The sequence below is a fragment of the Gossypium arboreum genome, chromosome 4, assembly GCF_025698485.1.
Source record: "Gossypium arboreum isolate Shixiya-1 chromosome 4, ASM2569848v2, whole genome shotgun sequence".
In the NCBI taxonomy this organism is placed as follows: domain Eukaryota; kingdom Viridiplantae; phylum Streptophyta; class Magnoliopsida; order Malvales; family Malvaceae; genus Gossypium; species Gossypium arboreum.
The window spans coordinates 113345003-113414323 of NC_069073.1; the positions used below are offsets into that span (position 1 = coordinate 113345003).

Here is a 69321-nt window from a genome sequence, read left to right on the forward strand (position 1 = left end):
ATTATCATGCAATGAATGTCTAAATTGTTCATGCAGTGAATGTCTAAATTGTCATACATTCAAATATATACATTTTGTGTCTATTAAGAGTTTACTTCGAGTTACATAAACTTACCAAGTAATTACTTCGGGTTCGTATTTTGGTTATTCCGAAACCTTTCGTTTTTCACGCTCGACCTCCAAAATTGGTTCCTCGGGGTCTATATCAGTAAAAATAAATTATTAATACCTCACATTGTTCATTTTCAGTTTAAGACTCACCTCCAGGTAAAATGACCAATTTGCCCTTAACCTTTCACACTTTTTACAATTTAGTACTAAGGCTCGTATAATGAAATGCATGGAATTTCTAAGTTATCCAAGCCTAGCAGAATATTTTTCTTGCTTATAATAGCCCACATTTTCTTTCATTTCACATTTTTCTACCCATTTTACAACTTTTACAAAATGGTCCCCTAAGCCATTTCCATGAAAAACTACTTAGTAAAAGTTGTTTACTATCCTTTAAACTATCATATTCATCCATAAATTATCAAAACACAAGCATCTCATGCATGGTAAATTTTTGAACATGAACTCTAGCTTGAAATATGGGTAGAAATAGAGAGATCATGTTACGAGGATCTCAAAAACATAAAGAACATAAAAAACGGGGCTAGGGAATACTTACTATCAAGCTTGAAATGTTGAACCAAAACGCTAGCTATGGCTATAGATAATTTCGGTAGCCACAAGGAAGATGATGGCTGATTTTAGCTATCTTTTTCCCTTTTTATTTCATTTATTACCAAATAACCAAAATACCCTTCCTTAATAAACTTTTAAAATTTTCCATGCATGCCCATTTTTGTCCAAAATTTAGAAATTGGGTAAATTTCTATTTTAGGCCTGTTAATTAATAATCCATAGCAATTTCATACTAATTGCTTCTAGAACCCAAGTTTTTCAATTTATTCAATTTGGTCCCTAATTTCCAATTGGACATATTATACTTAAAATTTCTTCATTAAACTTTAACACATGTTTAGTTTCATGTCCTAGACCTCATAATAATCATAAAACAAATATTTTAATGTCAGCTTTGTGGTCCCAAAACCACTATTCCGACTAGGCCCAATGTTGGGATGTTACAGTTTGTACATTGAGGACAATGTACATCTTAAGTGTGAGGAGGTTATCTATAGAATTATTAGAAAATCCCTAAATTATGTCTGGTGTTTAAGTAGTTTTCTCATATTACTATTAGAATGAATTCTTATTGATTTATGATTATCATTGATGTGTTTTAGATTAAATTCATAGGTAATTGTGCATTGATTGTTTAAACTTTAAGACATTAGAGAATCAAGCATTATAAGTTTATTTTCATAATTAAAAATTTTATGTTGTTTCCCTAAATTGAAGTATTACCTTAAAGTTAGAGATTTGCAAGATTAACATCAAAAACCATAATTTGTGTGAGATTTTGAGCCTTTAGAGCATACACTTTTCTTGCTCACTCTATTATTGGTTATGAGTGTGTCAACACTAATTGGTTATTCTAGAACTTGTTTCGATTATACATGTCGAGACCAAACCTTTGATTTGATATACTGAGATGATAAAGGCACCTAGGTTTTAACCCACTTATCCCATAAGCGTACCTTTATAATTAACCCTTAATGAACCCCCTTTAAGCTTAATAAACCGTTTCTTAATTTACCCATTAATATTAACCCATAACTCATTTTTGATTCATTGAGAATTGTTTCCCATTTTATTGACTCCCTTTTTGTTAAGATTTGATTTGGTTAGTTGCTGAACAATGTTCTTTTGTTTCAGTTGTTAAATTTTCTCTTATTATCTATTGTTCTAAAAAAATGAAAAAAAAGTGAAAAAAATACATTTATGTTGATTATTACTAGTTCTATGTCTTTGAGCTTAAGTAATTAATTTCATATTCTGAGAAGAAGCTCATGTTATTCTTTAATAATTTCGATTGATGTAATTATTTAGTATTAGTTTATTTTTCTAGTTAGGTAATTTATCAATTCGATATCGATTCTAACATTGTTTTTTAGCCTTTATCCATACCTTTAACCCAAGCCCCGTTACAACCCTTTAAAGACCTTTTGATTTGTGTATCATATCATTTTATAGTGGTAGAGATTTGATTTTCATGCAAGCCTATGGTAATGACTTTTCATAATTGACTTTTGAGTGCGTAATTTTTGAACCTTAAACACTTTGAGTGATTTGAGTGAATATTTAGTGAGGATGTAAAATCTTGTCGATTTTGAATTGAAGGTAATTACTTAGATAAGAGAAGATACCTATGTTTATATGACTTGGATTGTTTGAATCTTTAGGGCTCTTTTAGTTGAATTATCAATGTGTGATTATTTTTGAATTATGACAAAACATTATTGATGAGAATTACAAATTGAGAAAGATTAATTTTAATGAGTTTGATGATTTTTCTTGAGGACAAGAAAATGCTTAAGTGTGGGGATATTTGATAAGCCATAAAAGTAACATGTTTTTAATCCCATTCTTGATGTGTTTTTGGATGATTTATTATATGAATTAGTGAATTTGATGCTCCTAATCTTTTAAATTCATGTTTCTATACTTATGTGAGCATAGAGGAGCGAAAAACGAGCCAAAATCGGGCAAAAAGAGTTGTTTCCAAGATCCAAATGGCCTGGGCATTTCCACACGGACTGACCTCACGCTTATGTGAGCCACATAGGCTGGCCACAAGCCCATGTGCCAGAACGTGTCGATTTCGCACCCTACTTCCCTGTTACGCGGAAAAACCCAATTTTTAGGGTTTTTGAGCATTCTAAAGTCTATAAATACACATTAGAAGAGGACCTAAAGGGAGCACGCAGAGTAGAAGGCAGAAATTACTCGAAGAACACCACCAGACTCAACTCAAAAATAGGATCTCCTTCAAGACTAAAAATCTCCATTCAATTTCTTTAGAAGTTTTTTGGGTTTTTTTATGTTTTGTTGTTTTCCTATTTTTGAGATGTTTTCCTTCCCAAGTATGAACTAAATTCCCTAAATACCTAGGGAAGATGAAACCTATGACAGATCTTATTATTTGATTTTTTTGAATTACAGGATATATATTTGTTCTTGATCTCAATTATGTCCACTTACCTTCATGTTTAATGTTTCCAGGATATTAATTCATGATTGATGTGCTTATTCAGTGGAGCAAAAGTCCTTGTTTAAGAGTAGATCTGACATAATTGAGTAGAGTTGCATGCAATCCTAGAAATAGGACGACATAAATCTACCAGATTAGAGTCAAATCTAATAGGGGAATCTATAGATCGAGTTAATGCGACGATAGGGTTTTAATTAGAAAGAGATTTTCAATTAATCAACCTAAAGTCTGTTATTTTTACTCTCAAAAGAGATATTAATATAAATTAGGGATTTCTATGGATCAAGTCAAATCAATAAATCATTTAATTCAGATTTAGAGTAATAAGTGAAGTTTAGGTGGAATTTTTCCTAGGTATTGTCTCTCTCCTAAGTTTTCTTTGATTATTTTCCCAATTCGCTCTCCGTCACTTAATAAGCAGTTTAGTTTAATTTTAGATTAAAAACAGCCCTTCAATTTATAAGCTAGATAATAAAAAGATAGTAATTACTAGTACTTTTAGTCCTCCCAGATATGATATTCCTAACTCACCGTAGCTATACTACCATTCTATAGGTGCACTTACCTTTGCCGTATTTTAGTTAGTTCGTGAAGCCATCAACGAGCATGAATTGATAAAGTTACGACATCAAAAAGTCCCGTACGAAACCTAGGAATAATATAAGATACAAATGTCATGACATTAGGATCATCGAAATGTGATTACATGTAAGACCATGTCTAGGACATTGGCATTGTATTGAGATTACGTGTAAGACCATGTCTGGGACATTGACAACTTTAATCGTTTTCGTGTAAGATCCTATCTGGGACAGTGGCATCGATATATGATTACATGTAAGACCATATCTGGGATATGGCATTGTTTGAGAATATGTGATTTCCGAGTATCCTTAATGATTTCGAATGGTTCAACGAGCAAAGTCAAGTTGAGAAAGAATATGTGAATGAGCTAAATGACTCAGGTACGTACGAAATTCATACGAGTATTGAAAAGGGGGAATATTTGATGAACTCGATTAAGACATTGAATATATGTGTTCAATGGGAAAGATTTGTAAATTTGAATGAAATTAACTACGTTAAACATATTTGAATTGAAATGCAAATGTTCATGTGATAGCTTTATTTGTATATGGAGTACTAAGCTTTTAAAGCTTACTTTGTGTGTTATTTCCATATTTGTGTGTTATTTCCATATTTTATAAAATTTTGAAGCTAGCTTGGACTCAGGGATCATCAGGAAATGTCATCACATTATCAATCAACTCGTTGGTACTTTTGAAGCTTTGTATATATGGTATATGACATGTATAGGCTAGTGTCATTTTGATATGTTTTGAGTTATGAATGTAGCCATTAGATTTGGCTTAAAAATGATGTAAATGTTGGTGTGAATTTGGCCATTTAAGTTGGCTTAAGTTATGTTTTTGATAAGTTATTTGTGTGATGTATATAATGCCTTATATGTTGGCTTGTTTGGTACAGTTATATGGTTGTTATTTTAATTAGTTGTAAATGGGAGTATTGAGGTTGGAATAATGGTATGTTGCTACTTGATTATGTGATATTGAAATGGTAAGTCTTGTAGCTTGAAATAGGTGATAAGATGATGATGATGAAATGCATTTAGAAGTTATTCAAGTTAGATAGTTTTGGAATGATTGTGGTTGAGAATTTAACCAGTGAAATGGTTGACTATGAAATGACATGCATTACAAGCGATTTGGTATGTTTTGGCTGCCTATATATGCAATGAAATAATGCCATTTTGATGGCTAGGTGAGCATGGGAATAAGGTGGCAAGTTGGCTTTGCAAATAGCATATTTTTTTTTCCACAGGGGCAGAGACACGAGCGTGTGTCTCAGCCATGTGTGACATATGGTTATATTACACGGCTGTCTGTCCCCTGGGGTACCTTTCGATTTAAAGTCAGTATACCCTACAGTTTTGAGACGGCCTAGACACACGGGCATGTCTACTGGCTGTGTGCGACACACGGGCTGGCACATGGGCGTGTGGTCGACCGTGTGACCCAAGTCAATAACCCCCCTTAGATTTCACATGGCCTGGCACAAGAGCGTGTCCTCGACCATGTGGTGCAAGTCAATATGGATGCTCTATTTTCACACGGTCTGTGACACGGGCGCATCTGGTAGCCGTGTAAGGCACACGGCGTGTTCACACGGGCGTGTGACCCTGAAATATTGAAAAATTTTCTATGTATCTCAAAGTTTGTGAATGTTATCGGTTTAGTCTCGAACCATTTTTAAGCATGTTTTAAGGTCTCTTAGGACCTTATAAGGGATAAAGTGATTGAGATGAATGGATTATGAGTATGATTGCATAAATGTTTGTGAATGTGGTGTATTGGAATGAAGGAAATGTGCAAGTGTACACAATTGCAACAAGTAATAAAGTGACAAGTAAATGTTGAGTTATCGTACCCACAGTGACTGTGAAAAGAATTATTTATGAATGTTATTTAAGACACTTTGGTGTACAAAAATATTTCGTTCGAAGAAGGTGATTAAAAACTAAGATTTTAAACTAAGTAAATTAAATAAATAAATGTCAAATGCACGATTTCAAAATATGATTTAATCAAAATGACATAATTGTGTTGATTTAATTACATTTCTTTAACTTAGAATTATTAAGCTCATGCTTATGCTGTTACGAATAAATTCACGGCGACTCGGTAATTTGCTAACTTATGAACATATTCACCTACACAAATCCATTCATCTCTTAACATATCCCTATGTTAATTCAAACGATTAAACATATTTTAATAAGCAAACATGTTATAGCACATACATACTCATTAAATTGAACTAATCTCTTGCATATCCCTATGTCAATTCAAACGATTAATTAAATCTAATAAGCACATAAAAGACTATGTGAGGTAACAAGGTATCCTTACCTTGAAACAGTTTAATCACAATAATCTTGCAAGTTACGCAAGGCAAGTGTATCACCAGATACATTGCTAATTTAACCTTCAGCTACCTTAGAAGAATAAATATGAACTGATTCAGTACTGTGTCAATTAATTACAATTTCAATCCGTTTAAATAATTAATTCATTAGCTACCTCACAATTGTAATTTAAGAATAACTTAGGCATGATTTTACTTAATCAAGCATTTTACCGAGGCCTATAACAGTATAAACACAATTTTAATAATTTAAGCAGATGAAATGCAATCAAACCAACACTAATTAAATTCAAGCTAAAATTATTAAATTAAACATTCCAACAACATAAGTATTCATAGATATATTCATCATAACAACAACAAAAATTAAAGAGATGGGGAACAAGAATCAAATCTGGTGTTTTTCCTAGGCTTGACAAGGTTGCTCCGTTCTTTGTTCTTTGTTGTTCTCACCGATCAAGGCTTCTATGAACACTCAATTGCTGCTCCAAAATGGCTGAAGAAGAACCCTTTTCCAAGGGGAGAAATCGGCACAAGAGCAAGGGGCTTGAAATGGGAAAATAAGAGGAGAAAGTGAGAGAGGAGAGAAAAGATATGAATAAATTGAGGTTGGTTTTGAATGATCAGCCAATGGGGGTTTTTATATCTGAATGTGGCAGCTAAAATTTGCTAAAAATAGCAGCCAAAGAGCCACCCCTTGGCCGGACATCTATGTGGCAAAGTTGATGTCTTCAACTTTGCTAAATATAGCTTGGGGCAAATCCATAAACGACCAATTGTGGAGGGGCTTGAATGCAACTTTGGCAAGTCTTCAAGGGATTCTTTGCAAGCTTAATTAATCAGCCAATAAGATGATTTGGGTCAGCATATGGATGGTTTTGGGCTACCCAATCCTTGGCTGATTCAGTTTAATCGGTTCGGTTCAACTGGACCACTTGTTCTATAATTAATTAATAATAATTTATTTAGCCCAAATTAAATTGGGTATAAATTAAAATTAATTATATTATGAATTAATACACATAATTGGACTGTCTTAGGCTAGAAATTAATTTGCCTCGATACTTCAAATTGGTTATTGGTTTTGTGCTTCTAGCAGTGTCTGCCGAGCTATTTTTTGCCATTTGTGCAAATCTGTCGAAAATAACCAAAATTCATCAAAAATAATTATAAAATTAACTAAATTTCAATATGTTCATATTTTAAGTGCACTTTAATTACTTTATAAAAATTAATTATTTTTCGACAAGAATTTAATCGAATTCGCATGAATTTAAGTTAAAAAGGGTATTAAAAGTGTGTAAATTTTTGTGTTTCCTTGTATTATACGGTAATGCCTCGTAACCCTATTTTAAAATGAATATGGGTTAAGGGTGCTATATTTTATTGGTATTAGAGCTACGATTTAGTTGATTATAGGACTAACGTAGCGAGTAAGAGTCTAGCTATACATGTCATATATATAAACTGTAATAGTATAATGATTCCTAACACTTAAAATGTGTTTTTCATATTGAAAATGGATCCTAAATGAGCAATATATGATGATGTTGAAAGTAATGCTCTCGCTCCCGCTCACGCTCAAGGGACAGCGCCGACTGAGTCTAGGTCGATTTCTAGTAGCGAATGGGGAGAGGCTAAGCAAGCCTTCTTCCAAATGATGAGTGAGTGGTTTACAGAATTCGTTCAAACAAATCCGACTGCTCAAAAACCTCCACCCCCACCTATTCCTCAACAAGTTCCAGTTGTACCACAAGTGATAGATTCGATTCGTAAGCATGGTGCTGAGGAGTTTTGAGCTACCATTGATGATGATGCTGAAAGACCTGAGTTCTGGCTTGAGAATACTATCTGAGTATTCGATGAACTATCCTGTACTCTAGATGAGTGTATTAAATGTGTTGTATCCTTACTGAGAGATAATGTGTATTATTGGTAGAAAACATTGATATCAGTAGTCCTAAGGGAATGTGTCACCTGGGTATTCTTTCAGATCGAGTTTCAGAAAAAGTATATAAGCCAGCGATTTCTCGATCAGAAACATAAAGAGTTTCTAAAATTGAAACAGGGTCGAATGACTGTCATTGAATATGAAAAAGAACTCGTACGGTTAAGCAAGTATGCCCGGGAATATGTTTCCACTGAAGAAATCATGTGCAAACATTTCGTAAACGGTTTCAATGAAAATATTAAGCTGTTAGTTGGAATACTTGAATTGGAAAAATTTGTCGTACTAGTTGAGAGGGCTTGTAAAGCCAAGGATCTCAGCAAAGAAAAGAGAAAAGCTGATTTTGAAGTAAGAGATTCGAGAAAGAGATCAGCTAGTAAATCTTATCAGTCTGTATCGAAGAAATTTCAAGACTCGTATAACCGTTCTAATGCATCTGTAGGACATTCAAATAGAGATCGTGAAAAGCAACCTATAAATTCCAAAGCCCAAACTACATTTGTTGCTAGTGTTGGCAGTGTGAGACCTAACCGACCTGAATGTAAACATTGTGGTAAATATAAATGTGTACAATTGTAATATTAGTATTTGATATTAAATAAGATATTTATTATTATTTTTATATTAAGTTAAAGATATTTATTAATTAAATAATTAATTTATAAGATTTTTGTTTGACAAACAAATTGAATAATGATAATTGTAATAAAAATATTGGTACACTTGTAATAAAATAACTAATTTACTTAATATTAAAGTAAAAGATATTTGTTAATTAAATAAACAAAGTAAATAAAAAAATAAAAGAATGAAATAAAAAGAAACAAAGAAAAGAAAGAAACAGAGACATTCGAAACAGAGCAGGAAGAAAAGGGGAAAGAAAAGAAAAAGGAAAAACTAAGAGTTTAAGGTTTAAAGCTTTGATTGGTAAGTCATTTAAGTCCTTTCTATTTAATTTTGATGTTTTAAAAGCTTTAAAATAAGATTTTGATGAAATTAAGTTGATATTTCAAGAGTTCACATGTTTCCAAATAGGGTTCACGCTGGAAATATTATGGAATTAGGGATTTAATTGAATGAATTCTAAGTTAGAATCGATTAAGGGATTAAATTGAAAACTAGGCTATAAGTTTTATGTTGTAGGGACTAAATTAAAGAAATTTTGAAATTAGGAAAATATGCTGGAAATTTTATAGTTAAATATGAGTTTAGACAAAATTTGAATAGAAAAAGAGAGTGAATTAGATTAAGAAAGAAAGTAAGTTTAGTTAGGATTAAATTGGGAATAAGGTAGGAATTGTTTAGAAATTTAATTATTTATTTTAATTAATGCTGTAAATAATAATGTAAATTACTATTATTTTAGTAGCCAACAAAGAACCTGAATCATTGGCACGAAAAGGGAAGGCGAAAGTTATCGAGGAGTAATCGCAAAATTCAGGTTTGTATTACTATAATTCAAATTATTTATTTATTCATTATATGTTTAATTTAATTTATGTATATGGTAAGTAAATTATAAGGTAAGTATATTTGTTGAATATGTATATTATTTTGGTTGTGAAGGATGAATTATAAGGTTTAGATTGTTAAATGAAATGGTAGAAAGGTATATGATATTTTGACATATGAACATTAAGTTGTTAAATGAATGAAGTTTTTAATCAATTTTGAATGATGCGATGATAGTTATTTAAGTTAAAATTATGTTAATGATATAAATACTAGTTAGGTGAATTTGAAACATTGGTATTGGTTGTTTTTTGTTTGAAATTGCAGGGGGTTTTAGATAAGAATAAGCAGAAATACTGTCAAAATTTTTTAAAAATATATATATATTTACGAAAATTTTCCAGAATACTCGAACAAATCCCGTTCTACTTTTAATACATGTTTTGGGCTTCGAGAGTCCAATATAGGGACTTATTTATTAAATTATACTATGAAAGTTATATTAATTGTAAATTATTCGTAAATTATCCGATATGTCTGGTAATGCCTCGTAACCCTGTTTCAGCGACGGTTTAGGGTTAGGGGGTGTTACAATAGGCATCTTTTGGTGTTTTATTGTTGATGGTTCCGCCAGAAGCTGCGTCAACCATTTGCTGAGTCGAGGGATTCAGACCATTGTGGAATGTTTGTACTTGAAGCCAAAGCGGTAACCCATAATGAGGGCACCTTCTTAGTAAGTCCTTGTACCTCTCTCATGCATCGTAAAGTGTTTCTAAATCCATTTGCACAAAAGAAGAGATATCATTATGTAATTTAGCCGTTTTAGCCGGCGGAAAATATTTCAGTAAAAATTTCTCGGTCATTTGTTCCCAAGTAGTGATAGACCCTCGTGGTAACGAGTTCAACCACTGTTTAGCTTTTTTTCTCAGTGAAAAGGGAAACAACCGAAGACGTATGGCATCATCAGAAACGCCATTGATTTTAAATGTATCACAAAATTCTAGAAAGTTTGCTAAGTGAGCGTTGGGATCTTCATCCTGCAAACCATCAAACTAAACAAATTGCTGTATCATCTGAATAGTGTTAGGTTTTAATTCAAAAGTATTTGCAGCTACAGAGCAGTCTAACTATGCAAATTCCAGTTCTGTTAAAGAAGGTTTAGCATAATCATACATAGTACGTGGAGCAGGATTTTGATTAGCCGCAATTGCAGGAGGTAGCTGACTGCCTTGGTTTTCAGCCATCTCGTCAGTTGGGGTTGAGTATCGTCTTCTCGCTCATTCTCCGTGTATAGTAAGCTACGCCTTATTTCTCTTTGATTTTTACGAACTGTGCGATCGATTTCTTCGTCAAAAAGTAATGGTCCTGACGGGTTTCTTCTAGTCATAAACTATAAACACCTGACAAGAGAAAAAATAAGTAAATTAACAAATAATAATAATAATAAACTAAAGTTAAATTGCAAGAAAAATAAATGGCTAAAGTAATAAAAATATAGTGTTCCTAATATTTTGAGTCCCCCGGCAACGGCGCCAAAAACTTGATCGCGTGATTCGTAACAAGTAATAAATATTTATAATGAGGATCAAACCTAGACTAACTATTATCACGACAAAAAAGGCAAGCGCACCTATCGAACAATAGTATAGTAATGGCAAAACTAGGATATCGTACCCAAGGGAACCAAAAGTACTAGTAATAACTATCTTTTTATTATCTAGCCTAAGAATAAAAGGGTTTGTTTATTAAACTAATTAACTAATTTAATTTAAGCAAAGAGAAAATTTGGAAAAAAACTTGAAGAAAAGCAATTGATAAAAACGACACCCAAGGAGGAATCCACCTAGATTTCACTTGTTATCTGACTCTGAACTCGACGATTTATTCACTTGACTTGCTCCGTGAGATTCCCTAACCTATGTTATTATCCCTTTCGAGACTAATAACGTCTAACGCTCAGTTGAATTAATCAAAATTTCTTTCTTAATTAAAACCCCTAGGGAAGCAATAAATTACTCTATGGACTCCTATATTAGGTTTCACCCTAATCCGGCAAAATCTCGTAACCCTATTTCTAGGCGTTCGATCAACTCCACTTAATTATGCCAAATCTACTCTTAGGCAGCGTCTATTCCTCCTCTGCATAAGCACATCAAATCATGAATTAATACCCGAAATATTAACTGAAGCATTAAGAATACATAATTAAGAACAAATCAAGTATTTATCATACAATTCAGATAATAATAACAATATCCATCATAGGTTTTATCCACCTTAGGTATCTAAGGGGTTTAGTTCATAATAAAATAAGAGTACATCTCAAAAGTATAAAAATAACAAAACATGAAGAAAAACTCTAAAACTCCTGAAGGAATTCCTTCAAGTAATTCCTGGCGTGTGGTTTGGTATTCCAGAAAAGTTATGGAAGAGGCCTCCTTATTATGTCACACTTAGGGTGTTTATATAGGCTTTGGATTATCTTTCTTCCTCCCTAAGTATCCTTTTTCCGTGTAAAATACAACTCTTTGAAAAAGGGACACGCTCGTGTGCCATGGCCGTGAGACATGATTTTCAGCTGTGTTCAATCCGTTAAATTGCACACGACCGTGTGGGCTCAATGGCCAGGCCGTGTAAATCATGAAAACCTTGGTCGACACCCCCGAAGGCCACAGGCGTGTGAGATGCCCGTGTGGCAAGGCTTAGGCCATGTCATCTTCTCGATTTGGTCCGTTTTGTCCCTTTTTTGCTCATTTTGGCTCCTTTTGACTCTTGGTGCTCTCCTCAGTACAAAACATGAAATAACCAGATTAAGAGCACCAAAATCCACAAATCTAGTAATAAACATCCATAAATATGCTAAGTATTTGGGGAATAAATATGTATAATTTGGCGTTTATCAAATGGTCAGAGAAATGTCAAAAAAATTTTGATCAGCTGAGAGTTCTTTTGACTGAAGCTCTAGTGTTAGTGCAGCCAAAATCGAATAAAGAATTTGTAATCTCTAGTGATGCATCGTTGAACGGCCTGGGTTGTGTTTTCATGCAGGAAGACAAAGTCATAGCTTACGCCTCGAGACAATTGAAGCCGCATGAAAAGAATTATCCGACGCATGATTTAGAGTTAGTAGCTATTGTGTTTGCGTTGAAGATTTGGCATCATTATCTATTCAGTGAGAAATGTCATGTTTATTCATATCACAAGAGTTTAAATATTTGATGACTCAGAAAGATTTGAATTTGCGACAGCGGAGATAACTAGAATTGTTAAAAGATTACGAGCTAGTGATTTACTACCATCCGGGAAAAGCAAATGTTGTTGCTGATGTATTAAGCTGGAAATCTTTGTTTGCTCTACGTGCAATGAATACTCAGTTGGCTATATCTGAGGATGGCTCAATTGTAGTTGAGTTAAAAGCGAGACAGTTAATTATATAGCAAATTTTTAAGGCTCAAAAGTTTGATAACGAAATGTTAGCAAAACGAGCTCAATGTGATTCGAACCCTGATTCAGAGTTTCAAGTTGATTCCGATGATTGTTTAAAATTTAAAGGCTGAATATGTGTTCCGAGAAATTCAAAATTGATTCAGACGATTTTGAACGAAGCATATAGTATTCATTTATCTGTTCATCCAGGAAGCACGAAAATGTATAATGACTTGAAACAATTCTATTGGTGGCATGGTATGAAACGTTACATTTCAGAATTTGTTTTTAAATGTTTGATTTGTCAGCAAGTTAAAGCTGAGCATCAAGTCTCGTCTGGTTTATTGTAGCCGATTATGATTCCCGAGTGGAAATGGGATAGAGTGACTATGGATTTTTTTTCGAGTTTGCCCCTATCTCCGAGAAAGAAAGATGCAATATGTGTTGTTGTTGATCGATTGACAAAATCAGCTCATTTTATTCTGGTGCGTACAGATTATTCGCTTGACAAGCTTGCTGAGTTATACATCTCCGAGGTTGTGAGATTACACGAATACCTGTTTCTATTATTTTAGATAGAGATCCGAGATTTACAACGAAATTTTGGAAGAAACTGCAAGATGCACTGGGTACAAAACTACATTTTAGTACTGCATTTCATCCGCAGACGGATGGTCAATTTGAACAAGTTATTCAGATACTTGAGGATATGTTGAGATGTTGCATTCTTGAGTTCAAAGGTACATGGGAAAAGTATTTTCCATTGATTGAATTTACATATAACAATAGTTTTCAATCGAGTATTAAAATGACACCTTACGAAGCATTGTACGGTCGTAAATGTCAAACGCCGTTGTATTGGACTGAACTAAGTGAGAATAAGATTCACGGGGTTAATCTGATTAGAGAAACAGAAGAAAAAGTAAAAGTAATTTCTGATAGTTTGAAAGCAGCGTCAGATCTACAGAAATCATACACAGACTTGAAACGGAAAAATATTGAGTTTCAAATCGGGGATAAAGTATTTTTGAAAATATCTCCGTGGAAGAAAATACTTCGATTTGTTCATAAAGGTAAATTGAGTCCGAGATATATCGGGCCGTGTGAGATTATCGAGCAAGTTGAACCAGAGGATTATCGGCTAGCATTGCCGTCTGAGTTAGAAAAGATTCATAATATATTTTATGTATCGATACTACGAAGGTACAAATCTGATCCTTTGCATATTATTTCCCCGACTAAAGTTGAGATTCAATCAGATCTATCGTATAGTGAAGAACTGATCCGAATTCTAGCTTGTGAAATCAAAGAATTGAGAAATAAAAGAATAGCATTAGTAAAAGTATTATGGCATCGAAACGGATTTGAAGAAGCTACGTGGGAACCCGAGGATAATATGAGAAAACAATACCCAAAACTATTCGCTGGTAAGATTTTCGGGGACGAAAATCCCTAAGGGGAAGAGTTCTAACAACCCGATTTTAGCTAAATCAGAATAGTGGTTTCGGAACCACAAATATAAGGTTGTAAAATTATTTTAATATTATTTTTGGAGTTTAAATTATGTGAATCTATATGTGTGAAAATTTCATGAGCTAATTTTATCGTTTAATAGCTCAATTTGAGAAAAAAGACTAAATCGCGTAAAATGAAAAAGTTGCATTCCATTTGTTAAAAGTGCTTAATTGTCATGGCTTATTAAATGAAAGATCCTTATGTTATAATTAGACTATTGATAGTGGAAATTTCCATCAATAGGCATCCATTAAGTTGTTTTTAAATGGTTTAATTAAGGTTAAAATTGTAAAATGGTTATTAAATGATAACTAAAGTAAAACAAAACCAAATGTTCATCTTTATTCATCTTTTTGACCGAAACTAAGGAAAGAAATAAGGTTTAGGAAGCTTTCATGCATTCAGCCATCTTTAAGCTTGAGTGTAAGTCCGTTTTAGCTCGGTTTTTGATGATTTCTATGTTTTTGTGATCGTTACTCGTGTTCTAGCTAGACCATGCTTCAATTTTTGAAAGTGTTAATGATTTTGAAAGTTTCCATTGATGAATGCTTAAGTTCTTGAATGTTTAATGATGGAAAATGAGTATTTGTTGATAGATTATTATGTTTTATAAAGTGATTTTTAGTGAAATTGCATAAAAGGGAAAAATATGTGGTTAAATGTGTGAAATAAATGAAAATATGGGCTGATATGAACCTGTATGAAATTCAGCTAGCATGAAATTAGAAAAAAATTGTGTAATTTGTAATTTTGTGAAATAAGGACTAAATTGTAAGAAATGTGAAATTATAGGGGCTAATGTGTAAAATGCACCAAATTGTGTGCTTTGGATGAAATTGAATGAATTGAGGAATAAAAGAGTTAATTTTAAATTTATATAGATCCTAAAAGAAAGAAATCAGATTTAGTTCAAGGGAAAACGAAAGTTATCGAGTAATCGATCCGATTCATCTATTTCGGCTACGAGGTAAGTTCATATGCAAATAAATGTCTTTGAATTGAATTATATATGTTTTATTATCATTGGATTACTATGAATGTCGAACGAGCAAGTACAAGCATGAATCGACGAAGTTACGACATCCGAAAGTCCCGTACAAACCCTGGGAATTGTATAGGATACGAATGTCATGACATTAGGATCATCAAAATGTGATTACATGTAAGACCATGTCTGGGACATTGGCATCATTAATCGATTTCGTGTAAGACCCTTTATGGGACAGTGGCATCGATATATGATTACATGTAAGACCATATCTGGGATATGGCATTGTTTGAGCTTATGTGATTTTCGAGTATCCTTAACGATTCTGAATGGTTCAACGGGCAAAGTCAAGTCGAGAAAGAATATGTGAATGAACTAAGTGACTCAGATACGTATGGAATTCATACGAGTATTAAAAAGGGGAAATCTTTAATGAACTCAATTAAGACATTGAATATATGTGTTCAATGGAAAAGGTTTGTAAATTTGAATGAAATTAGCTATGTTAAACATATTTGAATTGAAATGCAAATGTTCATGTGATAGCTTTATTTGTATATGGTTTACTAAGCTTTTAAAGCTTACTTTGTGTGTTAATTCCATATTTTATAGATTATCGAAGCTAGCTTAGACTCTGGGATTGTCGGGAAACGTCATCACACTATCGATCAACTAGTTGGTACTTCTGAAGCTTCGTATATATGGTATATGACATGTATAGGCTAGTTTCATTTTGATATGTTTTGAGTCATGAATGTAGCCATTAGATTTGGCTTACAAATGATGTAAATGTTGGTGTGAATTTGGCCATTTAAGTTGGCTTAAGTTATGTGTTTGATAAGTTATTTATGTGATGTATATAATGCCTTATATGTTGACTTGTTTGGTATAGTTATATGGTTGTTATTTTAATTAGTTGTAAATGGGAGTATTAAGGCTGGAATAATGGTATGTTGTGACTTGATTATGTGATATTGAAATGGTAAGTCTTGTAGCTTGAAATAGGTGATAAGATGATGATGAAATACATTTAGAAGTTATGCAAGTTTGATAGTTTTGGCATGATTGTGGTTGAGAATTTAAGCAGTGAAATGGTTGATTATGAAATGACATGAATTATATGTGATTTGGTATGTTTTGGCTGTCTATATATGCAATAAAATGATACCATTTTGATGGCTAGGTGAGCATGAGAATAGGGTGGCAAATTGACTTTGCAAATAGCCTAATTTTGTCCACACGGGCGTGTGTCTCAGCCGTGTGCGACACACGGTCATGTTATACGGCCGTGTGCCCCCTGGGGTACCCTTCGATTTAAATTCAATATACCCTACAGTTTTGACACGGCCTAGACACACAAGCGTGTCTACTGGCCATGTATAACACACGGGCTGGCACATGGGCATGTGGTCGGCCGTGTAACCCAAGTCAGTAACCCCCCTTAGATTTCACACGGCCTGGTACACGGGCATATCCTCGGCCGTGTGATGCAAGGCAGTATGTATGCCCTGTTTTCACACGGTCTGTGACACGGGCGTGTCTAGTAGCCGTTTGAGGCACATGGCATGTTCACACAGGCGTGTGACCCTGAAATATTAGAAAATTTTCTATGTATCTCAAAGTTTGTGAATGTTATCGGTTTAGTCCCGAACCACTTTTAAGCATGTTTTAAGATCTCTTAGGACCTTATAAGGGACAAAGTGATTGAGATGAATGGATTATGAATATGATTGCATAAATGTTTGTAAATGTGATGTATTATACGGTAATGCCTCGTAACCCTATTCCAGCAACGGATACGGGTTAGAGGTGTTACAATGGGAGTGGGTATTTATAGTGAAGGTTGGTAGGTGAGTTTACTAAAATGACATGTAGAATCCCCCAATATACTCCCTTGTTTGGATGGTTTGGTAACCCAATTGTTTACCAGACTACTTCATCAATTAATCCATCTTCAATTGGATCAAATCAACTTCTTCATGACCCATTTTGCATGTGTTTTCCGTCCATATAGAGTGAATTTGGGCATGTCCATGTAACTTTATTTTATAAACAAATCATGCATAATTTCATTGGTCCAACTGCATTAAATAATATTAAGATTAATATGTAGCATAAAATAATTAAAGTATGCAAAAATTTAATGCAAAATAGCATAATATTACATTTTTCACTAAATCATTCCCATTATTGAACTATAAACAGAATTCACTCAATTAATGATCAATTACTCAGAATTAATATTATTTTTAAGTAAAAAGGTGCCAAAAACAACTATAAAAGCTTTATATAAATTAGAGTTTACAGTACTCACAATCCTATGGCATGATAACTATATTCAATGGTTTCAAGATATCACAAGGCCAAAATCTCCACAATTACACATATTTACTTATTGTTTTAATGCACATAATCTCATTCACAATGCATGCTTAACAGATACATATTTCATTGCAATTTAAATGCCACAATAGTGCTCATTGAGAGATCATATATTAGACTTCATACGTGTGCATATAATATCAATAAATCACATATCACACTAATGTATTTTTACATAGTAACTGTTGCATTAGCATCCTATATCACGACACATCTTACTTAGGCATGAATTTTCATCAAGGCAAAAAGTATAGGAAAGACTTACTCTCCGAACTTAGGATAGGGTTTTAGGCTAATCCTAAGCTCCCGATTAACACTATGAATCGTGCATACTAGCAGCGACTCTGGAACATTCACCAATCACGCTTCCGCTTACTAGTCAAAAGTTCAAACAAGCTTCTCCTTACTTTTTGTCTTACTTGTAGGGGCTCTTGATTGACCTGACACTCTTTATTTGTTGGAAATGACAATCTATAACTCCAATTCGGATTTGAACACAAGAAGAAAAATAACAAGATTGGGGAAAAAAAACGTGATTTTCTTTTGCAATTGGGGGTTATCTTGGTGTTTGGGAAGCTAATAAATTTGAAAGGATGAGTCAATTTCGAAGGAAACTCTCTGATTTAGGTTATGGGAAATTTTTTGAATGAGTTTAGGTTTTGAGAAGGAAGAAGATGGTAGGTGACTCCATGTAGGAAATACATTTTCAAAAATTGGGCAATTTGCCCTATTGGGCACTCTCTATTTCTTCCCTTTTTCAATTATATTCTAACTAAATTAAAGTCCATTGTTTTTTCAATTAGACATCGTAATTGAATTTTTTTTAAGTCAATTAAAACCTGATTATGTTATTTTAATACTTTAATTAATTATTTACGACCCTAATTTCAGTATCTGACTCAAACTTTCGATTTAATAACTGAATTCTATTAACTTGATTTTCGAGATATGACATTCTAACCCAACAGTGATCCAAGATGTCGCAACAACAAAGGCACCATTCTCTCCCCTTACGACCACTCCAAAGCTTATCTTTGTGGTGTGCATGTTATATCAAAAAGTAAAATGGTCATTCTATTAAAAATTGCATCCATTTTTATTGTTAAGTGTTGAGATGATTGACAAAGCAACCAAATAGTGACATGTGGCATGCGACGTGTGGCTCATGCTGATGTGGTATTATTTTTTAAAAATCCTAAAAATAAATATTTTGTAATTATTAAAAACCATATAAGGATGGACCTTAAAAGTTATACAAAATATAAAAATACATAATACGCATAGGTATCTTCTTAATCGAGTTGATATTTTAGTTAATCAAGTTGACCAGTTCTATTTTATTAATTTCTTATAATTTTTAACAAGTTTTATATATAATTCAAATATATATATATATACACAAATATATACAATAGTATCTTTTCATAATAACTTATTAATATTTTAAAAATTAATACTTATTCATAATTTCATATAATTCTTAATCATTTAAATAAATTTCTATAATTTTGTATGATTTTTATAATTATTTAATAATTATTTAAGAAACCACTCTAGAATGAATCTGGATAAATTGTTGTCTAAGATTATTTGAATATGGACAACCATTTGTTCATGTTCATTCTAAACGTTGTTTTTTAATCACTCCAATATTTTTTAAAAAATAATTTCTTATCATTTCTAAATAATTTTCTATAATTTTCAATTATATAAAAATACATCTAAAACAAACTTGAACAACTGTTTGTCTAGGATAAATCTGGACACCACGTATCACTATCTAATTGCTCTGTCAACCACGACATAATTTAAATAGTAGAAATGGATGAAATTTTTAACAGAACGGTCAATTTGCTCTTTAATGTAACATATGTGAACTAATTTATCTAATTTTTTAGTAAAGAGGTAAAATGTAATTTGACTACTAGTATAGGGGCCTCATAGTACTTTATTGCCACTCATCATTTAATTCCACGTCCCTTAAAATAATTTTTTTTGAAAAAGTCAAATAACGCTTAATAGCACAAATGGATAAATTTTTTAATAGAAATATTAGTTTGTACTTTTTTTTAACGTACATGAATTAATTTATTCATTTATTTAGTAGAGGGGACAAAATACAATCTGAGTATCCATATTACTTTTACTAAAATTTAATTCTTCTTCATAATTTTTTTCCCATTTTTAGAAGAGAATTTTAGTTAAAAATCTTTTGTCCTACTATACTCACTTTTTTTAACAAGTTCCCTTTTTTGCTGACTTATTGTTCGATGTAAAATGTAGTAACGGCTCCAATGTTTATGGACATAGATCATTGCCACAAATCTTTTGTGTACCATATAATAATCAAAATTAAAGTATTTTATCCGCTTTTCACCAAATCTTAAAATGATTTTCTTTTTATTTTCTTTTATTTTTTTTATGGACAAAACAGTCTTCAAAGTTGCCAACTAGGAAAACGTGTTAAATAAGCATCACACATCAAATTGTTCTGCTACACATTGGGTGGCGAGAAGAACTTCAGTGTTTTCTTTTACCTTTTGATGAACTGATTGTCTTCAATTTTTTTTTTTTTTAATTTGTAGAAATACTTTGAAATGCTTGGCATTACTCAATGAAATATTTCTATTAAAAAAATGCTATTGATATTAACTTAAGATGCACTTTTATTCATGAGATTATTTCTCTTTAAAATAAAATTACTATTGGGACAGAAACATTCTCTCTTTCATTCTTTTCCTCATTTGCATTAGTTCTCATTTTCTAAAATTTGCACACAAATCAAAACCAAGAATTTCTACGAGGCCAGCTAAACGACATGTCGTAGATTCGATCCCACTTCTTCTCGTTGCACTCATCGCCCACTGCTTTGGCTATCTTCAAAACCTCCTTTTTGGTCTTTTCTATTCCATCAGCCTCCTCCACTGCCTCAACCAGACCACTAATTTTATCAACGATGCCGGAGTCATAGGTTCTAGCCTGGTTAACCTTATCGTACTCGTGGAGCAACTCAACTTGAATAAGGTTTTTCATATAGATACTATTACGAGGGAGGAGCTTCCAATTTTGTGGTATGATGTGGTGTGTTTGTGCAGGATAAGAGATGAGGAACATGTGAGGAAACTCGATTGTTGTCACGTATTTCATAAGGATGGCTTTCACGGTTGGCTTCACCATCTCAAGTTTTATTGCCCACTTTGTCAATCCCCACTCAAAATCGATTGACAAGTCTATTTCACACGAAACCAAGTTAGTGACCATTTATTTACCTAGTTTGCACTTTGTTGATTGGATGGGTGACGATGACAATGTTAGAAACTATTTTGGTGTTATACCTCCTTATATTTTCTTCTTTTAGTTTGCTCGAAGTATTATATTAGATATTGTTCAAATTAAATATTGAAAACATCAATTTCATAAACTAATATATTAATATGTTTTGCTTGCAATGATAGGCTTATTTGGGGTGGATAAATGAGATTTAGAATTACTAAATTCACTATTTCTTCTTCTAAGACTTTATTTTTATAGATGGAGGTTCAACTGATCCAAAAAATTCCTATTGGTTTTTCAACCACCTCAAACAAACTAATTTGGCAATTTTCTAAAAATAGGGAATATGAGGTTCAAATAGAAATATTGTATCCTCTCATCATCTAGGCCTTTTCTTATTGGGGAATTATTGAGTAGAGTTAATAATAACAATAGTTGGTGTGGTGAAGCCTATGGAAGCTCCAACCTCCTCAAAAAAAAAAAAAAAATCTTTGGAGAGTATGTCATAATGTGTTGATGACCAAGGAAAACATCACAAAAAGGATTGGGCATCATGATTCAAGCTGCCCTCGAGATTATTCGGAGGCAGAAACATTGGAACATATCCTTTTTTCTTTCTATCCATATGCTAGAGCAACATGGGCGGCATCAAGTTTGAAGTACTCTCTAAGACGAGAAGGTTTTGGTATCTTTCAACATTGGTGGCATGAGATAATATGAGATTTCCTCAGTATTGAAGCATTTAGTTCAACAACTCTGATTGCTAATCTTTATTGGTCTAAATGGAAAACTCATGTTTGGTGGAAGTAGTTCCAATCTGATTGAGGTCTAACATGGGCCTATAGCTCATACCTTGAGTTCCTTCGAGTCATTCTGAATTGAACACTACGAAGAAGAGCAAATCTGACTGAGGTTTCATGGCAGTAACCTGGAGAGGGTTGTATTAAAATCAACTATAACACTTTTATGGTCAAGGATAACCCAATATCAAGTACTAGCATTGGTTTGTCGAGACTCAAATTCTAATATCATCGTCAGGATTAATCGTCAATTCGTTCTATTGAGGTGGCTGAAGCGATGACAATCAAAGAAGCATGCTCTATCATTGATCATAGAAATTGGTCTCAAGTTTTATATTATCAGATAGCAAAGCTATTGTGGATCAATTTTTTACTTCTAAATAGGGGATTTCCTGGAGACTATTTTCTATTATTGATTCCATTAAGACTTTCCTTGCAGCTAATTCACAAGTTCAATGCTCATTTGTTGGTAGGGAAGTAAATTGACTAGCAAACAAGGTGACCGTTTGTACTAGGAGAGGGACTTGCCTTCCTAATTGGATTAATCAAATCCGAACTGAATGGGGGTTTATTGATGTAATTTTCTCCCGACCTTCCTTCGTATCGGGTTTCCGATGAATAAAATTTTTTGTCAATGGTGTGAAACTCTTAAGGATAAATTACAATAGAGGTAGCTTACCTATAGATAAGTTTTTCATTTTGGTTATCAACTATAAAAAGTTTCAAAAAATCACTCAAGTATTCTTTTTTCTTTTTTTTCTTTTTTTTTTTGTCATTAGTAGTGTCTAACGAAATGCTGACGTGGACTGTTTTCTCACACCTGCTTATGTGGATTTTTTTAAACATAATATGTTGGATAAAACACATTAGTGAACAAAAATAATTAATTATAAATAAACACATATAAAATAAAATATGAACATAATTATTTATAGTTAATTTATCAAATATGAAAAGCAAATAAAACAATAATAAACAATTGAAATAAAGGAGAATTGAGGTTTTACGAAACGTTGAGGCCCGTGAAACACAGTTTCCTTAAGACAGATTCGGCCGCTCCTACGGTACTTGGATTAACGTTAGTCGAAATTCTCCCAAGATACAACAACAACAATGATCGAAGTAGTAGCACCTCTACCATAATCAATCGAATGAACAATACATTTTTCTATCGTTGGAATATTTAGAAAACATGAAAGATGAAAAAGGAGATTTTTGAGAACAACATAATTTCGGCAAGAGAAATTCTTAGAGAGTATGAGAGTGTGTAAAAACTCTTCAGAATCATGGCCTTTTATAGGCATGGAGAATGTTAGAATTTTGGAAAAATATCCCAAAATTCAAAATCTAAATAATGTGTAGGATAGAAGATATAAAATATATATATATTAGAAAAAAAAAGAAAGAAAAAATGATATACTTTAACAATTTGTTCTCAATTAAATCTACAACAAATTGGAGAACGGGCGTCCGTTACCATTAGCTAAAATTTGTCATTTTGAGGGTAACCAACCTAAGCTCATCTTTTCCCTATCAAATATTAATTAGGTATCCATAAATGAAATTTTGTCCACTTGTTAAGTAAAAAAAAACTATTTTTGGTAAAATAGGCTTAAAAAACCAATCCCCTTTTATAGTCCCACATCTTCACTTCTTAACCCCATTAAAAATGAAATCATCTACAAACTTAAGGGAGAAAAATGATCAGAATGGGACAGACTCAATATTAGAATGACACAAACCAACAACTAACTTTTTAAATTAATATTATCTTAAATCACAATATTGCATAAAATAATTTTGAAAAAAATGAAAATTTTCATTAAAAATTTCATTGAAAAATTCTTGAGAAACAACAAGCATGGTAGAATGGTGGTCAAAATCTTCAATTTTATTTTAGGGTATAAAAAATTGACTTATTTGATTTCTTAGTTTGTTTGGAACTTGAAGACAAAAAGAGGCATGAATGAGGCTAGATAGAGTGGTGGTAAGAGGCTTATTTGGTAATGGCAACTTGAGTACATTAAAGGGGTTGGATGTAAAGAGAAAGAGAAGACTAGAATAGTGTGGTGGTAAGAGGCTTGTTCGATGACAAGGGATATGTGAACAAAGACAAATGGCAACTAAGGTGTAGTTTTTTTTTTTTTTTTTGAAAAATTTTGATTTGATTATGAATAAGATAACTTTGAAACATGAAAAATGTTTGATTTGGGGTTAACCAAGATTTGAAGGGTTCTATTATAATTAGCTTTATAAAATTTTGTTACATAAAATTACTGGGAAATTATATGGGCATGATGTGGAAATTAGGTGGCAAATTAACGTTTGAGTTAATAGCCATGTAGGATCTTTCGGTAAAGAGTTAATGACCACTTACCAAAATTAAAAAAAAAAATTGATTAATTTGGTGATGATTTTATAACTTTTTATAGCTGGTGATAAACAAAAATTTATACATTGTAAAGAGACACGAGCATGGTTGAATGACTTTTATTATAGTTTACTGAACTTTTAAAATTAAAAAAAGTTTCAAAAAGAAATGACTTCTAACGAAATTTAAGAAAAAAAAAACATTAGTGACCTTTTTTTTTCCAAATGATGTTACTTTTTCGAAAAATTCTCATTGAATTTACACCTTAATCCCCACCTTTTTTATAGAGAAGGAAAAGAAAACAAAATGCTAATGACATAAGCGCGTGCGGAACAAGATCGAAAGTTGTCCAAGTTATAGATTTGACCTAGAGCTCTAGACAAATTGTCGGAAACTTGATGTTCGAAACATCATGAAATGAAAAAAAAATTGAGTTAGATATAAGACTTAAAAGACATCAAATAAACTCAAGCAATTATGAAAGAAAGAACATGTAACAGCCCAATTTCGGTGAAATCGAAATAGTAGTTTCGGGACCACAAATCTGAGCCAAAAAAATTTATTTTATTTTTCTTTTATGGTTCGTAATATGATACAAATTTCATGTGAAAATTTTGATAAAATTTTTTTACGGATTATGTGTTTAATTACGGGAAGGACCAAATCGCATAAAATGCAAAAGTGAATTCTAGTAGCTAGAAGGATCAAATAGCTATGGAATTCAAAAATTAAGGTCCTTATATGGTAATTATACCATTAATAAAAAGATAGTAGATATATTTGGATGATTCATCCATGGAAAATTAGAAAAAGGCTAAAGACTAAATTGAAAATCAAAATAATTAAAATATGATAAATTATTAAATAGAAATAAAAATCATTTTTATCATCTTCTTCCCCAAAATATGCCATGGAAACCCTAGGAGAGAGAGAGAAGAAACTTTCTTGGCCAAATTGGATCTAGATAGACCAAATTCGGAGCTAGAACGAGGAAAAGAGGGAAATGTCAGATTAGTAGATTTTACGTACAAGAACATTTGTCGAGGTAAGTTCGTGTAACTAATTTGTGTATGTTTATATGCTTGAATTAAATGTTGCGTTGTGAATTGTATAAATATATATATATATATGTGTGTGTGTGTGTGTGTGTGTGTGTGTGACATTGAAATTGTATCTGACAAAGCCCGATCAACAATAATGCCCGAAAAATGATAAATGATAAAAATGTTACTTTTATGCTTGAAATGAATGTGGGATGTGTTTATTTGAATTATATGAATGTTATAGATGTATAAAATAATCACATGCCTGATAATGCTTGAAGAATGTTAAATCCTGTTTGAATAAATGAAAATTGATGGATAAATGTGATTTCCCTTATGGATTGAGGTCCTACATTTGTTGCTTACAGGATTTAGCTCTGACGAGTAATCCTTTGACCTCATTTCTGATAGGATTTAACCTGGATAGGTAATCTTGATATAAGTCCTCTCGAGCATATGTTATGGATTGGATTTAGCCCGGACAGGAAATTCAGATCAAGCTCTTTAAAGCATATGTCATAAGAAGGATTTAGCCTGGACTAATAATCCTAACTAAGCTCTATTGTGTATATATACATTGGAGACAGGAGTTAGCCTGGACTAGTAATCCTATTGTATACATATGTGGCTTGAGAGTGTACTCTCTGAAATAGTACCTTATAGGTACCATTGGATATGAATCGACGGATCCTGATTTGTACACCTCGAGTGTACTACCTATGTATCCATCGATATTTCAGATAAATTCAAAGTGTGACAATTCCAGACATGAGAAGATATGAATAACAAAATGAGTTATTACACGTATTCGTTTGAAATACAAGAAAATGATGATACATGACAAGTGGTATATGAAAGTATGAGATGATGATATTTGTACATGGAAATTATCTGATGAGAATGTTCATCCTTGATTATAGACTTGTACACCTTGAGTGTACCACTACTCGTGTGACCTTGATGTTTTGATGATATGAGTAAAGTTCTGACATGAAATAATCTGAACTCGATATGAACTATTATGAAATTATACTTGTAATGTAAAGAGATGATTTATACATGTTAAATGAATACATGTTGTGGAAAACATATGTCCATGGAAACTTCATTATTTTTGAACCCATATATGTTTTGATATTATTATGAAATATATGACTAACAAGGGCAATGAGTATATGTATAGGGCTTGAGGTCAAATTGATTGAATATGCCTTACATAGGTACCTCAAAATAGAATGAATGGTAAGTTAAGTACCATGTTATACGAACTTACTAAGCATTTTATGCTACTTAGTTTTATTTCCTTCTTTTAGAGTAAATCAGAAGCTCGTTGGATTGGAAGCTTGGCGGGAGATCACTCACATCCATTGGCCTTTTTCGGTACATATGGTAAATCATTTATGGTTATAATGGCATGTATAGGTTATATTGGTCATATTGGCATGTAAATGTAAATGATTATTGTAATCTAGCCCTTGGAATGGCTAGTGAGGTTTTTGTTTTGGTACATGTATATATGTATTTAAATTTATTTTATAGAGATAACATAAGTTTTTATTATTGATTGATTGAGAAAGGTGAAATGAGTATGCCTATAAAAAGTAAGTTTAAAAGCATGAATGCATGTAACAATATATCATGTTAGATGTTATAAATTGCTTGAATTCAATGCTTGGATTGGTTGGTATTTGTATATAAGTTTGGTGCAGGAATTTGGTATAATTTTGGGTAAGAAATGAAGCTAGGAATGACTTTATTTTGTCCACACGGGTGTGTGTCTAGACCGTGTATGACACATGGCCTAGTATATGGGCGAGTGGTTAGTCCGTGTGTCCCCTGCATCTTAAATTCGAGAAAATAGAATGCTCATAATTGAGCACATGGGCAGGGACAAGGGCGTGTGTCTCAGTCGTGTGCGCTACATAGCCTAGAACACGGACGTGTGTCTTGGCCGTGTGAAACCTGCACCTAATTTCGAAAATAATTAATTAACCACACGGCCTAGCACACAGGCGTATGGCATGGCCGTGTGCACAAGTCAGAGAGTTACATGGGGTCGAACACGGCCTGTAGCACGGCCGTGTCCCTCGGACCACATGGGTGTGTGTGCCCTATAACTTGGAAAATTTTTGAAATTTCGCGAAAAATTCTTAAAGTCTCTGATTAAGTCTCGGCTCGATTATAATGCTAGTATTAGGCCTCGAGGGTCCATTTAAGGGACGTTATAAATAATCTTAGAAAAAGAACAGTGATTGACATGATTTATTTGTAAATGTTCTGAAAGTTCTGGTAATACTTTGTAACCCTGTTCCGGTGACGGATATGGGTTAGGGGTATTATAGAACAAGAAAATCGAATAAGAATAAGGGATCTTAAAGAAGTCCAAGTTAGTTTATGAGAGAACTTGTTCTTGATGGATTCCAATTGAAATAAAGTTACCAAGATGAGAAAATAAATTAATAATAATAGATACTTATAAGAAAATACCAAAATTCGAATGAAAATTCAAAAAAAATGAGTAAGGAAGGTGAACCAGCCAAGAATAATGAAGATCCACTAAATTGAAGCGTATTGTGACCAATCTTGATGAGAAAATAGGTAGTTAATTCATATTTGAACAACGAAGCAAAAAAGATTAATTATTGAACTAAAAGAATGAAAGAAAAAGAAATCAAAGCACAAAGAAAGGGAAGGATAGCCAAGGAAGAGTCCAACAAGAGGTTGAATAGGGTCTCTTAGAAGAAATTAAATCATTCTTGAACCCCAAGAAAGCTTCCAAATAGATCTGAAATAAAAAAAATCAAAATATTTTATTATAATGAATTTTTAAGTCAAAATAAAATTGTTTTGTAACAAAAGAATTCTACACAATGAAAGAAGAGGAGATCTCCTATTGTTGAAGGTTTCTTGATGACTAATTATGAGAGAAAGTCTCTTCTTGGTTGTTTATGATTTGAAATTGAATCAAACAAAAGATTAGAATAATAATAGCAAGAATCGAACAATAAAAAAAAAAAAAAAAAAAAAAGAAGATGGAATTGATGTGATATATGTCTTAAGGAGCCTTAGAATCAAAGAATCCACAACCCCTTCAAATGAATCTAATCTCCCCTCCAAGAAAGTGTTTTTGGCAAGTTCAAACTTGAAGATGATTCCAACAATCTAAAAGATTGTTAAAACTTCTTGTAGAAAAACTTAAGAAAAATTATTAAAGAGATTAAACTTAAAGAATATTTATTTAAGAAAAAGATTAATAAATAACAAGGGACCCTATATATAGCCTCTCAAATGTTAACTTATGTCCTTAAATTTAGGATTTTAATAAGTATGCCAACTAAGCATGACAACTCATCAAATAACTAACTAACTAATTAACATGTGAAAAAATATGGTAAGTGTGGAATTCATGGGAAATTCAATCAAGGCTTACAATAGGCTCCTTGGGCTGATTTTTTACACAATGATCCATTTATTGAATAAAACTTGAATAGGAAAATTAAAATATTTACAAATTTGGTCATTTTGACAATTTGGCAAAATATTCAACTAACTCATTCTCCAAACTTCATATTGGGCTTGTGGACATCCTAATGAACCGTTTTTCAAGGACTTGGACTTGTGCTCTATTTGCTCTCGAAATTGGCTCATTCAAGCTCGTAAGTGTGATCCATTGCGCACCAACTTCAAGAATTGATTTCTTGGATCAATAATTCCAATATTTGAAATGTTGATTTTCTTGATTCTTGAAATCATCCAAAAAAACAAAATTGGAGTAAGATTCAATTTCTTGGTTTTCTTGAAAATAAAAAAGTGAATCTTGATTTTTTTTTCTTCTCTTCATATGCGCTTCTAAAGCCTTTTGAAGTTTTGGATAGTCTCATTCAATCTTGCCTTGATCTACTTTGCTTTTGAACTTGTTATTGGGTCTTGAGGTAAAGAAAGCCCATCACGTTTACAATCTTCTTTTTGGGCATTGATACTTGCATCAGCTAAACTATAGCAAATCTCTGTATGGTTTTTTACTCATCATTTTCATGCATGATTGAAAGAACTTCATCTTATAACCCTCGTAAAGTATGCAATCCCAAACTCTTGCTCATCATTAAGCTCGTTAAAGCATTTGCTACTTTATTCCCTTTTTGTATGTGCGTAGAATTATAACCTCTCAATCTTATCGAATCAATCTTCCACTAGGACGGATGATTATGTTGTATGTTGTATCATCAAAACTGCTACTTAACAACTTTACAGTCGCAAGGCTATCTAATTCCAGAATGATTTTCTTAGCATCATAAGACCAGACCAGTTTTATCCCATAAAAAATTTCCCATAGTTCTATTTCATTAATAGAACACTTATTAATTCTTTATGCAAACCCAAAGATCCAATTCCTATTATGTTCTAGAATGACCTCCTGCAACAACCATTTCCTCTACGCTCTTATATACTTCATCAATATTGATTTTAAGCTACCTTATAGATTTTAATTCCCATTTAACCAGTCTCCACTCCTTGTTCTATGTTCTAGCATTATCCAACAACTAATCCCATGTGTTAGCATAATATTCTAGCCACAATATTAGGGTCATTTCTCATCATTATTATTGAAATCGGATTGGACTGATTGTGTAACACCCCTAGCTCAGCCCGATCGTCAAACCCGAGTTACAAGATGCTACTACAGTTACCAAAACAAATCACATTCAAATCATGATTCAAAATACTGCTACATACTAATTCATGTCATAATATCATGTATAATGTGAAATACAAACAAACCAAGTCTAAATCGAGTTTAAGAAAGCTCTAAAGTTGACATGAGCATGAAAAATGACCATATTGAAAACTTTTCAAAATTTGAGTTTAGGTATCGATACCAAAATTCAGTATCGATACCTTTTTGGCATTCTGCCAATTTTTACAATCTAAAACAAGTCATTTTATATCGATACCAATATACAATTATAAATACCCATCCTCAGTGATCGATATTTTATACTGGTGTCGATACCAAATTTGTATTCTGTCACTTTAAAACATTGTTAATTTGGTAAAGTACCGATACTCTTATTCAAGGTATTGATACTTAATGCCAAAAAAGGTCAAAATCATCACATTTTAGCACTTATTCATGCTCAAACCAAATGTTATCTAAATTGGTGCCTTAGGTACAATCAAGGCCTACACAAAAACTATTTAACACAATACAATCAATCATCAAAAAATCCTAAAATTTCACTAGCCAATAGGCCATCACTTGGCACCATTTCACAACAAGATTATATGCAAACCATTCCATCAAGTTATACCATTTCAACCATTCCATATAACATGATATCCCATATGTATTTTTACATAATACAACACTACTAGTTAAATATGATCAAGTGTCATTTTCTTAGATGCTCATAATCAACTATGATTCAAGCATACTTAACATTACAAATAACATGACACTTCTGACTACATGCCACATATAATCGAGTTCAAATGATTAAAAATCTATCGAATCAAGTGATGAATAGTGTGAGCTCCTCGAAGATTCGATTGACACATTCCAAAAGTCAAAATCTACAAGAAAAGAAAAAAAAAAGGTAAGGATTATGAAATGCTTAGTGAGCTCACATGTAGTTAACAATTAACTTACCTCAAATAACAAGTAAATATGTAAAGCTAACATGAATAATCAAGTTTACCTAGTTCATCAAAGCACAATACAACATTTCATTTCAATTTAACCACATCTCATTCATAGATATACATATATTCAAACTTGACATTAGATCCTTCATTATGATATCTTTGAGCATTTTGCACAACACATTTTGTTTTCACCTTTCATATTAATTGTATTAGCTGATGAAGCTTAGTAAACAACTCAAGTAGATAGGTATTAGTTTCATCAAAGGCTCATCTGAGCTGAGCATACAATCGTGTTAGATTACCTATACGGGATAAACCTTTAATTGACATATCAAATAGCTTGGCCAGAGCTATAAATACATGTAAGGTTACCAGTCTAGGCTAAATCTATACCACATGTATCTTCAAGCAACAAACGCTGGAGCTCAGTATAATCAGAAATCAACTAGTAACCATGTGTAAGATACGTTAAAAAAGTTTCATCAGGGAAATTTCTATCATACAAGTTCATAGTTACCCATTTTCAATTAAACCTAAATCTCACCCTTTTTGTACTAAATTGTAAATAAATCAAAGCTCACTAATTTTATAAATATTCACATTATAACAAATATTTAAGATTCAAAACATAAGTATACCATATGAACTTACCTGAAAAAATCAGCAAATTAGATTCACATCAGAGACTAATCAACAATTTTCCCTTTTCCCTGGTTATCCTCAACTTGAGTCAATTCCTAATCTATATAGTAATTAATTTCAAACTATTAATTTCAAACATTTCACAATAACATAGTATCATCATATATCAGTTCAATTTTCGGACTTATATTTTTGCTCAAATCTTAACGAGCCTTTAGACCTAGATAGTGATTTGACCTATGATCAGGTCTAGATATCAATATGCCTTAAATAATATAAAGTACTTTCAAAGATGGGGACTGAAGATGATCATTTGTTTCCGCCGATCGTGGTCGTCTCCACCAAATAGAAGTGAAGAGTGAAAGAATGATAGATCAAAGTGATTAAGGAAAGAATGACAGAGCACATAAATGGAAAAAAGATTTGATCTTGTGTGACAGCAACCACAGGGAAAATGCGAATAAAATTGGTATATTTAAAGTGAACCATATTATATTAGGTTAAAAAACCTTATCATCAAGTTTTTTTTTTTATTGAAAGAAGTTATCATCAAGCTCAAACGGATAGAAATGGGCCTTATTTTTTTTATATTTCAAATTATAGTATCATTAACCTTATTTTTATTATTTTCATTGTTTTAATATTAAATCAATTAAATTGATCGATAAAAATCGATAATTTTATTGATTCGATTATCGATTCGATTCTAAAAATATAATTTTTCATATGTATTCCATTTCAGCAATGATATCATAAAAATTTTCCTATTCCAACCCTTTCTATATACATAAATTATAGTATGATTTTTATCGGAATATTATGCCATAAACAACAAGAGCGAAATATTGAAAACAAGGAAAAACGATGCTCACCTCAGTCTCAGGGTTTGTTAATTAAAATAAATTTTGATATAAGCTATAAATTATTTATGAAAACTACAGTAATTTTGAGTATCCAACATGTCATGAGCGACATTATCCTAAAATACCAACTAATATTATCAAATAATAAAAGAAAGGAAAAGGTTTGTGTCGCACAAACAATGCAAAGCTTTGCACTTCACCTGGGTGGAAAGGGAAGCAACTATTTTGTATTTTGGGATATTTTTTATATAGGTCCATTCATTTTAAACTTTGATTTAATTCCAACCTTAATTTACAGTTTTAATATTTTCTAGATTTAGTCTCTCTTTTAATATTTTTAATTATTTAAAAAATTAAAAATTCTAACTTTTATATTTTTAAATCTTTTTACCATGTAGTACAACCTTAGCATACCCGTGAAAAAATTAAACGCGCCAAAAATTAATTACTTAAATTAAATTTATGGTAGAATTAATTATTTAAATTCGATTAAAAACTATTTTAATTAATTTTGAAGAGTTTCTTATACAATAAATCAATAATAAAGATTTTGATTTCTTTAAAAGTCCAACCCAAGTTAAGCTCACAAGTATTTTACACTTTTGTATAAATTGTGAATTTAATACATATACTTTCATTAATTTAATTTTTAATTTTTTAAATTTTAAAATTAATTATGACTGAATGATAATAATTAAATTTGTTTCATTAAATTATACTATTAATCTTATAATTAAATTTAAAATTTTTATTCATATTCTTCAACTTAATCATTCTTAATTATATTTTTCAAATCTATTAACTACTTTTTGAGTAATGTGGTTTAACTAATTTTTTTAAAGAGTAATATATAACATTACATATAAGATAATAAACTAATTTTTTTAATGAGTAATATATAACATTACATATAAAATAATATATTTAACGCATTAATGAATTTAATAGTTACAATACTAAATCCATTATTTACACAAAAGCTCTATTCATGACTTAAGTTCTAAAGTATACTCATTTTTCAATCTGGTACCTAAACACATTTTCGTTTCATTTTGATATTTTGAGTATCAATCACTTTCCAATTTGATACCTAAAGTATGCTCCCAATATATTTTTTACTCCAATTTTTACCAACGTTAAAAAAATCTAATAGCTATTTATAAATAACTACATAGCGACTTTATTTTTATTAGATATACATATACATTAAAAATCTGAAAAATGAAAACAAATAAATAAAAAGTTTAAAATATATATAATCTAGAAATAAATATATAAATGATAAAAAATTTATAAAAATAAAATTTACAAAAAAATAAGATAATTAAATATATTAATTGAAATTATTAATATCATTACAAAATGTAAAAATTATAAAAGTATTTTAAAAAAGTATTTAAGATATTTAAATTTGAAGGATTTTGTTAAACTCCTTGAATTTAAATATATTTTTATAATAATTTTCAATAATTATATAGTATTTTAACTTTTACAAATTACAATTTATAAAAAAATTAAACCTCTAAATTTTTTATATATTATATATAACTACTTAATTTTTTAATCAATATAATACTAAAATAAACACGTGAAATATTCTAATAGTAATAGAGGTCAACAATCAATCAACACGGTCAATCGATCAATGGTCAATGAATACCAATCAATGATGGCAAATTAAAATGAACAATGTTTTTAATATTTAATATTATAACTATATATTTTTATTTTAATTAAATCTAATTACTATGTGGATTTTTTTATTAACCAAATATAATCAAGATGGCACTTTTCCATTGGCAAAGAGACCTAACACCATTGACCAATGTCGCCTAACAAATCCTGACCAGATTTTTTTAACGCATCAAAATAGAAAAAATTGATATTTAAATACCAAATAAATTGAGAAAAAAAAGTTGAAATATCAGAGTAAAAAAATAGGTACACTCCAAAGGATAAATCATGAATTAAGCCTAAACAAAATACAATGGTACTAGCAGAATTTGACCTTTATAATTTCTTTTGGGAAAAGACACAGATTGAACAAAAATTGAGAAGAAAACCAAATGCTTCAACTATTTTTCGCGGAAGCTTTCTGGGCAGTGCAATAAAACCTTTACGTGCCGCCCCGCCGGTCTGAATCTATTCACCCACACAACGCTAACGACTCAATTCCATAAGACAATCAGATCCATTAGCAAAGCTTATTTTATTGTTGAGTTATTTTGGGGCAGTGGATCAAACTTCACACCTGTCTTCCAACTAAATCAATTAATCAAACGATTTAATTGATCTTCACCTACCCAACGCCAGACCTAAAAATTTCTGCGATGTTGGTTAAATTAGCTTTTACTTTCCGAAATACTAAAGAGATTCGTGACTCTTTATAGTCAAAATAAGGATTTCCTTTGTACCTGAACTTATCAATTTGCTTTCAAACAGAAAATAGAAGCTGAATTCAAATGTCGATGCAACTGTGAAACCATTTCGAAATCATAACAAAAAAGCTTTCTCGAATCAAATCTCAGAAGATCCGTGAAAGATAATATACAGATCTATATAATAGAAAGGAAAATTAGAAGATTAGACAAGAATCTACCGATTTAACTTACCGAGTGCTAGAAAGAGCAAAAACAATCGAGAAAAGTAAGAAGTGGAGAGGAAGAACTGGAAATAAGTGGAATGGGAGGAGTAGGAAAGATTTGCTTTACATTCTTAGAAAATCAAGAGAGAAAATACAAATCTTTCCACCCATCCCACTTCCAAAAACTCCCGGCAACTCTTTCTCCCTTTCCCTCTTTAACAATAAAATGATGGTAGATCTAGTGTAAGTGTTTTTTTGGGGTGAGAGTGAGAGAGAACTCAAGGAAATCAAAGCCATAGTAGGAATCTGTAGACCATACAAGGTACGACCTCCTCACACTTAATTCCTTTCCCCTTATCCCTCTTCCCACTTTGTGCTGTGAAAACCTCTCCTCCTCAAAGCAATCTTAAATAGATCCCAACACACTCATTAAGCCCCCCATGCTGACGTATGCCCTAGTCCCGAAGTAAACAATTTCCGAATTTATTTTTATATTTTTATATAAACAAATCTAATCAATAAAATTATTTATATTTTATTATTTCAGCAATAATTATTTAAAAATAATAATTTATTGAATATTCTTAAAATATTTTTATTTCTTTCATCTATTGCATTAGAGCATTCCTAAAATATTTTGATTATTTTTAGATTTGGACGATGGAGATATAAACAATATCTAATTTGGAGATTATAGTTACCAGAAATATTAGCGTTTGATGCATGGATAAAGTTTATAACAATTATAAATTTTAATTCAATTTATTTATATAAAAATATTTAATACAAAAGTAATGTAGCTTAAAATATTCATAAGCAAGATTTGAGGTGATAAGTAAATCTAGGGTATAATAATAATAATTGAGAAATAAATATATTATATATATATAAAAATTATGAAGATGACAAAATTTTAATTTTGTATGTAGTTAAAAAGAACATTGTGGCAAATACTAATATTTTTATACCATTTCCTAAATTATGAATAAACCTTCCATTTATAAAATAAAAGGTATTACGCATTAAAACATATTTGAATCTACGTTTTTTAGATGTTGTAATAATAATGTTACGGACGGAACTAAGGGGTCAAAACTCGTGTTCCTTTAATATGTATTACTAAATATAGTAATTTTGTAGATTTAAACATGGATCCCAAAAATTAATTCATAAATGTAAATATTGATTCACTCTGTAATATCCCATACATTACTCTAGAAGTAAACAATGTTAATTTGGGTTAATATTAAATTATAGAAGTGTGAGGAGTGCTGGGCCATAATGTGAAATTTTAAAATAAAAGATGATGGAATTAAATGGATAAGAAAAAGAGGAAGGACTTAGAGAGTAAATTAAGCATGAAAGTACATGGAGATGTGGATGGTAGTGAAAGTGTTGGACACCATTTATTTTAATGATGATTTGATTTTTTTAATAATATATATGTAGAAAGAAGGACAATGGATGGATATTTTGATAGAAGGTTGTAGAAAAAGAAATATGAAAAGAAATAATAAAAAAAGTATCACCACCATTTTCTAGCTTCTCTTTCATGCCTCTCTCCATTTTTACTAAGTTTTGTTTCTTTTTTTAAACCCTTTTTCATTTTCAACCCTTTTTTCAAACTTCAAATTTCTTCATAGATTATTAGTAAATCTAAAGGACAATTCTACAGTAAACTTACCATCTTGTAAAGCTAGTTAATATCCATTTTGGAGAATAAAGAAGAGTGAAGAAATGTTAAAGGATTTTGAGTAAATAAGGTAAAGATGATTAGGGGTGTTCAAACTTCTATTAAAATTAAATTAACCGATCGAATCGATCTAATTCAATTAATTGGTTAGTTAACTGATATAGTTTGGTCGGAGGTCGGTTAAAGATATTTTGAAATTTTTGGTCAACGATTAATTTGGTTTGAAATCAGATAGTTAATCGAATTAACCGAACTTAATAAATAATATTATATATTATATGTATTAGGCTATTACTAATTCAGTTAATTCGGTCAAATAAACATTATCAATTTTTTTTGATATGTTTTATACTTGTTTTAATAAAAAATAAACCATATAAATTTTGATTAATTCAGTTAACCGATCGAATTAACCGAAACATTTCAGTTCGGTTAATTTTTTTTTGAAAAAATTTTGGTTCAATTAATGATTAAAGGATTAAAAATTTTGATTAATTCGATTAATACTAGTTCAGTTCAGTTAATCGTCTAAACGCCCCTAAGGATGATGGAGTTCCTTTTAGGATTTCATATTTATCTCATAAAAAATATATGGAAATAGCATGTAACTTTTGTTTTGATATTAATGTTGTATTTGTGTTATTGAAGAGAATGAGAGGAAGGGTGAACATCCAATTGGTGAAAAAGGCAAATAAATAGCAAAGGAGTGAAGGAAGAAAGAACAAAGGGGTTCATTCAACCAATTTTTGTTGTAAGTATATCAAGAATTTTACTTTGAAAAAAAAATCTAAGCCCTAAATGAAAATATGATACTTTGCTTTAGTTATACTCATAGGATACATTAGTACTAGAAAATAATGATTTGAACCTGAAAATTTATTTGAAAGTGGAATTATTTATACGGTGAATTGAAAATGTGTATGTGTGATGAATTTGTTAAATAAGGACTAAATTATAAAAAGTGAAAATTTTAAATGGGTGAAATAAATAGTGATATAAATTACTTAAGTAAGATGTTAGATTATGATGAAATAAATGTTGAGTGAGAATTGATGATAGTTGATTGTGTATTGTGTATAAAAAAGGACTAAATTGTAAAAAGTGTAAGTTAGAACTATTTTTAAACGTTGTGTGAACGTAGTGAAATTGTTTATGTTAAATGCCTATGTAGACAAAATGAGAACTAGTAAGATATAAATGGCATGCCATTAGGAAAGTGATTAAGCACGCTAGCGATAATGGCCCTACGGTGCAAGTGAAAGCAACACTATGGTGCAAGTAAGTGGCACTTCGATGCATCTTATCGATTTTTTTATTTATCCTATCGTGTTCTTTTAAGTCTACAATTGGGCAATAGCAATATGAGGTAAGTGAATCTAATGTGGCTCAAGTAACTAATTTATAACTTATGGAATTGATATCTCAATGGAGTTAATATGGAAACAAAATTTGTATAAGGTGATTGAATGAAAAAAAAACAGTAGTATATATATGTTTATATATGTAATTAAAAAATAAATTAATTTTACTTGCATGGTATGATTTTTAATATGCTTACTAAGCTCTCGTGAGCTTAACGTGTTTCTTTTCAAATACATAGGTAAAGATCATTTTGAAGTAAATGTGAAGGTCGACTCCAACTCATCACATCACATCTCAAGATTTGGAAGAAGTATGAATTTTAAATTTAGGGCATTAGATTTGGCATGTACATAAGATCTCATTGAGAATGTTATGTATGATACTAAAGGATGAAATTGCCGAGTAATGATCTTTATTGTAAACTTTGTATTTTGGATGTGTTTGAAGTTGTTTCATGATGATTCAAGCAATGTTTAAGATTGATAAATCTATATTTGCAAAATTTTCATTGGTTGCAGGTTTTGAAGTTGCAGGTTCAACGTCACGACAAGGGCTACTCAGATAGTCACGTCATGATGTTGGATACCCTGTAGTCGCGACGAGCATTAAGTGGTTTTGATTTTCACCCTTTTTTCCCGAATTGAATTTTGGCCACTTAGAGAGCTTTTGTAAGCTTGTTTTATGCTTGGATTAGCACATAAATCTCAATTTAAGAGTGTTATAAGTTGTTAACCTGAATGAAATGCTTAATGGAATTTTTGAGAGACCGGAGTTGTCTCAAAGATGAATGTGACATCCTGATACCTTGACTCAACAGTCGGGTTAGGTAAGAGGTGTTACAGACTCCGAATAAAAATTGTAATTTTAAACATGAGTTAGAATATACGAAGGTACTTGAACTCGACAATTTATACCTACTTGGTACCTAACCTTTTTTAGACCTAACTGGCACCTAAACTTGGAACCACAAGCAAACTTGGTATATTTTTTAGGTACTTGACTAATATTGTTAAAATATGTTGATGTGGCATTGACAACCAATAGCATTGTGACACGTGGTAACCTCACATTTTAACACATGAAAAATATAATTTTTTTATAAATTTTAAAATTTTCTTTTTTTTTCGTCACATGTCAAAATGTAAGGTTGTCATGTGTCATTGTGCTATTGATCGCCAGAGTGTACTTTAATAGTGTTAACCAGGAACGTAAAAAAAGTATCAAGTTGCTTACGGTTTCTAAGTTTATGTATCCGTTAGATAATATGGAATCACATACACAATAAGATTAATTACATGTATTATCTACTATCATAAAAGGTTAGCCAAATTAAAAGTGATCTAATGTGGTTAAAGCTTATCGTGCTTTGGTTATTAAATAAAATATGAGTCAAATATATGTAGATAATTTAGTAAATAATTTCTAATTGATGATGGATTGATTAAAATTAAGGTTAATATGCAAAAGTTATATATTAGGATTACGGTTCCCAAATTACACCTATGTAATTTTTTTAATATCTTATCTTTTGAAAAAGAGATTTACTTTCTCTAAAATACTTGTGTTAATTTGGAAGATAAAAACCACAAGACTTGAATATTTCAATATATTGATGGATTTAAGTATACTTTCATATTTAGTTTTCTATTCTTAATGATGTAAAATGACATATACTGATTTATTAAGTTTTATACCAAGATTTTACAATTCTATCAAGTGGTATTAGAGTCTCGTTATGTTAAACCATTGAGAATTAATTGATTTTCTATAAGATTTTATGAGTTTGATTTATTGATTTGGGGTTTTGATTATTTATTTTGAATTTATTTCAAGGCTTTAAACAAGTAAAGATTTTGTTTCCTAATTTTTATATTTTTTTTTCGGAAACATTATTAATTCATCGATAATTCCAAGTTTGGAAAATTCTAAGCAAATAAAGATTTAGATTTAGTGATTTGAAGCTTTATTAGCTTGGAAAATTCTAAGTTAATAATGAGAATATTTTAGTATGATGTCATCAATTTTTTCGTGTACGCGTGTACATAAAAGGTATGTGAATCTATTAGTTTAATAATAAATATAAATTTTAGACGGCACGTGTAATTTGCTAAAGGTTATAAAAACTTTTTGTTGAATGGGTACATAAATATTATACGTAAATTGGTTTTTACTGAATCTATAAAAAATTATGGTTTAAGTTTTGTGTGTAATGATATTAAGATTATTGATAATTTTTTGTGGATACAATTATGATTTTTTTTTCAAATTTGTTTGGGCGAACATTTCTTAAAGTTATTATCTTTTAGATGTTGATTCAATTTTTTGGGTACTTTGATGTAAATTCATGTCGACCATGATACAATTTTTAAAAAAATAGTTTTTACATTTGGTTTTGAATTTTATTGTAAAGATTTTAATGGTTGCTTGTTTAAATATTAAAATTCAATTAAAGATTAAGGTTTTGATTTTGATTGAGTAATTAGATAATTTTATTTTGGTTATTTTGGAATTGTAGCGTGATCATAAATTATAGTTTTGACCTTTGACTGTTATGAAAATTTAAAATTTGAATATGAATACATTTATATATTTTTAAAATGACTTAATTGAAATAATACGTTGCCAAAGTGGCCCCTATTGTTGAAATTATTTTGTTTTAAAATATAAAAAGTTGTGTGGATATAACTTAAGCCATGTTAATATTGATTAGCCCAAAGGAATGTTAATATTTAACAAAATTATATGGGTTACTGTGGTAATAAACATGTGATGATTATTCGATTCTACGTTTAAGAAATAAATATACACAAATGAAGATTTATTGATTGACATGTTCTTATTGTCATTTGTCCGATTACTACACTAATATATCACTTACAAGTTAATTTTTTTTCAAAGTTAAAATATTAATGGAGTGTTTAGTATCTTAAAATGGAATTTATATTCATTTGAATTTATTATTTTAATTTATTTTTGAAATCTTATGTGAGATTATTTTGTTTCATTCAACAACTATTATACCTACCAATATTACTACATGCACTAAAACATTCAGGGACACTATGTCGAATAAGATTACCACATTTAAGGAATTTGTAGCCAACATTGAAAGAGGCCTTGCAAGAACGAAAAGGCTAAAATTAGTACGTTATTGACAAATCTAATTTCAATATGATATACAAAGAAAAATAAGGAAGTTGTGGATACGAGACTAAAAATGAAACAACAAAAAGAACTAACCAAGGATGGTTGTTTCTCTTATGGTACGACAAGTGCATTTCTTAATTTTGTTTATTCTAAGGTTCATTTGATGTTGGTACCTAGATACACTTGGTGGATAGATTTTGGTGCAACAACTCACATCAGTGTGTCTATGCAAGGCTTTTAGAACTATCGAAAGTCAAATGTTGGTGAAAGATACATTTACGTAGGCAGCGATATTTCGACAAAAGTTGAAGCAATAGGAACTTTTAAATTAAATTATCATTATTATTAAGAACTAAATTTTATTTGAATTTGAATGAGACTTTTTTGTATTGTCTTTTAAGTGGAATTTGATTTTCATTTCAACATTGGATAAAGTTGGTTATTCTTATTCATTTGTGAAAGGAAAATTTAGTCTTTTTATAAGTCAAATTTGATTGTTTTCAATTCATTATTAGGTTATACAATCTATATTTACTTAATACTATTGCTTCATTTAATAAACCGTTGCATACTATCGTAATATGAAAGAAAGACAAATTAATGGTTAAGAATTCAGCTTCATTGTGACACAAGAGATTAGATTATGTCTCTAAAAAGAGAAATTAGAACTTGTGTTCAATGGTATTCTTATCCCTTTCATTTTTCACATACTTTGAAAGATCTAGGGGTTACAAATTTTATTATCTCACTATTAAGGTTATTTTTTAGAGGGATAATGCTCGTTTTTTGAGGATGTTAAGTTTGTCGGGGGGGAGAAAGAATTAAGGACATTGTATTTGAAGAAGAATATGTTGATATCCCTCAATAAATTTGTAACACCCCATACCCAATCCGATCGCCGGATCTGGCTACAGGGTGCTACACTCTATATTCTGATCTTAACTATCATATTCTGCATAACAAATTAATTTAATGTCGATATTAATTTAAAACACAGTTAAATAATTAACATCACCAACTATATGAATTTAATACAATTATATTTGAGATATAAAATTTTACAAAAGTAGTTTTAACTTGCGGACAATTTTATTTAATCATGGAAATGTATCCTGTGACCCTAAGTAATTATAACTCAACTCTAACCTTGAGACTCTGCCTCTAGGTCACTCCGTTGTATGCATATTACAACTAAGAAGCAAATTTGCTTGAGCAAGTTGGATTATGGCCTGGTCCTTCCTCGAATCCTCAAATTTCCCCACAAATGAACAAAGATTCATTTCTTTAAAATATTTACATGTATGAATAGTTCCAAAAATTTTGATGTTGGAGATTCTGCCTTTCTGGGTAAGATGGTTTCATATGAGAAGATTAAAAAGACTCTCTTTGTTATGGCTCCGTTAAAAGTTCTACGTAGTGATGGGTTTCATGCTATCTTTTTTCAAAAACAGTGGAGTGTGGTGGGAAAAGATGTTTGCGATTGGGTTAAAAAGATTTTTATCAGTGGCTTTATCGATCCAAATTTGAATAATACTTTCATTACTCTTATCCCTAAAGTTTATAATCCTAAAACATTTTCACAGTTTCGACCCATTAGTCTCTGCTCTATGCTTTATAAATTGGTGATGAAAGTTATAACGAACCGTTTTAGGGTTATTTTCCCTAAAATTATTGCTGAGGAACAAGCAGGGTTTATAGCTGGGAGAAATATTACTGATAACATCCTTATAGCTCAAGAAGTTATTCATTCGATGAAAGGTAGGAGGAACATGAAGCCTTGGATGATGATTAAAATCGATCTTGAAAAAGCTTATGATAAAGTTAGGTGGCAGTTAACTGAAGCATTTATTCAAGCGGCTAGCATTCTGGAATATTTGGGGAAGGTTATTATGTCTGCAATTTCGAATCATACCATGTAGATATTGTGAAACAGGTGCTCTATTCAAAAGTTTAAGCCGGCAAAGGGCATACACCAAGGATGTCCTCTTTCTCCTTACTTGTCCATTCTCAGCATGGAGTGGCTTGGACATGATATTCGTTCCAAGATTTTTAATAGTCAGTGGCATCTAATTAGACTCTCCAGGTCAAGTCCTAACTTTTCTCATCTTTTTTTGCTAATGATTTAGTTATTTTTAGCAGGTTGATATGAAGCATGGCAAAATTATCAAAGGAGTTTTGGATCGCTTTTGTGCTTACTCGGGACATAGAGTTAACGCTCATAAGACAAATATTTATTTTTCCCATTGTGTTGAGGAGGATTCTTGGAGAACATATTAGTAACTAGATGGGTTTTCAAAAGGTTAACAATCTTGGATCCTATTTGGAGGTTCCCTTATTCTATGGAAAAGTCATTAAAGGTACCTTAAGATTTGTGGTGGAAAAGGTACGTAATAAACTTTCCAGTTGGGATGCTAGATAGTTGTCTTTTACCGGGAGAGCTACTTTAGCTCAATCTGTTTTGCTTTCTATACCTAACTACTTTATGCAGACTATGATCATACCTAAAGGGATATGCGAGAAAATTAAGAATTTGGTTAGACAATTCATCTGGCGTTCTTCAAGTGGGAAGAGGAAGTTGGCCCTTATTAATTGGGATTTTGTTTGTCAACCGCATTCTAATGAAGGTCTCGGGTTGAGAAGATTGGAAGACCAAAATGTCTCTTTTCTCATGAAGTTGAGGTTTAATCTAGTTTCAAACCATAAAGCCTTATGGGTTAAGGTTCTTCATTCTAAATATGGTTTGGAAGATAGCTTGCCTAATAATATTATGAGAAATAATTGTTCTTTTCTATGGAAAGGTATGTCAAGGATATGGCCCTTGTTCAGAGATAATTTGATATGGTCAGTGGGCAATAGGAAGTCTGTTCGATGTTGGCTGGATCCTTGGATACCTCAAATTAGACCGTTAATGTAACACCCCTATACCCGGTTCAACCTAAGGAACCTGATATAGGAATATTAAATTTGTTGCCAAAGTGATTTTGGCTAATCACTAATATATTTGAACATTAAAAAAAATTATAATTTATATTTTAGTCCCTATTGCTTGGAGCATACTTGATCTTCTTAAGTACATGTCATTCTATTCAAAATATTGAAACATACCCTCTTGGCACTTGGAGATGTGATGAGATGAATGCTTACAACCTCAATTACAACTCTTCAAAATCACTATACTTAATCTGCACACGAAAAACAAAGCGTACGCTGAATAAAAACTCAGTGGTATTTCTATAATCTGAATATTTAAAAAATAATATAATATAATAATAGGCACAATTAAATTTATAAGGACATATTAATTTCTAGCATCATATCATAACTATCATTTTTATTTATTAAACAATATCCTAATTGACACATTTCATGCCATACTTAATTCATGAGTATATAACTCATATATTCCATGTATTGTCAACATATTTCACATTCTATTTTCAATTCACTATATCACTTCCATTTCTCACATCATTTCATTTCAATATCAATTGTAAGACTTTATTATTTATTTACCCCTATTAACAAGACTCGGACTTGGACAGATACACAGATCCAACCAAAACACACCAGTTTGGCACTCAGTGCCTCATCGGATAATTCAAAGTAATAGATTGGCACCCAGTGTCTCATCTTCCAAGCCGAAGTAAGTTGGTACCCAGTACCTCATCAAATTTATCCGAAGTAATAATTTGACACCCAATGTCTCATCGACTTGTGGTCGAAGTATCCCTGAACTCTTCCAATCCTATAGTATGCCAACTATATCCGACTCAGCTTGATACAGTTAATAGGGTTTCACATCACTTTTCAAGTACAACATATATCCAATATTCAATTTCCACATCAATCACATATACATGTAAATTCAATTCAATATCAAAATACTAATACTTACCTTAATTACTTACCATAAACATTTAAATTAAAATATAATAATTAATAATTAAATTCGGATTATAGAAATACAAACCATAATTCTCGAGCTACTCCTCGTTAAACTTGTCTTTTCCTTTCTTAGCTGAGGTCTCCAGCACAACGTTAGCTACGGAAATTAAAACAATTTAAAATCATTAATACACACAATTTCACATTGTATATTTAAATTTTTATTCAACTTTTGCTCACATTTCAATTTAATCCTTAATCAAAACTAACTTTATTTTATTTAAAACTAATTTCATATTTTCATTCAACTCCTACTTTAGACTAATTTCAACCTTTAAATTTCACCATAAACCCTAATTTTGAAATTCTCTCAATTTAGTCCCTATTACTCAAAACTTATTATATATTTTACAATTCAATCCTTTTTCACTTCTAACTTGAAATTCTATCAATTTAACCCCTAGCACTTCAATTTATTCAACATGAACAACTTTTAAAAATTCACTAACTTCTAAAATTTCAATATAAATTAAGTAATATTTTGTTCTAGAATTCTAAAAACATTAAAATTTTAAGAAAAAGGACTAAATTGACTTACCACTTTGAGTTTAACCTTAAAACCCTAAATTTTCTCCTTCCTTTTTCTTTCTTTCTTTTCTTCTTTCTTTCCCATGTTTCGTTCCCCAATTCTGTTATTTCTTTTCTTTTTCTTTTATGTTTTGTTTTATTATTATATTATAATATAATATATATATATATTACTTATACAATAAGAAATACATGTATTATTATATACATATGATTATTATTTTACACATTTATTTCACCATTACCATACATTTGTCATAATTTGGTTTAATTACTTATTTATTTATTTTATACTTTAATCATAATATAATATAATATAATATAATATAATATAATATAATATAATATAACATAACATAATAATATTTTCTTAAATAATAAGTAAGTATATATAATTATTACAAGTATATGTATATTATTGTTACACATATAATTTACTATTACCATACAATTGTAAATTTTATGATTTATTTGCTTAATTAGTCCCTTTACTTTTCTTTATTCTATTATTAAGCTTTCACACTTTATTCAATTTAATCCTTATACCTAATTAACCTTAATTTAAACAAATTCACCTAACCAAACCTAATTAACTACACTACTAATCGACGTAACTATTTTTAATAAATATTTACAAATTTGTTTTTCGAAAACGGAGACCCGAAAATACACTTTCTGATACCCGTGACTATCGAGTCGTTACAGTTAATCAATCAAATACCTTTGTATCGGAATTTGGAGGTAGATTGCCGACTTGAAGACATGGTTACTTTGGAGGGTAATTGGAATCTCGATCTCTTCCATTTATAGGTCCCTGATTCTATTATTAGACGTATTGTGAGCATTCCTCCACCACACCCAGCTAATGGACTTGATAGGATTTTGTAGGCATCGAATACTAAAGGAGACTTTTCGGTGAAGAGCGCTTATTGGTCACTAAAGGAAGATAGCTGGAATCCCAAGGATCCGATATGGAATACTCCTTGGAAATTCAAAGGCCCTCATAGAGTTCAACTTTTTCTTTGGCTCACCATTAAAGAACATCTTCTCACTAACATGGAGTGTGTTTGACAAGGCATTAGCCATGAAACATCGTGTCCAATTTGTGGTCATGCTGAAGAGAGCATCCTATATGTTCTTAGAGATTGTTTGACGGCTAAAGAAGTTTGGAGACAAATTATTCCTTCTAATCAGGATAATTGATTTTGCAAATTGATGGAGTTGTTAATTTGAGTACAGGTTTTGCATTCGCAGAGGGAGTCATATGAAATCATCAAGGGAACTGGATTTTGGGATTTAACCATGTTAGAAGTTATGTGACCCAAATTCTTGTTAAAATAAATACTAATGGCAAGATAAGAGGATCTACGAAGGCGAACGTTGATATTTGATGTTGAGTACAATAAGGTGTTTTAACCTTACTGCATTACTTCTATTTGACTTTGATTAGAATAAGGTTTTAAACCTATAAATAGACATAATCGTTTCTCCTCTTGTACCCTTCGAATTCGACATAATGAATTTTCTTCTCCTCTGCCCGTGATTTTTCTCCCAAAAGGGTTTCCATGTAAAAAAATTATGTGTGTTCTACTTTTCTTTCATTTCTTTGCAATATATTGTCATTATCAACGTTCTATTTTTCACAAACCATTCTTTAGGGATGTGTTTTGTTTTTTTATGCTGAGCTGTGGGGTATCTTCAATGGGCTAATTATTTTGCAAGAACGAGGTTTGAATAGCATACTGATTCACACGGATAGCATTGAGGTAGTTCATGCTTTGCAAATACAACTAATTCGAGCTCTGCAATGGTTAGGAGGATCCAACAAAAACTACGAAGTTTTGAGCATTGGGAGTTCAGACATGTACAAAGGGAAGCCAACGTCGTCGTTGATCGAATTGCCAGGAGGGTGTTTGCAAAGAGAGAGGGAGTTACTGTTTTGACATTTGCTCCTACAGATCTTCTAATCATTCTCAAAAGTGACAAAGCTAACGCTACTTTCGATTGTATTGGTGTAGTTTAATCTTTTAAGTTCTGTTTTTATCATAAAAAAAAATGGTAACTGAAAACATTTAATAGCATGTGTTGCAATATAATTAATTGCTCTAATTTCCATGTATGAAGAACCATATATAAACAATTAAGTCCATATTTCCCGCTCCCTCACAAAGTTTTCACGTGCTACCAAACGGCTGCTATTCCCTTGGGTTGAAGTATATACTAAAACATGCAATTCAGGCTCTATGTTAAAGAATTAAGTAATTCAGGTATTAATAAATAAATAAATAAATCTAAAAGGCGATTTGAATTTGATAAAAATATATGAACAAAACGTATTTTTCTATTATTGTTATTTAATCTTAAAGACGTGTATTTTATATGTTGGTAATGGGACCAGTAAACCAATGTCGAGCACTAACGATCCACCAAGAAACAGTAATAACAAGCAGACCACCAACAGCAACAGGCGTGTAGTTGAGTGTCTCAGAGGTGACTGGATAGGCAACAGGCAATGAGAAGAGGACCGAGATGGTCGCCACCCATAGCACTGCGATCCAACCAACCACCACTCCATAGCGCCCGAGGTTGAAGGGTCCTGGGACAAACGATTTCCGAGCCAAGCTTACCCTAAAGAATATTGGTAGGGCGTAAGCGATGTATAGTCCTATTGTTGCAATAGATACCATGGCCTGAAATGCCACCAAGCTTCCTAGAGACTGCAACGACAACAACAAACAAAAACAAAGGGAACATTGTTTGCTATTAATGAATATTGCTAATTGCTAAACATGGGGGAAACAAGTACTTATATCTGTTCCATCCACTAGCCTATATCAATATCATCTAAACTGGTACGAATTGCATTTTACCACTCGGATGCAACAAATAAAGGATTCATTTAAGTAATGGTTAATTGGATGGCATACCGTTAGTGCCATACAAAAGGAGATAAATGCAGAGAGCCAAACTGCATTTATAGGAACCTCCTGCTTGTTCACTTTATGCCACAAAGATGACAATGGCATGGCACCGTCTCTCGAGAACGCATAAACCATCCTGAAAACAGATATCTAGTTCAATCAGTTGCCACTTGATAGAAAACAATATCCAAGAGATTTGTCTTACAAGAACATAAGAAAATGGGTTTACCTTGAGTTGCTAGTAACGGAACTCATACCGCAAAAGAATATGGCAATTCCAATCACTCCCAAGCAAATAATTCCCCCAACACCACTGCCATATCTATTCTTAAATGCAAGGTAAAATATTTCAGCGATAGCATAGCCTCCGGCATCATTATCTTCACTCAAAAGATATGGGATGTCGGTAACTGCAAAGGTAATACCGAGTAGGTAACCCCATCCAAAAATAATAGATATCCCAATGGCACTAATTATTCCTTTTGGTCCATTCTTATCAGCATTCTTGGTTTCCTCTGTCTACAAATAGTAGTTTAAGATGAACAACATGATTTAGTTTCATTTGTCAGATTGGAAGTGTTCCATAAGGCAGAAGTAATTAAAAATCCAACGCAAAAGCCAATCTAATGATAGTACAAATTCACACAACGCTGGTGAAACTTTGTTTTTGTTTATGTTTCCAAAAGCAGATCTAACAAATAGCATGCCCTAAAGATTTATGTCATTAAGTTTCACCAAACATATACGGAACCGTTACATGGTATTCAATTAAGTTAAGCTTGATAACCTTTTGTTACCCTTGGTTTTTCTACAGCTTTAAAGATGGGTTTGATTGAGAAGAAAATTAAGGAAAGGCAAAAGTTTACCATATGAGCAGATGCATCATATCCAGTAAGGGTATATTGACTCATAAGAAGCCCAAGAACAAAAATATAGACTTTACTGTTTATTCCCTCTCCATTATCAGTGTTGAAATGAGTGAACACAAACTTGGCACTAGCCCTCTCCGTAGCAACTGAGGGTATGAGGATCATAAGAAGAACAACACCTAGATGCAAAGAACTGTAAGTCAAAAACGGGGGATTGCTTAAGCCAGAATTCATGTTAAGCCCGGATATCTTCATACCTAGAAGATTCCATACAGCAGCTAGCTGCCCAAAGAAAGATAAAACTGAAATGGGAAGACTGTTTATTATAGCATGCATAGATAGAATTGCCCCATGGAAAGCAATGACTACATATTTAGATGCTTCATATCCACCACCATTTTTTCCACCTGTGCTAAGGAGAATTATCACCTGAATCAGTTGTGCAAGTGAGAAATCTACACTTGTTGTAACAGCCCACTGCAAATGAAAAAGTAGTTTATGTTGTTAGAACTTGTTATTGTGTTAGTATCGAATCTCCATGAAGATTGCCTTCCACTGATACATTTAAGCAAATGAAATTCGAAGACACACCTGACCAACAATATTGAACCTGCCAATAAATAATTTGTCTGCATTAGAGGCATCGAAGGGAGATAAAGCTGACTATCCCTTTTGAATATACAAAAGTACAAATATGAACATATGTAAGCTCTAAGAAAACAGTGAGTCAGTGAGATAAAACCCTATTGTGTACTGAGACAATTCAGTACTAATAAGGGGGAAACGGAAAAGAAGAGCTTGTTATACAAACTGTAATTGGATTTCTATGCAGAATCACACCCGAATTTATACATGAAAGTGGCTAATATACATGGAAAGGAGCACCAAAGCAAAAGTGTTTCCCTTTCCCATGGTCTCAGGTGTGAGGTAGGACATGAGCATGCCAAGTACTAAGGTTGAATTACACTGTAGGAAATCAAAGGGAAACTAAAATCCTACATCAGGACCATTTATCTAATGAAAAGGACATATATGCACAGAGCGCACAAGAACTTAATGGCCTCAATTTTGGGGCTGAAGCAGTGACAAATATATTTTTAATGGACCTCATGTGCAAAAATAAAGAGCTCTAAAACATGCAATACATGCTCAAAGGAAGTTTAATCTATGATTTGATCCAGTGTTTTGGAGCTATACTCCAATAAAAATATAAGATAACGTCAGCTTGAGAAACCAATCAAGCTGGCCCGATAGTTATGTCATCCATATGCATCCTGTACTGACAGGAAAACTATCTAATAACATACGCAAAACGAGCTTCTCGTATAGTTGATAGTTCATATGGTCAATAAATCTCATTGGCAGGTTTACAGCATAATCAAAACAAAATCCCAGTCAAATGTCATAAACTATCTTCCTTTTGGCAATGAAAGTTTCCATCATTCATAAACTGGATTCATTTAAATAAAGGCAATACCATCATCGAATTTAAGATCGAAGCAATAAAGTTTGTCAGCCAAAAAGTAGCAAAACTCATCAAAGTGAATGTGAACTGTAGATGTTAGTTAATGAAATTATAATTAAAAAAAGAAACTCAATTACCAGCCAGTGAGCCAAGAGGCAAAGGGTGCCCAATTTCGGCCAGCAAGCCTAGCACTCCAATAATAAAGGCCACCAGAAGTTGGGTAAGAGGAACAGATTTCGGCCATTGATAACCCAACAAACATGGTAAACCCACCAGCTATAAACCAACCATAAACCAAAGAGATTGGTCCACCAAAAGTCAACCCAGTGTTGTAGAGTGTGGTGATACCAGTAAGCACTGATATGATGGAAAATGAAAACGCAAAATTCGAAAACACCCTGCAATATGGTTTGACAAAAAATCAAACAAAGAGAGCTCATCTTTTTTTCCCTTCTTTTTTTTTTTTGTTTGTTTCCGGTTGACACTCTTCACAATCAAAATTTAAAACATGAAAAAAAGGGTTGTGAAGAACTTTACGATAAATCACGCTTGAGCTCTTGTTTGTAGCCAAGCTCTCTGAGACGGGACTGCCCTGAATCCACCAAAACGCTCCCATTTTCAACTGTATGAGATGGAAGACCCATTTTTTGGCTGACCGGAACCGTACTTTTCACAATGGAAAGGAGAAAAAGGAAAAGGATATTGGGTTGTTTTTCTTTCTTTCCTTTTTTTTTTTTTCCTCTGTTCTCTTCTTCCTTACTGGATAACCAATCACTCTCTGTGATTCTTGTGTCCTTATGAATTATTTAATGATTAATCAAAGATCATATGCACATCAGATCCCATATAAAAGTCAGATCAATGAAAATTTGTGATAACTTCACTGGTCAAATAGAGGGTTTCACGCTCTGCTGTGCATTGATGTCAAATTAAAGAAATGGTCTTTTTTTTGTCAGATACAGTAAGTAGGAAAAAAAATGGGAAATTCGAGGCCAGGATGGTGGATGGTCAAACACACTAAGTTCAAGCTGTACACAAGCATAGAGCGAATCCAATTGCTTGCATGATTATCTTTTTTCCATTTTCAGTTAATTTAATTTAATTTTTTATTTGACACAGAGCCACTGAAATGATCATAAATTTAATATATTTTTTAACACATGTTAAAATGAAATTGATTGCTCGTCGACTACAATGCCACCAACCAATCGTTAGTAATTCAATGCTGAATAAATGGTGGTTTCAACGTGTGGAAACGATGACCGCAAAGGCAAATCAAGAGAAGATTCCCACACGCTGTTCATTGTGAAGTAAATCTAGGAATTTTGTTTCTCCTCCAATTTTAAATTGTGCAATTTGTTTGGAATCTTAATCTTTGACCAGCGCAATTCTTTAGCTGTCATATCATAAGACTTTTTAACTAATTAAAAGGTTTGGCCCATAATAAAAAGGAATCATAAATTAACTCCTTAACATTTATATTTTTATTTTTATTTTATTTTAAAAAATTCAATTTTTTTTAAAATATCAAATTTAAGTCAAACAACTTTTTCAAAAAATCAAAATATTATTTTTTAATAGAAATATTATACTTGTCCATGGGTTGGAGCACTTCAACTAGTCCGAAGGCTCACCCAAAAAATAAAAAAAGTTTAGACAAAAATATAGGCTCGAAAAATAAGTTTCGAAAAAAATAAAACTCATTTATAAAACGGGTCGAACCTCGAATAATTTTTTTGGCTCTGCCCGAATTTGCAAAAAATATTATTTTTACTTGATTCTTGTCATTTCACTATTATATTGTTATTATTTTGTTGTTATTGTTTGGATATTATATAACTCTTATTTTATTGTTAATTTTGCTATTATTTTAGAAGTATTTACTTGTTAAGTTATACCTATCTTAGTGTTATTTAAGTATAATTTTTTTAAAAATTTAGTTTCAATTTGTTGTGAAACATTTATTTTAATGTTTTTGATGTATTATATTTTTAATTTTTATATAAAAATAAATTAAATTTTTTTAATACATGCATGACTAGGTCCTGATTTTAGCATTTTTATCCGAGTCGGACTTGAAAAAAAAGTTTAGACCCATTTTCAGGTGGTCGAGCCTGGGCCTATCAATTAGGTCTAGTATTTTGTTAGGGCCCAACTCAGCCCATGGACAACTCTAGGAAATACTAACTACAACATTAATTTTTTTAAACATGACACATGACAATCTACATGTACTTCATATTAATTTTTATTATTTTTTATGAACTTTTATATTATCTTTAAATTTTATTTTTATTAAATATTTTCAAAATCTTTTAAATTATTTCTTTACATGACATAAAAATAAGTAATATCATGTCAAGATGAAGTATTTACGAACAAGTATGTGGATTGCCACATCAACATTGTTAAAAAAAAATTAATCAACATTTACATTAAAGAACGATTTTACTCTTTTTAAAAATTTACATTCAAATTTAATTTAAAAACACAAAAATTAAATTGACAAAATGTAAATATTAAAAACTAAATTTTAATTAAAAAACTAATTTAAAGGTAAGCTTCACATTCAATATCACGCTATTGTATTAAATTTTAGGGTTTAATTCATAACTTATTGCAAATATATATAATTTTATTGGTAAAAAAGTATATAAATTTTCAGTAAAAGACATTAAAAATATAAATAGATAGAGATTATTTATTATTTAATTCAGAATAAATTCTTACTCTTTTTGGTGAAAATCTTTACTTTATTTTTTAAAAACATTAAATTATTTTTAAATAACAAATTAACTCATTAATTATTTAAAGTAGGGAAAGATGGTGGAACAAAATTGAGTGTGGATAAGAATAAAGGTGATGAGAGAATTAAAATGAGTGATCCGTAAGGAGTTTGAGAGTATGATTTTGGCCTAAAATGCCAAAAGTAATCAAAAGTTATAAATTAGGGTTGAATAGGAATAATGGAAAAAAAATTCAATCACTATAAGTATTAGGTTAAACTACACTCAAGTCATCAAACTATTAGTAAGTTTAAGTTTGATCATTTAATTTTAAAAAAAAATAAAAATAAAATGGTCACTGAGTTATTCAAAAATCATTTAGTTGTTAAAATCGTTATTGTATGGCCTTCTCTATTCGCATTGTCTTCACCAATTGAAAACTCTCTTTCTCTTTTTTTAATGTATTTTGGTTTGTTCTCATGAAACAACATTGAATGTTATGAATTTGTGAACCAAAATCCAAACAACTTTCATCTTCAATCTCTGATATTAATCGCTGGATCGACTTAGATCTAAGGTGTCTTCTTCTACTTATTGATGGGTACTGATATTAAATCGTCTCTTTGAGTTCGCTAGTCTGACTTTTAAAGAAAATATCTTAGTGACTTAAATAAAAACTTTCAAATAATTCAGTGACTTAAATGAAAACTTTTAAATAGTTTAGTAATCATTTTATAACTTTTTAAAATTGAAAGACAAAAATATAAAATTACTAATAATTTAATAACCTTAAGTGTAATTTACTCAAAATATTAGTGCCCGAGTTCAAACTGTTGGTGATAAGTTAATACTGAATAAGAGTTAGTATTTTGTTTTGAAAAAATAAGCAATTCATCAAGTTAAATTATTCAAAACATTCTAATAATAAAATTAAAATATATTTAGCATTATTCAATTATGGTTACGATAGAGGGAGCAAGCAAAATGAGAAGTCGGTAATGGCGATGACAGAGATAAGGATGATTCATGAGGAGGACCCTTCTAACGAGAATGAGATATCTAAAACACATTTTTAGCCAGATAACTTTTTATAGAATTGTGTTGTTTTTAATGTAACATTATTTAAAGTTTATATTTATAATATACGAATAATTATAATTTTCAGTTCTATTTTTATTTATTTTTCTAAATAATATGATATTATTAATTAGCAACATTATAAACTACATAATGTTTTTGGTTTATACAACAATTGCTATGGTTGAAAAATAATGCATTCAAACATAACATTAGGCACGTTTTCTTTTATAAGAAATAAATATATCATATATTATTAATTTATTTTAATTTTATAATTTTAAATTTTATTAAGGTTTTATCTTGTCAAAATTATAATTAAAATGATTTCTATTATCATGATTGGATTCTAATTTTATATGTTATTTAGTATACATTATAAAACAGAAGGTTCTTTTTCAATTTTTATGAAATAAAGTAACAACCAATAATAATCATTTAAAAATACTAACCATGATAATTAAAAATATGTTTTTTACTTATGGTTATCCTATAATGTAATTAATTTTAAACAAATTAATATATTTTATATTACTACAATAATCTTATAATATGATTGAGCATAAATTATATATTTTAGTTCCCATCGTTATGATTTTTAATCAACTATATAATGTTTTTATGTGTATTCCTATTATTGATATAAATTATTTTTATTTTAGAAGTATAGTATTCCCATGTACTAAAAAGAAATACATAAAATAGGTCATTGATGATGATGATCTATTATGTACTTAATGTTTTAGTAATAATGTAATATGATTCAAATTAAATTATATAATTTCTTACTATTATATGTGTTTTGGAATAAATTTCAAACATATAACTTTCTCCTCTGATTTTTAAAGTTATAAATTAGGTCATTGATGAGTATATCTAATATAATGATTTGTACCTTATGTTACAATAATACCTTTTCATGTGATATATAATAAATTAAATCTTGAATTCTATGAAACTTTCCTTATCCCACAAAATAATAATTATTTTTTATAAAAATAAATTAATATTTCATCCTTATACATAGGTATTTTTATTTTCAAATTCAATCTTATATATTTAGCTTGGCCAAGCCATAATATTAGTCTTTCATTTTACAATTCAATCTAACAATATAAATATGAAATGAATGCCCTTGATCGATAGATCAAACGCTAAGAGTTGAATATTAATCTACTTAAAGATACTTGATCTAATAATTCATATGCACGCTTCTTTTGTGTTAGTTGTGTAAATGTAAATATAACACTATTTTAATGCATCAAAATGCTAAACATAATGCATATATTTAACTTGTGTCATTTTTTTAATAAAATGTTTGTATTATACTTTATTTATTACACTAGTTTTCTTTTGTTAAATATGTCAGCTTCATTTGTCTCATTACATAATATATGCACATAATGATATTTGAATTTATGATCTCAAAATTTCCATTCCCTCAATTCTACCATTTCAATCAAAACTGCAATTGGTTCTTATATCAACTTTCTATAGTTTTATTATATAAAATTTTTCACTCACATTGTGAGTATGTCATAATATAGTATATATATATTAAAATTGAGTCACTAAATCATAATTATATTTTATTACATAAAATGAAGGTGACATTTGACAATGAAAAAGAAAGTGAGAATTCTTGGCAACGGTGTACTTAATGTGGAAGGATCTCCAGATTGTGTTTCTTGTTGAAAGCTTGAAAACTAACTTTATCAAGATCAAGGACTGATAGTGGATTGTTACACCAATGAAAGATACAAGGTGACTGATGAATCTAAAGAGTTAATCATAGGGGACAAAGATATTTGATCTACTATAAGCTGGTAGAACCATTAATTTGAAACCCTCTGATCTTGAGTTATGACACGAGAGGTTAAGACATGTACACTTCAGAAGATTATAAAGGTTGGTGAGAAGCAATGATGTTAGAGAATTGCCAAAGTTAAGGGAGCAATTTGCAATTCTTAAAATATGTGGTGAATGTTTGAAGGGAAAGCAGCAACATGAGTCGCATATACAGTTGCAACAGATCCAAACAACTACACCACTAGAGCTACTGCACATGAACTTAATGGGGTTAATGCTAACTGAGAGCTTGGGAGGCAACATTATATTTTTGTATGTGCAGATGACTATATATTCCAATTCACATGGGTAAGAGAAATCCGACACAGTTGATGACTTCAAGAAGCAAAAGGAACTTGAGAATGAGAAGTGTTAGCCGCTAGCGTATTGAATAAATTGTCAGGATAAGGAGTAACCATGGAAAGGAAATCAGGAATGAAAAATTCTCTAAGTTTTGTGACAATGCCTGCATCCAACATGAATCTTTTGCTTTAAATACTCCATAATGGAACCGGGTCATTGAAGAATAACACCATCTAGGATATGGCACGGGTCATGTTAAATGCCAAGAGACTTTTATGCAGGTTCGAGGCAGAGGCTATCAATATATCTTGTCGATGCCTAAGACGAGATGACACCCTATAAAATGTGAAAATGAAGGAAGCTAATAGTAGAATACTTTCATATGTTTGGGAGCATGTTATATACTTTAAGACAGGTTCATAGACCGGTAGGTACACCCACCGATTTCTGATTCAATCGGTTGGTTTGATCCGGTTTCAACAACAATGGAAATTACTTATCCAATGCTCAGTTGCTCACTAATTGCCTAACACATGTTTGAGTGACAAACAAAGGGTAGTAGAAACCCAACCCAGCAGAAACATATCAGAGTAAATGCAATGTCCAAACAATTGAAGACATGGAAACAAGGGCGGAATTAAACTATAAGAAAACTTACCAGCCAGTGAACCAGGAAACCACAGGACCCCACTCATTGCCGCACAACCTGGCACTCCAAAAGTATAGGCCACCAGAAGTAGGATAGGCAGAGCAAATCTCGGCCATTGCCAGACCCACTATCATGGTTAAGACGCCCACGATTGGCCACCCGTATACCATTGTAACAGGTCCACCGAAGGTCAGTCCTGTACTGTACATCGTTGTGAGTCCAGTGATCACTGATATAATGGAGAATGTCACCGAAAAGTTCGCTATCGCCCTGCACCACACATTTCTCAGCCTCATCATCATCAACATGCGGCCATCAACTTGATAGATTGACAAAGAAACAAAAACAGATAAGAGGGGAAAAGTAATTGGATTACGCACGACAGACTGCGGCTGAGTTCTTGCTTGTAACCCAGCTGGTTTAGGAGAGCGTCGTCGGTAACGTTGGGTTCATGATCGAGGGGGAGATATGGCGCTAAATCTGCACTGATTCCGATTCCAGTTTCCATTTTGGAATGAAATTTCAAATTTGGTTGTGAATTGCGTGCTGCTCTTAACAACAAATTGTATAATAAAGCAAAATTTTATTTTAATTTTACGGAGATCTAATAAAGCAATTTGAGACGACAATCTTTACAGTTAAACATTCGTTGGCTGAGATTGACAAGTTGATAGATCCACGCAGAAAGTTGTGCGATGAATTTATTTATATCGAGTAAATTCACATTAACTCCCCTTCTAATCATTCAACTATAAAAATTATAAATTTATAATATAAATTAATTCCGTGTTAATACTAATTATATCCGTTCCAATAGTAAACCGTAACAACAAACATATCAATATATCTAAAACCAAAATTGTGAATTTTAAAATATATTTTATTTTTTATTCTGGGTTTATTAAATTACGAATTATTATATGCATAGTATATAATGATAATATTATTTAATTTATAGAATAATTTTTTAATAATAAATTACATTTGTGAAGCTTATTAAATAATATTTTATATAATTGATGAATATTTTTATTTTTTAGTATAGTAAAATTTACATATTATGATGTTTGAACTCATATCACTAATATTTTTAAAATATTTTCTTTACCACTTCAACCAAAATTTTATTTTGAGTTAATTCACGATTTGACCTTCCAAGTATACTTATTTTCTTACTTTAGTACTTAAAATTTTTTACCCTAATTTAGTACTTAAAATATCATTCTATTATATATTTTGATCTAATTTTTAATGCCGTTAAAAAGTAGCCGCAAATAGCCATGTGGTGTTATTAATTAAAAACATATATTTTATCATATATTTATATATCAAATTTTAAAATTATAAAAATATAAATATAAATATAAAAATTCAAGAATATATATAATAAAGTATAAAAATAATTAATTCCATAAAATAAGTAAATGTTTTTAACCCAAAAAGTCTAACAAAAATTGTTGGTGTTGTTCATCATGTTTTTCATGTAAGAAAAGAGAAGAATTATGCTTTCTTATATTTTTGTTCACAGCAATATGAACAAAAACAATTTTAAAATTGCTTAGTAAAATTTTATTTAATTACATTTACTTTAATTAATTTAAAATTCAAATCATCTTTCTTTTAAAGTTTAAATTAAAACTCAAATTAAATCCAGAAATTTTCAAATTCTGACGTTAATGGCTACCATCGACCATCATGTTCCACCGTTGGTTGTCTCTCACCCGTAATCGTTTGAGTCAAAATTTCATAATTATATTGTTTTCGATCCTGTCTTTTCATTTCCAACATTTATTTTTTCAAAAGAACACAAGATTTTTTATAGATTTAGGTGTTTTTCATCGTTGGATTCTCTTCAAATTTCAATATATTCTTTCCCTCTTTATAAGCTTCTCTTTCACCATTTAGATCGACCAAACAATACTCAAAAAATCTATTATTTCTTTGACTGAAATTTAGGTTCATAATTTTTTATGCTCTTTTTTTCTTTTGTGTATAGCGTTGATAGTTATGATATGAATGTGCATATGTGGTATGGAGAGGAAGATTTTAGTCATTATTGTCTGTATTGGAAAAAAAAAAAGATGGAGAGAAGAAGATGAAGGAGAGAGAGAAAGAGAGGAAGAGAGAACCCAGGAAAAATAAATTAAAATATTTTTATTAATTAAATTTAATTTTAATAAATATATTTTAAGTAAAAGTAATTTAATTAATATTTTCTTTTGAAAATATAAAGGCCACTATGGCATTCTCTAATTTGTTGAAATTTAGTTTAACATCAGTTAACTTTTGGACTAAAACCATACTAGAAGGATACTTTGGTACTAAATTGAGACAAAAAATTATGTACTAAAATAAAAATTGAGTATATTTTAGGGACCAAATCATAAATTAAACTTTTTATTTTTATGACTGTTTTATATTTAAAATTTATTTAATCTCGATATTTACAAATATTATATATATATATATATTAAATATTTTTAAAAATAACAATAAATTCGGATAACATATTTATATTTTGACTGCCGCCGCCAACTAAAAGGCACCTCTTATTTGCTAGGCTTTACATAATTGTAATAAACCAATAATTGATGTCATTATTGCGTTTAATGGTGGATTCGTCTATCTTTAAAGAGGTTCATTTATCCATAGTTATCTAAAATGTAATATAAAATGATATTAATAAAAATAAAAAATTAAATGGACAATTTTTTAAAAAATTAAGCATTTACAGGATAATATTGTTATATTTAACTCGAGTTGATCCCTTACTTTAAAAATATTTTTCAGCAAAGAATCAACTTAGTTATAAATTTATAAAATTAAAATTTAGTTGGAATTTTTCATTATTAACATTTTACTTTCTTTTCAAAAATATTTTAAAATATATCATAAATTCAATTTTATGATTGATATAATAAATAAATTTATAATTTTTATATAATTTGCAATTTAATATTTTATTTGATAAAATTAATGTCTTAAGTTATTATTATATGCTATATACAACTTCGTAGATTAAATTATTATTATATCATTATAAATAAATATGAATGTCCATATTCTAACCCTCTCATTTATAAGGTAAAACCTCTAATTCATTATGAAAGTTGTTTAATGTGTTAATGAAGCACTTAAATAAGCCTCATTTATTGTATTGCATTGAATTTTAATTACTTATAAATAGAATCCTTACCTTTTTTTTTTTGAAAAACAGTGATAGGGCTTATATCATTAAAATAATAAGGCCCAGAAAATATCTTCTCGGCTCAGGTCCATTGAAAAAACAAGTGAATACAGGCTGCCCTTCTATCTACAGGACGAAGCCTGTGTGTTAAAAAGACAAAAGAAAACAGGAAACTTAAAACAGATAACTAAGAAATATGAAAAAAGTAAACCTAATTTAAAACCCCGTCAAATCGGACAGCCTGGCCAGCACCTAACCTCAGCGTCTTTTCCTATCAATAGCCGCACTAGTTCCAAAATAGCTTTTCACAAGATTTACCAAATACCAACTATCATGACTTCTCATAGCACCATTTTAAAATTCAATCCGGGTGCTCTCACCATCTTCCTTCCGGATCAGTTGCGCTGTGGATCCTCCCTTCCTTTACCAGGTATGCCCCTTCCCTCCTCTTTAGTGTTTCTTTCGATAAATTAAGGGCTTGAACATTCTCCGCTCTGTGAATAAACTGGAAACTCACCTCTGGAAGGCTGGTTCTTTTGCTCTGAATATCTCGAATAATTGCTCCAAGAACTGATTTGTCTATTTCTTGCGATTGACATTTCTTAATAACTGTTTTCGAGTCTCATTGTATTACTACTGAGGATAAACCCATTGATATTACTAATTTGATAGCCTCTAACCCTGCATGAGCTTCTGCTACGAACAAGGAAGAGATGTTTTCATGGAGAGTCGACTTTTCAGCTGCTACCTCGCCCCTTTGGTCACAAACAATTAAACCCGAGGCCGATCTAAAATTTCGTTTGTCAAAGGCTATATCAAACTGGACCGTTACACTTGTTGTCTCCCCTGCTTGGTTATGGATACTTTCGGTGAAAGAGGCAGGTTGCTTTTCTCGGATCCCTTCCAGCTCTGCTAAATAGCTTCTGATTTTCTTAAATAGATCCCTAATTGCAAAATTTTTCCTTTCATAGACAAACTGATTTCGGGAACTCCATAAGAACCACAAGGCACAACAAAACATCCGACACTGATCCTTGGTTCCTCTTTCAAAAAACCAAGTAAGCCACTCTCTGATATGTTGGTTCGTGTAGGTTACAGCCCAAGAGAGATTAAGACTTGACCATATTTCTCTAACTGCAGGACACTGCCTAAAGACATGGAAGCTATCCTCTTCGCCAGAACTACAACGCGGACAAATGATGTTGTTAGCCACTCTCTTGTAACTTAGATTAACGAATGTAGGAATGTAATTCCAGTAGATCCACCATATTGTTAATGTAATTTTTGAAGGTAGCTGAGTATCCCATAATTTCCAAAAGAAAGCTTTTGTTTCGGTCTGTAATAAATAACTAGTAGGATCTACACTAGCAAATTGTAATAGTTTGTAGGTGCTTCGTACTGAGAAAACTCCGGAAGGTTCTTCGTTCCACACTTGGACGTCTTCATGCTCCACTTCTGCCAGAGGGATCTGCAAGATCTTTTGGGCAGTTTCCAATTGAAAGGTACTGCTAACTAATTCCCTTTTCCATGTTTTAGTTGAGCTATCAATTAGATCCAAGACTAACTTCAAATCACTATTTCCTATTCTGTTTTGCCGACCCACTGTAGGACATCCTGGAATCCAGCAATCATTCCATATAGAAATCTCAGTACCTCTACCAACTCTCCAACAAAGTCCATTTTGAAGGAGGCCCTTTGCTGCCCAAATGCTCCTCCAGGTAAATGAAGGTAAGTTTCTTAACTGTGCATTTAGAAAATTTAAGTGCGGAAAATATTTTGCTTTAAGAACTTTAGCAACTAAAGAATTTGGACAACTAGCGCCATCCCTGCTTGGCTAATAACGAAATATTAAATTGGCAAAAACTTCGAAAACCCAAACCTCCACAATCTTTTAAAAAACACAAATTTTTCCATACATACCTGTGCAATCCCTTTCTTCTGCGTCCCTTTTGCCACCAGGATTTAGTAATAATACCCTCTATTTCATCGCATAATGACTTTGGTAATAAAAAACAGACCATCGAATATGTCAGTATAGCTTGCAAAACAACCTTAATAAAAACTTCTTTGCCCCCTTGTGACAGAAATCTAATACTCCAGTTATCAAAACGTTGCTTTAGTCGATCTTTCAAAACTTGAAAAGATTCCTTCTTCTTTCTACCTATCAAACTTGGCAGCCCTAAATACCGTTCCAAGTCCGTTGAGCTGCGAACTCCAAGCTGATGAACCACCAATTATTTATCCTCCTCCGACGTATTTCAACTAAAAAAGATAACTGATTTATCAAAATTCACACACTGACCTGATCCTTTTCTGTATTCCCGTAAAATCTCCTTAATCACGTGAACCCCATTTCCTGTTACTTCTCCGAACAGAATACAATCATCTGTAAATAGTAAATGAGAAACCTGTAGGCTATTTCTACTAACCTTGACCCCTTTGAAAGTCCCATCTCTCAAAGCTAATCTCATTAGGCATGATAAACCCTCTCTGCAAATTAAAAATAAGAACGGACTCAATGGATCACCCTGTCGAAGTCCCCTGGTCGGATAGAATATTTCTCCAATAGATCCATTCAGCACTGTCGTATAGGAAATCGTAGACATACACTTCATAATGGAATCTGTTCATTCTTAAGCAAATCCCATTCGATTCATAATTTCCCCAACAAAGTTCCATTCCACCCTATCATAAGCCTTGCTCATATCTAACTTGACTGCTATGAAACCCTTTTTCCCCAATCTCTTTTGTTTTTGTCACGGGGCTAGACCTTTCGTCTCGCAATCCGTGCGGCCTTAGGCGATTCGCTCGTCCAAACTCGCCCAAGTCAGCCTTTACTCGAATGAGGATTCCTTAAGAACTCCTCCAAGGCACTAACTCGTACAGCGGAAGACTTACTTACGCCAAAAGAAGCTTATAAGAACAACAGAAAGGGACGCACACAAAGTGTTTGAGTAAATGCTCTCTATTCTCTTATTCACAAAGAATAATGAAACAATGAATGGAGTGAGTACAAATGAGGGGGAGGTTCTCTATTTATACTTGAGCTCCCCCAAAACCGACGGTCAAGATACAATTACATCGACGGACGAGATTAAAGGTTACTTACTACCAAATATAATATCATATCTTCTAAGATTACCCAATCTCTTTTGTTTCAGCAAATGTAAGATTTTATATGCTAACAATACATTATCTGAGATAAGTCTTCCTGGGACAAAAGCAATCTGTGTTTCATCAATACATTTATCAATAACTCCTCTAAATCTGTTCACGATAGCTTTCGCCATTATTTTGTAAATGACTTACATAAACTAATTGGTCGGAAATGCTTCATATTAAACGGATTGGTGATTTTTAGAATAAGCACAATAGCGTTAAGTTGATCGAACTAACCTCCATATCTCCATTCAATAAGTGAAAGCAAAAAGCAACAACATCATTCCCAATGATAGGCCAGCATCTTTGGTAGAAGAGGGCTAGAAATCCATCCTCCCCTAGGGCTTTTGTGGATTCCATTTGAAATAGTGCCTCTCGAATTTCCTATCCATTATATGGCGCTATAAGCATCCTATTATCTTCCTCCGATATACACCTATTAATCCCTGATAATAAATGATCATTGTTTGTTGGAGCTCCTGCTGTGAACAAATTCTAGAAATAAACCCGTGCGATACCCTCCTCTCTAACAGGTCTTCTGTTTCCCCTCTATTTTCATTCTGTGACTTTTCAATCCGATTCTTCCTCCGTCTCTGTGTAGCCTGGCTATGGAAAAACGTTGTATTTCTATCACTGAATTTCAACCAGTTTAAACGGGCCCTTTGCTCCCAATAATATTCATCTTTTTCAATCTTGAAATTTAACTGAATCTTCTTGTCAATTAGCTCAGCCAGATTGCTATCATCCCTTTCAGCTTCTGTTAATTCTGATAATCTTTCAGTTAAAATTTTTTTCCTCCATTTTCATTTTTTTTTGTATCTGCCATGCCCACTTTTGCAAACCCTTTTTTAAAAAATCCATCTTCTGCAGTAAGTCTCATACCTTCATTCTCCATAATCATTTTACTTCATCAACAAATGAGTCTTCCAAATTCCACAAAGCCTCAAATTTAAAGCAATCCTATTTTCGCCCTTCAACTACTTTATTTTTAACAATTAAAAGAGGGCAATGATCAGAAAAAGAATGAACCAGATACTGAATTTTCGCCTTGAGAAACAATAGCATCCATGTCACGTTTGTTACTCCTCCATCAAGTCATTCTTGAATGTTTGTCTCGGGCAAATTTCCTCTGTCCCATGTAAACCACCTACCAAAAAACTCGATATCATATAATCGACAGTCCCCTAACATTTTTTGGAATGTTTCCATCCTATTTTAGTCCATTGGAAGCCCTCTCTTCTTTTCAAACCCGTACATAATCTCATGGAAATCACTAGCCACAAGCCAAGGAATATCATCAGCATGATAGAGATTCTTCAAAGTGGCCCATGAGTCTTCTCTGTCCTGGACATATGGGGTACCATAAAACCCTGAAAATCGCCATTTAGTTTTAATTCCAGTATCTTCAACTAGTACGTCGATATGTCTTTTCGAAAAACTTTGAAGAGCTATAGACATATCGTGTCTCCACGCCAAACACAATCCTCCTCTAGTGCCTTTCGCATCAACTTCGATACCATGTACAAAACCACAACTCCTCCTTACTCTCTCCATCTGAATTTTGCACAATTTAGTCTCCATGAAGAAGACTACTTGGGGATTATAGAGCTTCAGCATATGCCGAACTCTTCGAATTATCTGTGATCTCCCCAAACCACGGACATTCCAACTTAAAATTTTCATTGCGTTCGGTCGGCTTGCCTCCTAGCAGCCGTTGATAATAAATGATTTTGATCCTCCATTCTCCCGCTTCTTGACATTAATTTGTTCACCTCATTTGTTCCTGATGACTCATCAACTTCCCCTCTAGACCTTTTCTTGCCCTCTTCTCCTATTAATGTTGTATCCTCCATGTCATGTTCCATCGTACTATAGATTTGACCTAACAAAACGTCTTTCATCCGTTCGCCAAAACCTGGTGATCCCCCTTCTATGTTGAATTCAAGAATTGGGTCTACCCTCTTTCTGCAACTCTTTTTATCTTCCGCCTACCATTGCCCATTTTTTATGAGTCCATTACCTTCGTTACTACCATCCACTTTACCATCTCCAACCTCACGCAGCCAGATACTATTCATAGCTAAGGCTTTTCGGGATTGAGCTCATAAAGATAGATCCCAACCCATATCAGTGGCTTCCACACCAAGTATCATCTTAGCTTCACAAAAGGAGTCACTATGACTTAGTCGACCATAATAAAAGCAAAATAATGGTAATCGCTCATATTTAAAATTGACATATGAACATCTCCCACAAAATAGAATCTATTTTTTTCCTTTTCAAAGGGAGCCTAACATCAATTTAAACTCTGATTCTCATGAAAGTCCTATTCTCCTTCTCCAGATTTGATTCATCATATTCCAGAAAAACACCTATAAAATTCCTTATTTACACCGCCAAATTTTCAGAGAATAAACCAATAGGTACATCATGAATCTGCACCCAAAAAGGTGCCATAACTAAATGTACTTGTAATGGATCCTCCCCCTATTGCAGTTTATAAAGAAGCAGCAAATGATTATTAAAAGTCCAAGGGGATCCTTTAAGAACCCTTTCCAAGTCCATCATATGAAAAAAATGGAACAAATACCTTTTCTCCCCCAGATCTCGAATCTAAACTCCCCTCACCGGATGCCATAATTTTGCCAAAGTACTCTTCATTGCAGGAAAATAAATGATACTAGCTGTCAAGAAATAACCCGCTAATAGAAAACTCTCCCCCTCTCCTTCCCTGTTCAGATCTGGTTGAATTTGAATAATTTCGTCTTTTTCTTCATTAACTGAAAGTTGAGCCAATTCATTCTCCATGCTTGCAGGTGTAGATTGCAAATTTTTCTATCTTCCTACGGATAATAGCCGCTAAGCACTCAAGGGCATCGCCTCACAGAGACTAAAATCAAACAAGCACAACAAACTAACATAAAAAAAAATAGCAAAACCTAAAACTTCTTGCCAGAGACGGTAGACAATAGCTTGCTAGGGTAGCAGACTATATTTTTTATTTTATTTCTTTGATTATCCCTAAATAGAATCCTTACCTGAGTGAAATAAGATACGAGAAAATTATCTGTTTACTTTAAGTATTCTTTTATTTGATTATTTTATAATACGTTATCAACACGAGCTTCTACGAGTTCATAGTGAAGTTTACATCATTTCGACTTTATATAATTTGCCCGTATAACTCTCGTTAAACTTTATACGGTATAATGATTTTCATAATTCTTTTATTTTATTTTCTATATAAAATATTTGCTTTGGGTAATATTTTCACATTTATTTTTCAACTAAAATCTAATAATGATTATTATATATACATGTTTTTCTTTGTTAAAAGAAATTTCAATTAATGTAATTTGTGTTAAGTTATTATTATGGCTATTCCTCTCTATGCCAATATTTGAAATACATATTATTATTTAGCAAATTTGGTATATATAATTGAATTATTTTATGATTGAGAATGCTTATTATTTTACTAATTTTTTTTTATTTTGATTCAAGTTATTATAATGTCAAATCTTGCCAAACTTGAATTTGCGGCCTTAGACATCTCAGGGAATAATTATTTGTCATGGGTGCTAGATGCTGAAATTCACCTAGATACTAAAGGTCTAGGAAATACTATATTAGTTGATAAAGAAGCATCTAATCAATACAAGACAAAAGCAATGATTTTCATTAGTCATCATTTACATGAAGGGTTAAAAGTGGAATATCTCACTGTGAAAGACCCTCTTGAGTTGTGGAAAAATTTGAAAGAATGATTTGACCATCAGAAAACTGTGATACTCCCTAAAGCTCGTTATGATTGGATGCACTTACAGTAGCAAGATTTTAAAACTGTAAGTGAATACAATTTAGAACTTTTCAAAATTAGTTCTCAAATAAAATTATCGGGAGAAAACATAATTTGATGAGGACTTGTTAGAGAAAACATTTTCAACCTTTCATGCTACTAATGTGCTTCTGCAGTAGTAATACCGTGAAAAAGGTTTTAAAAGGTATTCTGAATTGATTTCATGCCTTTTGGTGGCTGAACAAAATAATGAGCTATTGATGAAAAATCATGGAATTCATCCCACTAGTTCTGTACCATTCCCTAAAGTGAATGTAGCAATACACAATAATTGTGAAAATAGAAAATATAGATGTCGCGACTGTGGTCGTGGACGTAGTGGGGGACGTGGTCAAGGACACATTAGTAACCGTTATCATGGTGGCAATAAGACTGATACTTCTAACCACCAGAAAAAGAATAAAAATGAAATACAAGAAAAAAATGGTCAAAATAATCCTTCAAAGATTGTTGAGAATATATGCTACCGATGTGGTATGAAGGGACATTGGTCATATACCTATCGTACGTCTGAGTATTTAGTGAAACTTTATCAAGCATCCATTAAAAAGAAGGAAATGTATATGGAGACAAATTTTATATCTCAAAATGATAAAATGGAGACAAAAGATGAAGATATTCACTATAATACTAAAACTAACCATGCCTACGAGGGTGATGAATTTAATGACCTTAATAATATAACTCACCTAGATGTGGCAGATTTCTTTGAGAATCATTCGAAAAATTGATTTTATTTTGACATTTTTATGTTGTTTTAAGTATGTTTTACTTTCTTGCATAAAGAATAATTTATATATTTAATAAATATTTGCAATGTTTCTCATATTATATTTTGTTTGTTTTATGAATAATATGAATATTCAACAAAATTTCGATGGACACAAAATCAATGGAGACATGTGTGTTGTAGATAGTGCTACAACACATACGATACTCAAAGATAAAAAATATTTTTCTCATTTGACAATAAGTAATGCCCATATTAATATAATATCGGGAAGTTGAAAACTTATTGGAGGCTCTAGAAGAGCTATTATATTATTACCTAAAGGTACAAAATTTATCATTGATGATGCTTTATATTCCATTAAGTTTCAAAGAAATTTATTGAGTTTTAAAGATATTCATCTTAATGGACATCATATTGAGACTATGAATGAGAAAAATATTGAATATCTATATATTACAAATGTTGAACGTGGAAAGAAATATGTTTTGGAAAGGTTAGCTGCTTTTTCATCAGGTTTATATTATACACATATTAGTGCAATTGAGTCACATGTTACTACAAACTAGAAGTTTGTATAACCACATACTTTTACTATTTGGCATAACCGATTAGGCCATCTCGGATTTATTATAATGCGAAGAATCATCAAGAATTCAATTGGACACTCATTAAAGAACCAAAAGATTCTTGAATTCAAAGATTTATCTTATGTCGCTTATTCTCAAGGAAAATTGATTATTAGACCATCACCAGTAAAAGTTGGGACTGAATCTCCTGCATTTTTGGAACGTATTCAAGGTGATATATGTGGGCCCAT

General features: G+C 31.4%; 1 protein-coding gene, 1 long non-coding RNA gene and 1 other non-coding gene across 4 annotated transcripts; 1 reads left to right on the forward strand and 2 right to left on the reverse strand.

Moving 5' to 3' along the window:
• The first annotated feature begins 10211 nt into the window (after positions 1-10211).
• On the forward strand, positions 10212-10317 carry LOC128292430 (small nucleolar RNA R71). The gene has a single exon (XR_008282415.1). It is a non-coding gene; the product is annotated as a small nucleolar RNA R71 (small nucleolar RNA).
• Positions 10318-34351: 24034 nt separating this feature from the next.
• On the reverse strand, positions 34352-35467 carry LOC108459429 (uncharacterized). The gene is made up of 2 exons (XR_001867355.2): positions 35062-35467; positions 34352-34923 (listed from the first exon to the last, which is right to left on the reverse strand). It is a non-coding gene; the product is annotated as an uncharacterized LOC108459429 (long non-coding RNA).
• A 12495-nt stretch (positions 35468-47962) lies between these two features.
• LOC108457959 (amino-acid permease BAT1 homolog) lies at positions 47963-58271 on the reverse strand. Of its 2 annotated transcripts, none has more exons than XM_053026509.1 (8): positions 57947-58271; positions 57576-57836; positions 50090-50108; positions 49756-49975; positions 49496-49677; positions 48859-49148; positions 48636-48765; positions 47963-48425 (listed from the first exon to the last, which is right to left on the reverse strand). In XM_053026509.1, exons 1-8 carry the CDS (start codon positions 58072-58074, stop codon positions 48084-48086), a joined length of 1572 nt encoding a protein of 523 aa, XP_052882469.1. In that variant the 5' UTR covers positions 58075-58271; the 3' UTR covers positions 47963-48083. The 2 variants fall into 2 exon arrangements, with proteins under 2 accessions (XP_052882469.1, XP_017612670.1); XM_017757181.2 differs by lacking the exons at positions 57576-57836; positions 57947-58271 and adding exons at positions 51101-51361; positions 51501-52275.
• Between the last annotated feature and the right edge of the window lie 11050 nt (positions 58272-69321).

What these genes read in the sequence shown, in the direction of transcription:
- LOC108457959 (XM_053026509.1), bottom strand. Translation starts at nt 58,074, where the DNA reads ATGGAAACTGGAATCGGAATCAGTGCAGATTTAGCGCCATATCTCCCC. An exon ending in ATGATGCATCTGCTCATATG is followed by an intron (nt 49,149 to 49,495) that starts GTAAACTTTTGC and finishes TACTATTTGTAG; the next exon opens with ACAGAGGAAACCAAGAATGC. An exon ending in CCTTTTGTATGGCACTAACG is followed by an intron (nt 48,426 to 48,635) that starts GTATGCCATCCA and finishes TTGTCGTTGCAG; the next exon opens with TCTCTAGGAAGCTTGGTGGC.